Source organism: Dermacentor variabilis, chromosome 3 (genome assembly GCF_050947875.1).
Source record: "Dermacentor variabilis isolate Ectoservices chromosome 3, ASM5094787v1, whole genome shotgun sequence".
NCBI classification, from domain to species: Eukaryota; Metazoa; Arthropoda; class Arachnida; order Ixodida; family Ixodidae; genus Dermacentor; species Dermacentor variabilis.
In genome coordinates this window covers 86,470,063-86,542,151 of record NC_134570.1, presented here as the reverse complement: position 1 = coordinate 86,542,151, position 72,089 = coordinate 86,470,063, and the positions used below count along the sequence as shown (strand labels likewise).

The following is a 72,089-nucleotide window of genomic DNA, read 5'->3' as shown; positions in this document are numbered from 1 at the left end:
TCGTCGCTCGCATGGGGTGCAACTTGTAGGCGACGAGCGAACGCGACAGCCATCTCCATCGCGTCGCCTGTCGCTGTCGCGTGCAAGATCGCTTGCATGGGGTTTATACTTAACTCCAGAGTTCAGTGAAAATAATGAGCTACTTCTATCAGTATTTAGTACTAATTTCCAGTAATTTGCGGACGTCTTTCATGTATCATCTAATTATATGTTCGATCTGCTGCGCCGTAAGTTCATTAGCATCAAAAGTTGGACAGCTGGGTAATTTGGTATGGCCTTTCAGTTTTTCAAGACTACAATTTAACAGCCCTGACCTGATACTCTGTACAAGCGTCGCAAATCAAAACAACACAGAAAGAAGAACGACGAATTGCTGCGGATAAGCAGCAGTGCATCTAGCATCACGGCAACACGCGGCGTGTGCGTTGAGAGCGTTCAATGAAACGGATGAACAGTTCACGAAACAAAATCTACTGTATACACGAGAAACCTTATCTTTCCGGACAAACCTGTTGGCACATGTATTTGTGAAAGAATCCAAGAGCAAACGGGCTCTCTGTTCCAATGTGTCTGTTGAGAAACAAAACGACAAACGACAATTAGGTTTTACAATTTCCTCAAAATAGATGACATGATCGCCACATCTTCGAGTGAATTGACACAGTACCGTTTATCAGCACCAGTCCAGAAGTGCCTTGTTGGGAAAGCAAGCTTTGTAACATTACTGGAAGCGAATGATCGTAACTGCGAAAGAGAAAACGGCAATCAAAACAGAAACTAGTACATGCCAGTACACTCTAAACCATGCTCTAAACCAATGCCTTCGTCTAAACAAAACTTGTGGGTAGCGCCATATTAAGACAAGGTAGTGAGCTGGGATTATTAAAAGCCGCCAAAAAAAAAAGAAACTTTACAAAGAAAATGCTTTATTAAGTTAAGGTAAATAAAGCTATGAACACTACTCCTGCCAATATGTTTTATAAAATAATTAGTCAGGCGTAAGAAAACTGAAATAAGTAACAGGTGGTGTCCGAAACTCGACGTGTATGACGTACTCGGGCTCCCCAAATCACCACCGCAGTCAACAAGCCAAAAACATAACCTTCAAGATCCGCTTTTTTGTTTGCTTGTTGAACGAATCCTGAAGGATATGTTTTTATTTGGGGAATGAGGAGGAGGCAATTTCAAGAGCCAAAAATACGTCATAAACATCGATTTTTTAACACCTAAATCTGACGCCTCTCGCAACCGCTTCCGCTGCGTGCCGCCAGCGAGAGCATAGCCTCCAAGATTTGCATCTGTTTTTCTAGAGGGCATGTTATGCTTGTTCTTGCACAATATTGCATTGCATTGTATTGCACAATATTTAAAATATTTAGCACTACAAAAATGTGTCGTATGGCAGCGCCTTTGCGGTTGCCACTTTTCTCGCTTAGCTTTTTCTTACCCCTACGGGCGCAGACGAGAACCGCTGTCAACGCTATCCCGAGCTTCTCCCCTCAGCATGGTGGCGCCATCTAGTTCAGGTGTCTGCAAACGTATGCTCTCACGCGCTGTAAATTTCACATCAAAATTTTCCAATCAGCCATTCGAACTTAAAAAAATATATATACGGAACGAACATCACAGAATGTCTTACGTGCGTTGCAGGTTCTTCCACAATAGAGTCATACCTCGATATAACGAATTTTAACGAAAATCGCGATGTGAGGAACAATTTCATTCCCTGAGCTTAGTTGCACTAAAAACCATGTATTTATTTTTTGCGATTTAGCGAAGTAACTTCGTGACACAGATTCGATTTAACGAAGTTTTCGGCCATTTCAATCACATACTTGGACCCTGTATGGCCAGCAAGTCCAGCAAAAAACTATGTCGGCCGAGGCAAAAATTATTTCAAGCCTTATTCTGTGTGAAAAGTTTGAGCGGCAAAACCGCTGTCAAAGCACGCGCGCCGGGAAGCGCTGGGCAAGAAACACCAGTCTATGGAAACACCACTGCAGCATTTGTGGTGTTGGTAAAACAACTCGGAGAAACACGAGAGCTGACGATTGCTTTAAGGGAAACTAAAGTGAAAAATGATTTCTTCTGCATCAGTAAATTACCATTCTACAACACCAAACACCACTCTTACAACGATAAGACGTTTGGTAAGCAAGAAAAAGCGCAAGAACGAAATACGGGTGGCGACGCCTACTTAAGTTCCCGCACCTGGGGTCTCTGACGTCTTGGATTTTGATGGCATCTTCTAGGGCCTACTAATTATATATAGCGGTACAGATTGACTACATTGTGTTCTAAAGGAACCAAAAATTCAACTTGCCAAGTTTCGGGAACCTTTATTCAGCCAACGCAGCCCAAATGCGAAAACATACTTTGGAATCCCTGACGTCACGCTGACGTTCCGGAGCTGGGGTTTCGGCGCGAAATTCAAATACTGATACTTGGACCTTCATTTTCTCGTCTGATAATCAAACTATTTTTTTTTTTTTGGAAATGACTGCTTGTAGGGTTCTCAAACAATGCTTCATTAGTTTAAACTGATGTATTGTTTCGCTTTAGTGTCCCTTTAATTCTGCGTAAGGAGAATGAGGAAGGAGTGACAGGGCGGTAACGTGATCAAGCACGCGCTGGGGGGAGTGGGTGGGGGGAGGCAGGAACGCGCGCTTATTTGCCTTCTGCTCGCGCGCGTCTGCGCGCGGACTACGTGACGTATGACATTGGAGATAATCACTCCTCGGCAAGCCAGAATAGGTGGTGACTTCACGCGTATTTCGTTGTTAGCACGCGTCTAGTGTGGGCGGTCGTGTCATCTCAAGTTTGCGAGACACGGTACGAAGCGCTCGCTCGCGTTGTGACTTCGAGTTCTAGTCATCGAGTGAGATCTGTTAACGTTTGCCTGAGCGCGCGTGATGCCAATAAAAGTACGAACCTTACTTCTTGTAGTCGCTCTGCTATCGCCATCAATGCTCCACCTTTCTGGCGAAACGGACTTTTCTTTCGCTTTTTTTCCCCCGCTCAGGACCAACATCCGCATCTTTTTACACTTTTGTTTTTAACTGTGGGCGCCGGCTGCAGGCACTAAGCGTGGTCAGCTATGGCGTCGAAAATTTACGGCGCCGCGCAACGCAAAACACGCACATATCGGACGCCGTGATCCACGTCGATGCGTCGCTCTCGGTGAGATCTGCATGCACCGCACGCGCAGGCGCTCATAACTGCGCTATTATGACACGACCTTCTTGCGATTTGTTTATAAATGCTTACTAAGAAGATGTTATCCGCCCAAAATGCTCTGGAAATTTGTGAAGTTGTTTTTAATGTTGAAAATTTAGAACCTCGAATTAACGAAATTCGCGATTTAACGAAGTATTTTTCTCTGCAAGTACAGTTTTGTTATTTCGAGGTTCAACTAATGTTAAATATTTTTAGCGTAGCAAAAATGAGTCCTAGCTAGGGGTGTGAGAATTTTCAAAGATTTCGAATATTATCGAACGGTATATTTTTAATATTCGTATTCCCTTCGGAAACTGTGTTCGAAAATATTGAAATATTCGATTGGACACGAATATTCGAAACAAGTCGAATATATTGTTGACCGTACATGACCAAACATGGTTCTTAGCGTTTATTTCTATCTAATCTAAGAATGTGTGTCTGATTTTGTTCTCATTTTCGCGATAATTTCATGCTACTGGCGAAATTTCACCTGTAAAACACGCTTAGCTATTGGACGCCTAAGCATTGCAGAAAAGCCAGCCTCTCAGTAGCAAGGGGAACGGGTTTGCGAACAGCCAGGGTGCACTCTTTGCAGGTTCGACCCAATTCCTAAGCTTTTTGCTTGACAGCAAATGCAGTGGGTGACGACTGGTACAGGGTCAAATGCCTCTGAGCTTACGGGATATTGATGCGGCATAGTAAGGCACAAGTTGCGAGAACAGAAAACTAGCAGAAATTATAAATAAATGAATAAATTATGGAATTTCACGTGCCCATAACCATGATCTGATTATGAGGCACGCCGTAGTGAGAACATATTTCAAGCACTTAATCAACCGACTCGTAATTACAATCTTCTGGATCTCATTTTAACAACAGGTCCAGAAACTGTCACACATATAACTTACTTAGATGGATTCAGTGATCACCAGCTACTCCAAGGGACCATCGGTATTCCGTGTGCGTCCGCCGGTTTCAAAACAAAGGAAATTAGAGACTACAATAAAGGTAATTATAGTGTCATCAACTTAGAACTAGGCAACTTTCTTATTGATGTATTGGAGGCATCCTTATACAGCAGATCTGTCAACGAAAATTGAGTTCTATTCAGGGATAAGTTGTCCAGCTGCATTAATTGAAAAGCCCATTCCCCTTTTTACTATAACGATAATTCCAACCCATGGTTTACTAAAGCTCTTCCCAGAATGAGAAACCAGAACGCCTATATGAAAACGCGAAGCGCGTACAAACAACATTGGCTTGGGATAAATACAAAATCTATCTAAAAGTATTGCACAGCTTTATTGGTCGCGAAGGAAAAATATTTCTCAAAAGACTTACCAGGAATTCTTACAAGCAATTCAAGAGAATTCTGGAACATAGTTAGCCCTAGTAATAATTGTAGTAATATTTCATTGCAGGATAAAAAAATTCACCTATTCCTGACAGTCAGTGTCCGACAGCATTCAACTAATTTTTCACATCCATCTTTACAAGAGAAGATAGTTCCAAGGTACATTCTTTACCCGATTTTGATTTCCAGTACATGGCTCCCATCACTATCACTTTAAAAGACGTAGTCGATCTTATAGATAACCTTAAAATGTCTTCATCCTCTGGCATAGATGGTATAAATTCTAAAATACTAAAGAACACAATACAACTGTCGAGCCCAATATTCTGCTACACCTATTTAACCAATCCCTTACAATTGGTATGCTTCCTACAGACTGGAAGATAGCAAAAGTAGTGCCTGTCTTTAACAAAGGTAACAAGAGTTCTAGTGAAAATTACCGTCCTATATCACTAACGTGCATTTGCTGCAAAATGTTAGAACACATTACCGCACCCCGTATATATTCTCATCTTGAATATAATAACTTTTTTTTACCCGAAACAGCATGGTTTCCGAAAATGATTTTCTTGCGAAACCCGACTACTAGAATTCACGTCATACTTACACTTTGATATGAACAGTACTAAACAAATTGACTGCATCTTTTTGGAATTCTCGAAAGCATTCGATCGTGTAGCCCACAGTCGACTGATATCAAAGCTCTCTGCAATTAAACTTGACTAATTAACCGTATCATGGATTCGTAATTTTCTTTCTAATCGCGAACAGTGCACTGTTGTTGCTAACTTTTCCTCTGCCCTGTCTGATGTCAACTCCGGTGTGCATCAAGGCAGTGTACTCGGACCTCTTGTCTTTTAATTTACATTAACGGCTTACCGAACAATATATCCTCTTCTGTACGATCATTTGCTGAGGACTGCATTGTATACCGCTCGATTAACTGTTCCGCTGATCACGCGGCATTCCAAAATGATCTTGCACATATCAATGATTGGTGTGCTACGTGGCTGATGTCCCTAAACGTGTCGAAGTGCAAAGTAGTTTCCTTTTCTCGAAAAACTGTTAACTCTCATTTTTCTTATCATTTGGATTCTAACATAGTTGACCACACCAGAGAATATAAATACTTAGGAGTGCTCCTTACGCACACTCTTTCATGGACTAATCACACAATCTCTATTTCAGCTAACGCCTCCAGATCATTAGGATTTCTGCGCCGCAACTTAAGAACTGCGCCTTCAGCACTAAGAAAACTAGCATCCGTAACTATTGTACCGCCACACATTGAGCACGCCTCTTGTATATGGTCTCCTCATCAAAACTACCTCATCGAACTCCTGACTGAACAATCAGTTCAACTACACCCGAATTTATGGCAACACACACGCTTTTAATTTTTCAGCTTTGCCCCGTGCGGTCCGTTTATGGAACGCTCTACCAGGTAACATTGCTTGCCAATCTTAACACAGTGACCCGCCGTGGTTGCTCAGTGGCTATGGTGTTCGGCTGCTGAGCGCGAGGTCGCGGGATCGAATCCATGTCACGTTTAGATGGGGCCGGAATGCGAAAACGCCTGTGTACTTAGATTTAGGTGCACGTTAAAAAAACCGCAGGTGGTCAGAATTTCCGGAGTCCTCCACTACGGCATGCCTCATAATCAGAAAGTGGTTTCGGCGCGTAAAACCCCGCAATTTCTTTAAACACAGTGCATTACGCAATCTTCTAATCGATCAATACGCCGTTTCAACCGTCTAACAGGTCTTGCCTTCTTTTAATTTATACAATTTAATAAAATAATTTCAGTGATCCTAATGTTTTGCTATACTTACAACTGTTTACATGCAAAAACGTTTATAATGTTATTATGCTAGTATGTTTGCCGTTTATTGTTATTGCCCTACATATTGCTTTGCTAATGTCGTATTAATTTTCCATGTTGCGTGAATATTCCTTTCATTATACTGATGTTTCTTTCTTGCCGATTCCATACTAACATGTTACCGTATTTCGCCCCTTACACAATGCCTTCTCGAAGGACTGTAAGGTACATGCCAATAAATAACCTGTAACACATCGAACTGTATACAAGTGCAGATGCGAAGCGATTTCAAAAAGCCTCCAGAGCGTTGACTGCTATGTGTGGAACACATCATATGAATTTCTGAAACACTGTGCATTCAAAATGTATGCTATTGCAACGGAGCCCAGTACAGTGCAGCCTATCGTTGCCAATGGAGCCAAATATTGTACCGACTGCTAACATATCGTATCTTGGAAAGCTCCAGCACTTGCTCTGGCTAGTCTCCAAACTTAGTTTCCATACATAATTTGCATCGCAAACAACATAGGTCTAAAATTTTAAGGCGGATAATTTTTAAAATTACATCATAGCCTTTAAAATTACAGCTCCACAGGCAAGGCAAATATACCGGAAACTATATATTTCGACGCAGAACGTCTATCAGCACGGTCAGCATAGGGAGCTGCTTGCTGCAACGAAAACGCAATAACACGGACTTTCACCGAATTCTGTAAAAATATTAGGGAGCCTATACACGCATGTATTGGCTCCCTAGTAATACAGTTGAATCGAATAATTCCTTATTTTTATCCGGTGAAAGCATTTCACCGGCTAAGAATGTAGAAGGTTATGCGCAAGACGTGTTAATAAAGGCCCAGCGCAAGACGCACCTTGCTGTACCGGACGTTTCTCGAATGTTGTAGACGGTTCTATATGTTGTCACCGAGCGTAGTGTATTCGATTTCTGTGCGCGACGGGAATACTCGTGTACATTGTTTTATTGAGCCATGCGTTTCGCGTTTCGCCCCCATCGAAATGCGGCCGCTGCGGCCCGGATTTGATCCCGTGACCTCGAGCTTAGCAGCGCAACAGCAGAGCCGCTAAGCCACCGTCGGTGCGTTCTGCCGCTCACCAGTTCCCCGTTTCACGCCAACTTGTGTTACTGGGTACGTGCCCCTTGGGTAACTGGCTATGTGTCACTTAGTATGTTCCGCTTTTGAATGGCAAGAAATCATTTAAGATTTCTCCAGTGCCTCGGCGGAATCGAACCCGCTTCATGTATGTTCAGACAAACTTCTGCGAAGGCGTATCCACGTGAAACAGAAGCGCCACGCGCACACTTTGACCCGGCGCCGCTAAAAAGTCGAGGACACTTAGGATATATCCCGACGCGGATGAATGCGAAGGCATTGCTACGACTTCCCGATGAGGACTTGTTTTACGAAACGTCATGGTTTCGTTTTCACGTTGCCTCGTATCATTTATCGCGTCACGTGCCTCGGCCTCGTTCGCGTGCTTGCGCGGACCTCCAAGGGAGCCGGGCTCAGCTACTGGCCTAGAAGTCGGAGTCGAAGCTTCGTCCATCGGAGCACAGGACAGAGCTCGCCGAAATTACCGCACCGACTGGCATTGCGCCAGCGCCGCCAGCGCCTTCGCAGAGGCAGGGGCATTACGCTCTAAAAACAATTACACCGTTTGGGGTGTATCACGCAACAATAATCGTCTTCTGTCTTGCTTGCGTTTCCTTTCTTGAAAACGCTGCGCTCGCTACTTTCCTGCTGAGAATGCTCTGTCATGCCGTTAACGCGCATGCCGTTCGTGACTTGGAAGTACCGGGCTCGCAGCGTTAAAGAAAGCAAAGCGCACAAGACAGACGACGATTATTGTTGTATGGCAAATATACACCGCAAAGGGTGCAACTGTTTTTAGAGTGAATGGGAACGCTATCACGGAGAGCGGCATCAGAGCCAGCTGTGGAAGACGATGGCGAGTGGCAAGAGCGGGTCTCAGTGACCACGTGACCTTTTTCCAGGGCGTCTCTCTGCGCGTGTCATTTGTCTAGATTTGTTTGCACATATGATCAGTGACCATTTGTTCTTGTATTGGTTATTATGTTGTAGCATGCTAATTGTGACCACGTGGCAGCTGTAGATATAAAAAACAATGTTCTCCTTCTAAATAAAATCAATTGGAAGATGGCGAGCGTCCTGTCGTTCTGTTCTTTGTCTTCGTCCAGTTTCCACCATGAATCAGTATTTTAGCTGTTGTTTTCGCGCAGTTCGAACTTGAAATCAAACGCTTCTCAGCTTTTTCGATGTTGCTCTGATGCGCCGTAAATCACTGAACATTGCAAGAGTGATTTCGTCTCCATACATCCTGCCTAGTGCGAGCGATACTTGCGAAGGCGTCGCCTCTATACCAGCGTTAGTTCTTAGCTACACTTGGCCTACTGGCTCAAGGCATACACGGCTTTGTATAAATCTCCCCAATGGTTGTGACCGAACACGCTGTGGTGTCTTTGAAGCGCTTCACCGTATGCAGGTAAGAGAGAACGAACCACGGTTGATACCGCGCCGGGTATTTGTTCTGCCCCATCTGTTGCTGTGTGCGATGGTCTCTTCTTTCGTAATTCTTAGCTGCCTTGATAGGATGAATGAATGAATGAATGAATGAATGAATGAATGAATGAATGAATGTTTATTTCATCTTGAATAGAATTTCAAGAAAGGTGCAGGGGCGAAAGGCGCACAGCGCCTGAAAGGGCCCCTGTACCCGCAAAATACGCGTGTATTATATATTTAGTGGCAGTCCAGTGACAGTGAGCGAACAGGCATAACATAACATATTTTCACACATTACACGTGAGTTTACACAGAAACTTAGAACAACAGAAATTGACAAATTATTGGGTTACAGTTGGTTTACTAATATAGAGGGTGAAATAATTATTGTTCCCATTTTCCCTCTCCCTGTCCCCAAGCAGTAAAATACAGGTTGTACGTGTAAATAACCATAGTACGCTAAAATGCAGCATATCACCATGAACATGTATGCATGAAAGTAAAACAGAAAAAAAGAAATAAAAGCGATTTATAATACATTTATGTTTCAATAATCACTCTCTATTAGTAACAATTTATTTACGTGGTTTTTGAAGGCGTTTCTATTCACATTGAAATCAATGTTATCTTTCAGATTATTTAGGATTGTTAGTACTTGGTACCTGGTTGTTTGTTCACCATAATTGGTCCTTGTGTTTAGTGTCCATCTTCTTTTTAGTCTCATATCGTAAGGAACTTCATTAATATTTACGTGTATATATAAAGCATTGATATATAGGTACTGTAGTAGTTTAAAATCATAAACGCTGTTAGCTTAAAGCATTCGGTATTTAAAAAATGATGGTAATAAGCTTTGTTCATAACATGCTCCCTGATAGTTTTAATAAATGCGCAATATCTTCTTTTGTAGAATAATGAGCCTGTTGCAGTTAGTTTTTCTTGTGGTACCCCATACCAATATGCCGCACGATAACCTGGAGTAGAACAGTGAAGTATATTTGTTTTGTTTCAGCCAGATAGGTATTAAGTGTGCAATTTTATACAAGCATCCAACAGATCGGCAGAGTTCGGTAGCTAAATTATTGATGTGTACATTCCATGAAAGGTGCTCTTGGAACCGAACACCAAGAAACTTTTGCTCCTAAACCCTGGTTATCTGTTGCCCTTCAAAAGTTAAAACTATTTCCCTACTTAGTTGTTTGTTATGTGCACGAATTATTATGTACTTTGTTTTCGCTATGTTAAGCTGCAGGCTATTTTTTCAGAGCCAGGCCGAGAGGGGCGCAAGGTAGGTGTGGGCCCTTCTTTATAAATCTGTTAGATCTGTGGACTTAAAAAATGTGTTAGTATCATCGGCTTACATACTAAGTTCAGGAGAGTTGGGTATAGTTACAATGTCATTGAAATAAACAAGAAATAAAAGCGATCCTAATATTGACCTCCTTAGAACTCCTTACCACTCCCCGCACACCATATCTAGACAGTTCATGCAGTAGGATATTGTACTTTATTGAGTCAAATGCTTTCTTTAACTCTAGAAATAAACCAAGTGTTAACTTCTTACTGCCAATGTTAGTAAGTATGCTATCTTTAATACAGCACGAGGCTTCTTCTCTTGATCTGTTCTTTTGAAATCCATATTGGCAACTATACAAGATTTTTTTGTTTGTCTAGAAAAGAAATGAGCCTTTGGTTAATTACACTTCCAAAGATTTTCGACAAAATGGGTAGCACCAATATCGGTCGATAATTTTATAAATTATTTCTATCGCCTCCTTTAAATATAGCTGTCACTCGTGCTATCTTAAGTTTCTGTGGTATTAGCTGTGATTTTCTTGTTAGTACATAGCTGCCAACCTCTCATTTTTAAAATTCGTCAAAAAACCCCACAAGCGTAAGAGAAAGGGGGAGGGAGAGGGTGGCAGGTATATTTTTTAGACCTTAGCCCAGAGCACGCATTTTCGGTGGCATACACACGCACTTCATGAACAATGACTTGCACTAGCGAACTTCGCTTGGCAAAAACCGATAAGAACCATATTATTATTTAGATCTCAGTGACCTTTTTCGACCGTGTTGATGCCGATTTTACCTGCTTCAGGAACTTGCCTGAATACACTTGCTCCAAGAAATTAAGTAGCCTTCTGCAGAATACATAGCGTCTTGCGCTGTCACTAGAGGCTGACTTAATTGCCATCGCTATTTCTCTTTTTGCAAACTCGCACTGGCCCATCTTTCCGCTCCTTGAAAGCTTTTTTGCGAATCGAATTCCTTTTTTCTCAAAATGTGGCGTAAAGATACGTCAAGTTCAAGAAGAGGCCCAAAGTGCTTTCGCTGCCATTACATCTTCACAGAGTGGAAGGGGTGTCGTTTACTGCATTGCGAGTCTGGCGTCGTTGCACGTTCGGAGGTGCGCGGGCTCGCGATTGTCGTTTTTGTTCAGCGTCGCGGGGTCGTTCTTCGTCGGTGGTGCTTTCGCACCGGCGCCGTTTACATTCTCGTTGCGGTTGCCTCCGGCGCTCCTCGTACGCATGTTGACCTTCGGGTGTGCGAACTATACGTGTGCATCCCATTGATAACGCAGCTATTTTTAGCGTCCATGCCTCTCCTGCTTATATACTGCGATAACCTTGACGTCACACTATTGTTCACGGCGAGCGTTCTAATCTGTTCCGCATTTTCGCATCTGCGCCGCCGCACTGCACCCGTACGGATTTCTCAGAAATTGCTAAGTCCGTTTCTGTTGCCGGACGCCGAAAAAACTACGGAAGGTTGGTCATGAACCAACACGCTCAAGTCGGTTCATGTTACAGGGAGCTATCTCCTGGGCGGTCTGTTCTTGGCTTGATCATCCAAGCCAACACTCTAGTGTCAAGTTATCGCTACCGCTGTCTGCATCAAAGCGCTGGAAGCCGTTTCTGGACGAAGCTTGCTTCACCAACTGGCAACCCGGGCGTGCGACGACTACCCTCGACACAGCCTACGGAAACCTTAAATGCCAGCCATTGACAGCGCACCTTGGCACTCGCAAGGCAACAAGCGAGGCGAAAATTAATCAGCTTTGCTAAGGATAAAAACAAGGCGTTTACGTTGCATGTCGAGCGAATGCGCATAGACTCTGAGACGTACACCTACAATGTCGCAACTGATGAAGTTGTCATGGTCAATACATAGCTTCGGCACAATACGCATGTTCGCTATCACCATAAACCAAATGATATGCTGACTTCCTCCTCCTTATCATTATTGTTTGCTAACATCCGTAGTACTAGGTCAAAGTGCGATCTTGTTTCTTCTTTTCTTGACAACTTCAATTCAAATGCTCTTGCTTTTACCAAAACCTGGTTAAACCCTGGAATAACCGACAACGAAATTTTCCCTGTTAACACAACTTACAACATATACAGGCGCGACCATGATAAGAAAAGAGGGGCCGGCGTCATGATAGGAATTGAAAAGAATATCACATGTTTTGTTGTTCAAACCCATACTAACCTCGAAATAATTTGAGCGGCCTGCTCTGTATCAACCGTGAATGTATTGCTCGGTAACTGTTACCATGCGGCGGATTCCGATCTTTCCTTCCTAACTGCATTGCATGATAGTATTAAGGAGGTAATTGGTCTTTATCAGGCAGACATAATGTATCTATTCGGAGATTTCAATCTTAGTTTAATCGGCTGGGTTAATTTATCGTCATCGTGTCATATGTGCACAAGCTAAATCTAAGTACACGGGTGTCTTCGCATTTCGCTCCCATGGAAATGCAGTCGCCGCGACCTCGGTCTTCGGAGTCCAACACCATAGCCACAAGCCACAACGGCGGGTGGAAATTATTCAATTTTCCAAAGCTAACACGAGACAAATGCACAATATTTTAGTATAATGGCTTACTAGTTTAATTTTCTATTTACGAATGAAAATGTAATTGCAATGTAGAGAAATGTTAAAATAAGCCAACTTGTTAATAAATGCATGTGCACATAATTATTCGACATCGGATTCGTCTTCGAAAATTTTGATATTCGCAAACTCTTTGTCGCAGTAACATGGCGGCACTTCGGCGGTTAGCACTTTTTTTTGCTCAGCCTTTTCTCTAGAGTTAGTATACTAACTGTATTCATGGGGTATGATGGCCATAAAGTTAACAGGGATATCTTTTTTTTTACGTGAGAGGCTATGACGTCATGTGCTGCCCTTTGCTCATCAAGAAAGCTAGGCAAACTGCAGCTAAATACATCGCGAATGCTCAGCGCTCATAGGCAACTTCTCTGTGTATATATATATATATAGTACAGCGCGGAATCTGCATGAAACAGCCCGCACCATCTGTAAGATATTTTGTCTTCTTTGAGGATTAGGTTACCTTCATCTGTGACCGTCTGTGACACACGGTTACGCCAGCACTTTGCTGCTCACCTCTTCAAGGAACCTTCGCGTCGATCGGGTGGTACGCGCTGTCGCGCTGTCCTACAGCACGCACCGCCCTATCTCGGAGACCATGGTCGACCGAGCGTAGTTAACCACTTCTGTGCATCCTGACGCGAAACTGGCGCTGCTGTCAGTAGAACGGTGCTCCTGCGTACATTGTCATCCGTAAGCAGGGGCACCGTTCAAGAGGCGTGTTTGGGGATATCGCTGTAGCTGTTTTCAGCTATTATTTACGCTTCAAATCCCGTTGTGAGCAGCGCGAGCAAAGCTGGATGTGACATTTTGCTATTGTCTGAAAAGTTGAAATGCTAGAATAAGTTTTCTAGCTCGTATGCAAGACGCCGGCAATACGATTTAGAGCTTTTGAACAAGTGCGGAGTTATTCTGGAATTTTAGGCCGTGAAATAGTACGTAGTTCTGTTCGTGGGTACGGTGCAGCCGAGTATCGTTTCATTCAAATAATTTATTAAGTACAACGTATACACAAAAGACACTGCGGTGGGGCATTCCCGATTACTTTTATGCCACTTGGGGTCGTTTAACGTGCACCTATACCTGAGCAGATGACCTTTTGTCATTCCAATCCCATCGAAATGCGGCCGCCATAGCAGGTAATCAAACCCGGGACCTAATCGTTAGCAGCACAATATTAACGACATAGCCATCACGGCGGGTAATAATCGTTTTGAACAAGAATGTTGCACTTAATTTGAAGCTGAACTTCTTGCTCCCATATGATTAAATTTTGAAGCCGCTCGCCTTTCTTAAAGCTTCGTGACAAATCTTTACTGCCTTTGATGCCGTAGCTGGCAACATTTTGCGCATTTCAGCAACAGCGAACTTACATTTGGAGCAGAGTTATCCCATCCCATCTAAATGCGGCCGCCATAGCAGGTAATCGAACATGGGACCTAATCGTTAGCAGCACAATATTAACCACTTAGCCATCACGGCAGGTAAGAATCGTTTTGAAAAAGAATGTTGCACTTAATTTGGAGCTGAACTTCTTGCTCCCATATAATTAAATGCTGAAGCCGTTTACCTTTCCTACAGCTTCGTGACAAATCTTTACTGCCTTTGACGCCGTTGCTAGCAACATTTTGTGCATTGCAGCAAGAGCGGACATACATTTGGAGCACAGTTATGGCGCAGCCCTCGGATCCTCGCATAGAAACACACACACCTCCAATGGAACTTTATTGAAGGTGACGTCACAGTCTAATTTCTCACAGACAGGAAATGCGGTAACCGTAGAACCTTCCTTCCACTACCGAATCCAGTGAGCACGAAACAATTGACGTACGTACGCGCTAACGAGCTCCGCAAGCGTCGGCACTCAAAACTTGAAGTCGTCAGACTTTGCCCAGGCTTCATTCGAAGTTTGTTGTGATCTCTCCGAGCGCGACTTTGCGGTCTTGATTCCGGAAGTTGAGTGTTCATAGTTCCAAAGAATATGCCGCTGCCCTTTTCTTGGGCATTTAAGGATGAACGGAGGCGCCATATCAATACACTTTTGGTAAATTTCACTTAGTCGACCATATAAGGGTGAAATCGCGCTTGAGCACCATTTCCTGAAAGCGTTATTCGCACACAATGAATTGGTGTGCGCTGTTGCTCTTTTCGGTGCTGAGAACGGTGCTGCGTTACAGGACGTATAAATAAGTGAAATAAATCTTTCAAACTCCGCATCATGCAGGAACTGCAGTAGTGTATCTGCAAATTCTTTGGAGTTGCATTCCTTCAGCATGCATAACATGTCACTTACAGAGGTGATTGTGGCCGGTCGGGATCAGAGCGTTGCAGTCGCCACTGTCATAAGGCGATGATGTGGCTTGTCATGGCGTGCCCTGCTATTGCCTTGTTTGTAAGTACTTGTCCTTGTAATTACTTGTGCTCCTCGATATGGTCCTGTGGAAAGAAGGTCGTTGGGATCAGGGATCGCAGTCAGGAGGTTTTCTCTGTGGCGTTTCCGGAGGCAGCGCCTTTCCTTTTCAGGGCCTTGCTGTGGAATATCAGAGGAGGAGCCTATCAGCTGGGAGCGGTGATTGAGTCATCCCTCGTGGGCCAACTTGGTGCGGGGGTTTCCAGCATTGCTTGGCACTCACTTGATGCTAGTATTACGACTTGTCTCCAGTAAGAAGCTTTAGGTTAGGCGAAACTCCGAGGCCTCTAGTTTAAATACAGGTAAACCGCAGAAATGCTTGTCTGGATAACCCCTGGACTGCGTTTAATTAAATTTGTTGAATTTTAAAAAGAAAGTTGGATTATTGTGGCTGTTGGAAGCGGAAATATGATTTAGGGGTTGATTCTTTAAATAAATATTGTAAGAATAGAAAAATAGAAGCACATGTATTTGAATACCAAAAGAAAAAAAAATTGGGTTATACGCGGGCATCTTCCGTGTACTATCAAGCAAAACTGGGGGCTGCTCCGTAAGTTCTCTGCTACGCATGTATACAGCTCTCTGTGAAGGTCTCCTACGATACAGCCCTCCTGTGCTACAGGACATTTCGCAAACCAACATAAATATACTCAGATTTGCGCAAACAAAAGCCCTGAGGGTGTGCCTCAGCCTACCGAAAAACACATCAAGTGTAGGAACCCCTGCAGAAAGCAGACGCCTATCTGTTCCAGTGCTTCTGCAGCAGGAGTTCCTTCGAGTACACGCGCGCTTTGCTGACAGAGTGCCGGGTCATCCGCTTGCTTCAGACAGCGGTCCTGTGGTGCGGAGCTTTCTCTCGCTGAATTATCAAAGTCCTTCTGTGCCGACAGAACCACCGTGGCAAATTACTTCGTGGTCCATTGTCCCTTTCGTGCTTGGGTTCAAGAGCAAGATGAATACTCCTGGCCCAGCGCTGACATATGTTGCTCTAGAGCATGTTAACACAAGTTACATGGCTCACCGTCATATTTACGTTGATGGCTCCGTTACGCCTCCATCATCTGCCATTGGTGTGTGGATTCCGTCTGCGAATGTCACCATCTCTGCCACTCTCAGTCACCGCACTTCAGCTTCAGCCACTGAACTAGCTGCACTGCGGGCCGCTTTTAATTACATCATCGACCAGAAAGCTTAATCTTGGGCCATCTTCACCGACTGAACAGTGGTCCTGCAGTCCCTGAAGTAGCCACGCACGCAGGAACAACTCGTAATGGACACCACACGCCTGCGAAATGAAGCCTGCGAACTGTAGCGTTGTGCTGCAGTGGTTACCAGACCACGGAAAAATACAAGGCAACGTCCAGGCTGACTATGCTGCCAAAGCTGGACACGACACTTCGAGAGAAACGGTTCACGTACCTTTCTCGAGAAAAGACACGTGCGGCGCTGATATCTGCACACGCTTAGCGTCTCCAGCGATGCCTCTGGACAGACGCAAGCCACAAGTACGGACCTCTACGCAAAATAGGTACTTCGTGGGACTTTTACATGCCACGAGGCCTCAGTGGACAAGACCGAGCATGCCTTCACCGCATAACACTCAACGTGACCTACACAAACTACTTCAGGTGTAAGCTTCAACTCACGGCCTTTCCAATGTTTTCTGAATGTAACTTCCCTGAAGACACCCAACATGTTCTGCGCGACTGCTGCCGCTACGCGTCAGAGAGTGTGTCTTTGGAGGAGGCACTGCACCTTCACTGGGACTCGAGCTTGCAGGTACGGCACATTCTCAGTCCGTGACAAAGCACCACCTGCGCGTTACGCGCCACAAAATCGCTGTTAATGTTCTTGTGGGCCAAGAGTCTTAAGAAACATTGTAAATGTCTCTATAGTGTGTATATATATGCGTGTGTGACTGTATGTGCTGCAAGTGTTTATCGCTGTATACATACCATCATACCATAATCATCACTGAGCACCTGCAGCAACGTGACACAGGCGAACAGCCAGGCTAACCATCTCCAGCGTATCATTAAAGCTTGTAATGCTGTCGTGGCCTGCAGGACCTCAAATAAAGTTGATTTCCTTCCTTCCTTCTCTCTCTCTCTGGAGCTAACGCTCCCGGTTAAAATGTGCCCGCCCGCAATCTTGATGCGGTAGACGGCAGTGTTGTGCATTTGACCCTTTAGATCATGCAGAGACGTAGTGTTGTCCGAGCAGATATTTTCGGTCTGCACTGGCACTTTGGCCGCTGTGGATGTTTGACCGAGCCAGAAGAGTGCGCGCCAAAGTATAGTGAAGTTCCAATTCTGCTGTCTTTGCGTGGTTCATAATTTGAATCCATCACTCTTGTGCAGCGCTTTTGTGCGATTACGCGATATACCGTGACCACCGTTGTTTCGGGTCAAAGGCTCCAAGAACTGTAAACGTACACGCAGTGTGTGCAGTGGTTGGTCGATAGTGCAAGTGTATTCGTCAGTTAGTCTTACTTGGCAAGGGCTTCGTGCCTGTACTACGAGCTCATCTTCCCGGCGTGGGACGCGAGGGAAGGCTTTTCAGCACGCAACATTTATTGTAGTCATCGCTTATGGGCAGCGATTGACCTTGGACGGTGAGCATACGGCGTTTCTCTGCTCCTTTATCACTTTGATAGTTTTCATGTGATATAACTCTTTCACCTGTGTGTGTCGAGAAGACCAGCGAACGCGTACTGCCGCCGTGCTCATTGCTTCGAATTCAGCAGTCTGCCTTTTTGCAAAATTGAAGCACATGGTGCCATATGCCGCCCTGAACACAAAAAGGATGGCCTGTACCAGAATGCGATTGATTTCTACAGTAGCCACTCAAAATTTGTTTGAGATTATTTTGATGAAGTGGAGGTGTTGATGGTACTTGGGCTGAAGCTGTCGAAGTAATTCCCTTGCTCCTCCCTTTTCGTTCACAGGAACCTCCAGTATTCGCATCGCTGAAGTTAATTATTTGATATTCCTTGGCTCGCTCCCTTGGATCATATCTCTTGGCGATCCCTTGACGAATATATATAATTTGTCTTGTCTGTGGACATCTACATTATCGTGGGAGTGAGACCCTGCTCGAAGACCATTAGTGCTTCCCGGAGATTGCAGCCGCTCTTATAGGTGACAGGGTGGCATTTTACTTCTGCGCAGATTGTGACGCCATCGAAATAAGCTGTGAAGTGGTTGCCCTCTACATGAGCAAGATGTCGAACTACTCGGGCCATCACGACATTGATTAAGAGTGGTGAGAGAGTTTCCCTTTGTGACACTCCTGCTTGGTTGATAGATACTTGCATCAGGACGTCAGCAGCAGTTCTCACATGTGCGGTCGGCTAGAAAAGTTCTAATGAAATTCCAAAATTTTCCGGGGTCCGCCTTTTGCTATGCCCCATACAAATATATATGTGCACATAATGATTTGATGGAAATTATTTTAGTATTTCAAATTTATCTGATCCCTTTCGACGTTGAACGATACCGTCCGAACTCGAGCACTCCCACTTTCAACTCACTTTAGATGCAGGCAAATAACAACGCAGAAGGTGAGTAATGATGATTTTGATGAAAATGATTTTTTTGTTTCTCACAGGCCTATATTGGGTGAAGCTAAGACACTGCCGAGTTGGATAAACCAAAACATCGCAGGTCAAAGGGGACTGTTTGTGGGTATGTCGCCAGAACTAAATTATGGAATTTCACCGTACCAAAATTAATCTATGATAATGAGGCACACTTTAGTGGGGGACTCCGGAACAACTTGGACCATCTGGGTTTCCTTAACGTGCACTTAAATATAATCGCAGGGGTGCTTTCGCATTTTACCCCCATCGCAATGCGGCCGCCGTGGCCGGGATTCAATCTCGCGACCTCGTGCTCAGCAGCCCAACACCATAACCACTTAAGCAATCACGACGGGTCGTGTCTCGAGAATGAGGCACGTTGTCAAGAAATGTTACGGGAGAGGAGAAATGGATGTGAATTGACTTGGTTGCCAAGCCGCATTTCAGGGAACTGAAAATTGTAGAAAATATATACAGAAAGCAGCGGTACGCATGTGTGCCGCTAATGCGGAAATTATATTTTCATTTAGGAAAACCCTTATAAAGAAAAATAAAACAAACGACGGAAACATTCCTTAGAATGCGCACAATACGCATGTTTTCGCGAATCATTTAAAGCAGAGCAGTCTTGCGATCACAATGACTAGCGCATCTGCGGGAAAAAAATATCCTACATAGCGCATATACGTGTAGGCTTATATAGTGGCCTGCCACATTCGCGCTGCGAAAGGGAGCCTCGGTGAAAAATTGACGTGATCCAAACGCCACCACGAAGAAAGTGAAGACGAACTTGCGTAAGTGTCCTTGTGCGTATCTACAGTTTTGTTCCACAAGCACGCCAACTTCTTGAGTTAGTAGGACGTCGATTCGGTCCGGGGCGTAGCAAGGAGAAATAAAACGTCGCTCTGTCAGCATGGTCCCGGATTTAAGACTGCCGTGGATAGGTTGATGGGGTGCGACACGACGGTCGGGTCGTTCCACCTGAAGAAGTAGTTGCCCGTGGTGTTGACCGACAGCAGCACCATTGCCAACAGGATGGATTTGCCGGCCAGTCCTACAAATGCCTGCGCGAGAAGACAGACAGAATATTTTTTTACAGTTATTCTCGAAGGATCGATAAATAAATAAAATGACGCATCACATTGGTATAGCATAATTATAGGGCTTAGCGTCCCACAGAAACACGCCGCGGCTATTAGGCACCTAAGCATGTTCGCGCGCGGGTAGGAATCAAGTGGTGGTTAATTGTGTGCATGATGCGTAAGTGACGTCCGTACCGTACGCGTATGGGATTCCAACCATTACTGCGTTAACGCTACCCTTACCCTAGCTACGAGCTGCCGCCCTCCCATGTTCACGTTGATCTTTAAAGTCAATCGGCAGTTAGGTACCGACGACATCAAAATAACAAGGATGACAATTGTGTAGCAATGCACTCTCTTATATAAGTCTCGATACACAAAGTATCTTGTTGTTGCCTTCACTTTTCGACCGTTGAGTGCTCGTGCGAAAATATACTTTTACTTTACAAAGTATGAAACCAAGGTGGCGTTGCTAAATAAATAAAAAAATGTATTGGCCTGCAAAAGCACAGAGAGATTTAGCCTGTGCGTGAGATGGCAGCTGCAACGCTGCTCTTGCACGAACTCCTTTAATTTTTTTTCTTAAATTACAACGAACTAGAAAAATGTTATGTAACAAAAGAGCTATACCGCACGCTAATTGTTGCCAACGCCTTTATACGAGCAACTTCTGTGTACAGCTTGATTGTTGCACAAATGCTTCTGTGCGCTGTAGTTACCCAGCATCAAAAGATGGCACCACGAGAGCTGCGGCTCACGCTGTCTGCGTCTTCGCTATTACGCTATCACAAAAAAAAAAAAAGCAGACACGTCTACGGGCATGCTGAAACGCTACAAAGCTCTAACCACAGTGCATCGCCGAATCAGTCTTGCGGTGGTACTGCACTTTCCTGCTTAGCGTACGCGTTATTTTTTTTTTTTTTTGCGGTACAGAATGATTTACCGCACGGTAATTCGGCGTGAATAACTTGGCATGATTTGCAGCGTGACTTGCAGCGCGAAGCACCGCGAAGTACGAACTTAGACCACCTCGTACGAATATGCCGTTAGTATATGCATTAAGGAGAATAGCAGTTTCTTGGTGCTTCCGCTTCCCTTTCTGTGGTTCTCGGACTTTCACTGACGATACAAAAGCGCCCATGCGAAAGGGGCTTACTCTCACACAGCCTATGTATAGTTGCGGGGTATACGTCCGTTGCCCGATGTCAACTATTATAGCCTTTCGAGATGCAGGTGCTGTCGCGCGAGCGTAGTTTCCTGCGAACCTTGCTAGACGGTAATCTCTATAGATGGCGCTGCGGTCGTTCAGCTACCCCGGGAATGATGGCTACGGTACATGGATTTGTTTGATCTTCGTGCTTGTGCACTTCAGAAATTCTAGTGGCTTCAGTTACTACACATTCTTGCTACACATACTTGCCTTCATTGACCTAAATTTCTACGAAATAGTATTTCTCTAAATACACAAGCCAATAATACTCAAGGCACATATCCATAATCACATGCAAGATGCCGCTTTTATAAATGCTGAAAATGATCAGGGGTGATAAACGTAAAGGTATTCCAAACTGTTTTTCTTCTATTTCTGCAATAAGTTCTCCACAATTGGTCCATTTTTTTTTCGGGCCACCTTCACTTCACCTGACTGTCAAACGATGGGGCAGAAACCGGGAAATCTTCTCCTTTGATAGGGCGTGTACGAAGTGATGAAGCGCGATTAAACCGAACAAAAAAGAAAAAAAATATTTCCGATTCTACAACTTTTTCAACCTTAGACTTCCGTGATTGGTAAAGATATTTTCGGGCTGCTCCCACTTCGCCTCTCGCTCATGGGACGTCACAAAACCACGAACGCTCACCACGTCAAAGGGACGTACACGCATTAGGGATGCGTTATACGTGGAGCAAAATTAATTTCTTTTTCGGAATAGCTGGAGACAGCCCCGTTCCGAAAGAATATAGAGGACGTCTACCCGCCGATCGCTCTAGCACTGGCTACTCGGAGATGCCCGGGAGGATTTGAGTACAATAATTTTTTTGTGTGTGTGGCAATGTAACGTTGTCGAGCTCTTTCGGCACGTATACGTCATCACTCCGGCAACTCTTTTGCGATGAAGGTCCCTTTTAGCGGTATTTTTAACCTCCCATTGCCCGACGCCGCGATTTTCGACCAGCGACGTCAAGCTAAGCAAGGGGAAGCGGTCCAATCGCAGACGCCGGCACTACCCTCTCATCAGGTTACTTGTTTTCACTGCGCTAGCTCGATCCTACCAAAACCCTCTCCACTTATGCGTGCTCCTCGCCTGTTGCCAGCCAATCAGATTAGCAAAATCTGTCAAGCTAGGCAATGCTACTTGCTTTGGAAGGAAACAAAAGTGATCTCCTGTAATTGAGGAGAGCATTTGATTGGACGGTGCATATGCTGCGAGTTACCGCCCGAAGCTTGCGTCAGCCGTTTCGTAAATTTGACGTCAGGGGACTGGAACAAACAAAGATTAGAACAGTTTTACGTTATAGGGCCCCAGTTTGCGAAGCCACGAAGGCGTCTGAAGCCAGAAGGATGACGTTTAGTCGTGTCCATATCAATATCCACGGAGTGCTATTCAGGACATTGTAAATTTGTGTCATGTTGGCCAATTTGGTAACGGTCACATTTGCAGCCCATCAGAGAGGCCTACATCAGCCTCTGAGTGGCTGAAAAATGGCGTCAATACCAAATTCCACAACATGGCCAAATTCGACGATGTTCAGAATGGCACCGCATGAATCGCACACAGGCTAAACCGCTCTATGCGTGCGAGAGCTTTGGGACGTCTGAAGGTTTAGCTGCTGGGGTGGAGCGCTCGGGAAGGACAACTATCCTCTCCTTCTTCCACCCGCTTTCCCTGTGGTGGCTACGGGAGAGAAGGAGAGCTGCCGCCTTCCACGCCGGCGCTCGCCCCGCTGGAGACAACACACGCATGGGGAATAGGCTTATATGTATAGCCGCCTATACTACCACTATATACGTGCTGGTTAACGGTTATGTTCTTTACGGAATTACGCGGTGAAACAACAAATATTATCTAAATATCTTCACTGAAACAAGTATGCGCCTTCAAACTCATCATTACCTTAATAAAGCGAGTGGTCTTATAAACGGTTCGGCTATTCGCTTACATTTACGATCGTTCGTCAATCGTCTCTGGAAATTAAAAAAAAATACGATTGCTAATAGGGCAAGTTTGTATTGATCCACCTTCAACATCACCACTCATGACAGGTACATGCAAACAGAACACAGGACATGCGCTTGACCATTCGCAAGTGGTTGCGTTAAGAGGAAGCTCTAGCTCGGGCCGAACTCCGACGCGGCCTATTCAAATACATGTAAAACGCAGAAACGTTGTTCTGAGATAACCCCTGGACCGATTTAAATAAAATTTGTTGCATTTGAGAGAAAAAGTTAAACTATAGTGACTGTTGTAAGCGGAATTTCGATTTAGGGCCCGAATTTTGTTTAAAACATTTTCAAAAATTCGAAAGTTTGGAAAAGTAAAAGAGAAGCACGAGGTTTACAAATTAACATGAACAAATATCGTGGTTCTGTAATCGGCATCTATTAGAACATTCAAAGCGGAGGACAAACTTGTTCTGTCAATTCATATTTTACGTGAATTTGTTACGTTGTGTACAAGGGTTCTGCAAAAGCTGTATTTCCATAATATCAATTTTTGAGATCCGTGTGCAACATATCCATTTTCTCCGCTTTAGATGTACTCTTGAATGTAATTCACAGAATTGTGATATCATTTTTCATTGCCGAGTTACAGAATTGTAAACTTCATAGCTTGAATTTATGAAAATGTGCGATTTTTGCCAACATTCAATAAAATATTGACGACCTAAATGAAAGATTCGAAACCAACAGTCACTAGAATTTAAGTTTTTTTTTTAAATGCAGTACACCTCGTCAAATTTGGTGGAATGGTTGCCGCGAAAAACGAATTCTCATTTTATGTGTGTTTAGACAGGAGCACCCGAGCTAAAGCTTCCTCTCGAGTATGGATCGTATAAATATTGCAGTTTATGCTTTACTGGAACACTGCTGACGTAGCAACCCCTTGCAGAGCTTTGTTCAACGACAAAGCGCGGGAATCGTTTTTGGATTGTATTCTGTCCTCGTGGAATGAAAGCAAAGGAGCCACTATGCCTAACGGTACTGGTGCCTTTGTTCCAGTAACATATAACCTGTCGTTGCAATAATAGTTACGTGCGCTGCGATGGAGCCCTTTGCTACAAGGTGGTATCCCCAGCGCGGTGTTGCTAAGTCTGGGTCTCCGGCATTCAATTATTCCGTAAATGGAAATAAATATACGAACAGGCTCTCTTACAAGCGTGTTTATAACACTAAAAGCAGAGGCTTAACGGTAACGACAGACCCGACGCCGCGTGTACAGCTGGCTAGCGCGCACTTACCAACTGCTGCATGGAAATGTTGCGCGCACCGTGCAGCAAGGCGAGTGGCAGTGACATCGGGCTCAGCATGTTGCTGGACAGCGCCACGGACACCGGAACTAGATAGTATAGCTGGCGCGTGCTTGACTCCGAGGCCTGCGATTGTGGAGGTCGTCGAGGTGTTGCAGAGAAATTTGCGTGTCACATTGAGACAAGACAAGGTACAGCGTAAGAGTAATTCAGAATACATGCACATATTTGTAAACTGTACAAGAAGTTCAACAAGGCTGATTCTGGGGCTAGTTGGTACGGTTTACTCATGATGGCAAAGCCTTTAGCGCAATTCAAAAAAGACAGGGACGTGACAGAGACACAGGACAGCGCTGTCCTGTGTCTCTGTCACGTCCCTGTATTTCTTTAATTGCGCTAAAGGCTTTGCCATTATGAGTATACAAGAAGGTTGCCCGGAATATGAAAACGAACAACTTAAAGGGATACTAAAGAGGAGAAATAGATCTGTTTATGCATTAAAAAGATTGTTCAAGGGGGGCCCTGAACCACTTTTCATCGAAGTGGAGAAAGGCACTTGAAATGAAAATGGGCGATTTCAGAAATACCTAGCCGCAAGAAGTACCTCAATGCGTTCATCAGAAGGGGAGTTGTTGGCACTCAAACAAGGCCTCCGCTGTGCTCCCGTTCCTACTTCAACACCTTGTCCTGCGAAAACTACGGCGGAGTGGGGCGCGCCCAAAACGCTTCGCGTTCCATATGTCACCGTCGCGCGCAGTTCAAATTTCATCTTGGATGTTAATGCAGACACCATGACTTCCGACTTTGGTGCCTACCACGCGTTAAACGCAAGCCGAACGCAGTTGTCTTAAGCGAGCCGCAGTGCTTTTAGCTGGTGTACCCGTGGCGGCACCCCGCCGCGACCGCGGTATACCCACTCTATACGTAGGAGACCGCAGCTCCCAATAGCAGCCGCGTATGGGAATCTGCTTTATTACGAAATAAGGAGTCCAGAAGAGAGTGAGAAGCAGGCTCCTGTTGAAGAGACAGAGTTTGATAAGAAAGGTGACTTCGCGCTCCGCTTTCGAGCTACACGAACCGCGTACGAGAGCAAAACCTGGCTGAGATGGTCGCAGTAGCGTATGCTACCCGCGGACAGTGTTATTTCATCAAGCCCGAGGGGTGGTTCAGGGCCCCTTTAAGTACTCTATCTTCGGTAATTTCAAGGTGCGAGGCTAAATATTATAAGAAAAATAAATGGAAGTCAAAATTACATCGTTTCGAATTATGCGACAAAACCACAGCGCAAATACGTCAATGATGTCAGTGATGGCAATTTTTTTTCGTATTTGGGCCGTTGTGGTTTAGTAAAGATGTTCAAACTTGCTGAATGTGGTCTTTGGTCCGCGCAGACACCGTCAGAATTCATGACATCACGGAAAGGGGTGCGGAAAGTTGAAAGCAGTCACCACCAGTTTGTTTCTTTTCTTGTTTTTTGAGTCTTTTCTGGCTAACAGACCTCTTTTCACAGTAAGGGTGCACTCTTTCGGTATTGTAGAAGGATAATCTATATAAATACAGCTCAAGTTAGTTTTCTCCGCAGTGCCATTTTAACGTGAAAGTTCAGTGAAACATGGGTATGCCACTGCTTGCCTTCTTTTGCTCAGGTCACTTTACGTGGTTGCGCACGTGCGCGGACACTTTGAGCAATAAGTGTAGGCAAAGCACAAAAGTGTCGGCAGTGGCGTAAGAATCGCAAGGATTTTGTCAAGTAAGGGGAACTGCCTCAAGCCAGGCCAATATAGGGAAATGGTAGGACCAATATATGGCTCTGTATACAACTGGGCGTATAAAGTGACCTTGCATCAAGTGCTCGTGAGTTGCTATCAGAATGAATTTTTTCCCTTTTAGCTTTCCCTGCGCAGACGATGGCGTTCGATAGTTAGAAGACCGTTTGATTAACGTACGACGGTGACGATTATGGGCATCAGGAGTCGACACAGCGGCGCCACGCCCACAGCCTCGGCGAGCACGCTAGAGAGGCCGGTGAGCAGCACCTGGTTGGTGACGCGCGAGTTGTTGCGCCAGAAGCTTCGGCTCACCAGCTGGAACAGGTGCTCCACCAGCCGGCCTTCCTGCAGACGCATACACACACAGAGTACGCAAAGAGAACAGCGAATAAACGCGGCCGTTTCGATGTTTTTTTAGTCGACTGCAAGACGATGCGTCTTGACGTGAGATGTGAACAAGAAGTTACAGGAGACAGCGGCTTAGTGTTCAGGGGTGCACGAACGCGAAGGGTGTATATATATATATATATATATATATATATATATATATATATATATATATATATATATATATATATATATATATATATATAATCATGTAGGAAGCAAGGAGACTTGGAGCGAGCGTCGAGTGACTACGTTGACTCCTATAGTCACAATAATTATAAAAGCTCTTGGTAAATAAACCCTCACCATGTTATAGGTAAGCGGCACCTTCTAACCGCCGACTGAGAGAGGAGTGTGGGGGACAGCAGAGCGGCGAGTGGTTGGCGAGAACTGACCGTGACCATAGGGCATCGCTAAAGGCTACCACGAACCAAATAATGCTTGAAAGGGGCATTTCCCAATAGTCAGCGCGCATGTGGGCCCCGCAGGAAAGGAGGCGTGACATCAGAGGAGATTGGCTTGCCGAAGTTAGCTGCATGACGTCATGCTCCCTCGTAGTGTTTTTCCTTCCTCCGTGTGCACAGATCACTGGCAGCCAAAGACACGTACGAATTGTGGAAGAACGGCGGTACTAGACCAACACGCAAGTGCCCGCAGTCAGGTGTCGCGAAACAAAGAACCGCATATGAAGATCCACACATGCGCGCACAAACAAACGCACGCATTCGACGCAGAGGCGGTGCTCAATGCTACTTGCACTTATCCCCTGTACACACTTCGTAACATACGTTCCCGTTTACTTCCTAAAGACATGCCTAAGACATGCTTAAAGACAGTTCAGTACGTCCACTTCAAGGTAAACATATCGCGAATTCAGAAACCCATTTAGGAAAGAGGACAGGACTGGCGCATTCCTTCTGTGTGGTAGGCTGAGTTCGTGCTATTTTGTCTTACTTTAATCTTGGAATCTTGTGCGAATGTCCCCGCGACACGCTCTGCGCACCTTTAAACGGCTCTCTTGTAGGGCTACCCATGACGCACCGAGTATGTAAATTGACGGTTGCATTCGTACGGTTTGCCGAGGCTGTTGTACGTCTGACTGTACTGTGAACTTTGTTTACTTAAGAGAATAAATTTTGGGGCTTTATGGCCCAAAACCACGATCTGATTATGCGGCCACATAATTTCGACCACACGTGCACCCAACGCATGGTACACGGGCATTTTTGCATTTCGCCTCATCGAAATGCGGCTGCCGGGGTCGGAATTTGATCGCACGAACTTGACGCGCTGTGATTGCTTAATGGGTGTGGTGTTGGGCTGCTGAGCTCGATGTCGCGGGGTCAAATCCCGGCCACGGCGGCCGAATTTCCATGGGGGCGAAAAAGCCTGTGGACCTAAATTTATGTGCCCGTTAAACAACCCCAAGTGGTCCAAATTGTTCTGGAGTCCCTCACTACGGCCTGCCTCATAATCAGATTGTGGTTTTAGCACGTAAAGCCATATAATTTTTTTTAATGGCCCGAACTTGTGCTTAGCAGTGCAAAGCTAAAGCCACTAAGCAAACACGGAGGGTCTTTTTTTACTTACGCCCTTGTTACATCTCGGTATTCTTGTGGATGCAGCTCTGGATTGGTCGACGCCAGCTGATAACTTTCCTAACACTGCTTCGTGCTAACGCAGAGAACATACAGTGTCGAGCAACAGTTCGAAGACCATGGCATCGGCAAAAATTGGAAGTTTTCTAGAGCATCTCCGTGGCCTGGAATTGGTTTTATGCACTGTATTGGTCAAACACGCGCACATATGCGTGTGCTCTTGATTTCAGCCGGAATGCATAGGCAGCGAAAAAACAAACAAACAAATCGCGGCACCTTTCGTCCCCACACTTTTGCTCGCGACTGTACATTTTACAAGCGGAGCTTTTCTTTGCAAACCTCGCCGGGTTCTCGTGACCATGGGTGCTGCGGCGTGGCTGTTCTCTAGCCGAATAGGCCAACCAACCACACTGGACGACGCACACCAAGCGCGTCGCTACGTTTCTTGCACCACCACCAGGGGTGGGGGGGGGGGCGGGGCAAGAGCTATTCTGTAAGTGTCCACCTAGTGGACATGTCCATTTCGTCTGCTGCTGAAGTTCTGATTGGCTGAGCTGGGGTACGTGTCAGCTGGGGTACGCCTCGAGCCAATCAGCCCTTCAGCAGCAGACGAAATGAACATGTCCACTAGGTGGACACTTAGAGAATAGCCCCCCTCCCCCTCCCCCCCGGATGGGGAGTTCCTCTGCGTATCTGCTAGGGTGCCTCGATGTAGCGCGCCACCGTACAGGGTGGAGACACTGCCTTCGTGACCGCCATATTGGGGCCAGCGCAGATACGGTGGGCAATGGAGCGTCGGCCGATATTCTTGTTTAGCATGCGCTTGCGCCAGCAAATTCAGGTGTATAAAGGTCTTGCACATTTACTCGCACACCTAAGCGATTCTTGCACACAGAAATAAAATAGCGTATGCTTGCATGCATAGATCTCAGAGGAAATGACTACTGTGCAGCTAGGTTCGCATTGGCCAGCTGGGATGCGAAAACCGATGAATTACTTGACTAGATTGACTGCTTTATAAAAGAACGCTTTTCGGTGCTGTCGGACATGAGAGTTTATAAGGTGCATAATATGCAGTAGGCTTCAAGTGTGTGTCTTGCTACAAATAAGCAACCAGTTGACGTTGAGTTGAGGCTCCCAAAAGAAACGCTTTATTAGGCTGACTTGCGCCTACTACGAACTGCACAACTTCGCAGCGGCGATAGCAGCAAACATGATCGCCTGTCATCGATGAACAGAATGCCCGCCACTCTCGGCCGAGCTCAATTTAAGAACGGTAAGGAAGCTTCGAGATAACATGCTAAAGACAACGACAAAATTCTGGAACTCGACATAGTCACCCGTGGCTCGGATCAATCGAGATAAATCTGGTCGCATCTTGCATCCCCGAAGAACTGATAATGCGGCGCGCCGGCTGCTTTAAGAATGATCAAGCAAACAAAAGCAAGCTTCACGGCATTATTCTAACCACAGAATGACCTAAAAGCGGACAGGTGCATTACTTCTCTCCGTTCCTTGTCCCGTGGAAAGCGAAAACAGCGCATGCGTTTCGTTGTCAAGCCGGCACACAGCGGTACACAACACCCTGGCATGCTTGTTTTTGCGACTGAACACAGTTCAATCGCCCAGCACCTGGCGCACAACACACCAGCTTCGCAAACTCCCAACAACACCCTGGCGTGCTTGTTTTTGCGACTGAACACAGTTCAATCGCCCAGAACCTGGCGCACAAAACACCAGCTTAGCAAACTCCCAACAATGCTGCTTTACCAACGCTGGAAGGAACAGGCGCAGCAAGCGACTCGCCGCAATATGGCGACCGCAGAGCAAACCGGCGGCGCGGCGCAGGCCAAAAGGAGTCGCCACCCTGTACGGCTGCGCGCTACATCAAGATAGCGGCGGCGCCGGCTATGCAGGGGAAAGAGAAAAAGAGAACCAGAAAGCTCGCCTTCACGCATCCGCGGCGGCAGTGCACTAGCCTCTCTACGATGCCCGAAAAAAGCCTTCCGTATTACTTTGTGCGGACATTCAATAAACACAAGCTTGTTTTTCAACTCTTCATGCACTCAAACAAAGCTTCACTGTATATAGATTCGAACTCGTTGGATCTGCTGCAGTTATTTACTTATATATTCGTAAAACAAATAATTGAGCGAAATGCGGCATATGGTAATCGAACTAGTGCCAGAACGAAGAATAATTTATGGGCATTTCTTAACTCTCCGGACACCTTGGCTACTTTTGCTGTTTTAGAAGTCAATTTCTTAGCTTTTTTCTACGCATACATCAAATTTAGCAGGATTTCGCCTGCGTACTACGAATCATACGAGTATTTCAAGGCATCCCAGGACAAGAAATCAGCGTAAGTTATCCGCTGCGCAGAAGCTACGTGAAGATAAAACTGTACTAAAAATGCAATCTCGTTGTCGCCCTAAAGTCAGCATGCTGGACAATTGCTGTTTAAAACTGTATCTTGGACTTTTGTTGAGCCCTGTCTTTCCACCACCTATTGGTGAGCTAGTTTTGTGTGTTGCCCTCATTTCACGAGGAACGTTGATGCTCGGCAGTTTTGGTAAGCTGTACTTCGGAATTCTTGAGCGTGATAGGTATGCTTACTGATATAAGTACCTGTATCGAATAAAGCCAATTGTTGAAGATACAGACCTCGCGTGTGTTCCACTCGCCTGTCACCGCCTGGCTCTGCGCTTAAAGATTCCTACGTGTGACCTCGTTTCTATTCCGCAGCTTCATTATCGATGAACTGGCGAAAAATCAACGCGAGGATTCAGCATTATGCGCGCCCCGTACCACGGCAATGTGCGTGATGAGCTGCGCTCCGCCGAGAACGCAGATGACACCCCAGGGCATACTTTCGATCAGATGGTGTCGCTCGAAGGCGTGGCGATCGCCGAACTGCTGCGACACACTGGATGCTACCACGACCAGCATCGCCAGAGTCCACACGTACCTTTGCAGGTAAGAAGAGCAGGCCATTGTCGGAGGCGTTGCAGTGGGGGCAAAAGAACAGCAAAACAAACAAGCGAACAAACAAGCATGCTGCAAAGCAAAGAGACGACAAGGGTGTATATGGATGAATGGTGACGCTACGTTCATATTCTGTAAACAGATATTCCTCTGGCGTGAGAAATCGCGACAGGTATAGACTCTAAATACAGTTACAAGAAGTCTAGAACAGCTATGGAGGAAAAGGAAAAAAAATAATAGTGAAACACAGCTCTTCAGGAACTGCAGAACCCAAATGGCAATAAGAACTCTCAACCGACGACAGTAACTTCCGCGCGCGCTCTTCATTTACAAGGAGAAAGCTAAGGCGACGCTGGTGGGTGCTCAGCCAGCAAGGCTTCAGTCGGCTTTCGATGGACGCGACAAAATATTGTCGCCACACACACTATCGCAAAAAATTATATGGAAGCGAGATAAAAGAACGTTTGGCAAAGCCTACAGTTATTCGTCAATTGCTGTGTACACGTTAATAGGTCCTCCTTTAGGTTACGTACGCAAAGTGTAAAATTGTACTTCTACTTTTTATATTACAGACAGCTTGATTATCACAATTTTTTCATCCCTGTGTTAAGTATCACTGGACCAATGCAAGCTTGCTCGGTCATCTGCTACGCGGCTCGTCGCACGGTCCGATGCAGCCGCAGGGCCGGCGACCGAGCGAACCGCAGTGAGTGCGAGAACGTCATGATTTCCTGATCTCACGTGACCACCTTCTGCGTCATGGCGTCACGACAAATACACTTCCTTTGAACTGCAACCGAAAGCGGTTCTTGAAAACGTTATCATAGCAAATTATTTAGGGCGCTGTGATGTTGGCACAATATCTTTTTTTTGGGGGGGGGGGGTGCGGGGGGGTTTAGGATGGCGGAGTTGATTCGAGGTCCAGGAGCTTCAGTTAACGCGGAAAAACTTCGTAGGAAATACAATGTCAGTACAATGTCAGAAACTTCAAATTTTGCGAAGTTTTCATGACGCACCCACTCGTATATTTCAAACCAAAATTGTGCGCGGGGGCCTGCTTTATAACTACGCTATCTGAAGTACGCTTTTTTAACGTGGCCTAAGATTTTACTTCAGTTGGCCATCGAGCTACCAGCTCAGCCGAGCTGGCCGCACTTTCCAACACATCTCAATGGGTTCATTGTTGCCAGTATTGAAGCGAGTCTACTCTTACCTTTTAGAGTATGTTGCGCTTGCCTTAGTTGGTATTTCCTGCGTGACATGTTTATCTCTCAAGAAAGAGAGGGCACTGAGAGAAACATGAACGACGGTATTGGGAACCATGTTTACGGGAGATCACTATTCAGGTGAGGGCAAATGCCAGACTGCACGCGAACTAATGGAAGCATATCGTATAAACAACACAGCTTCAGAATGCATCAATCGTACTTCCATTAAGTTGAATGAGAGGGAGGGGAACTGAGGGGGACCGATTTTCGTTAGCCACAACATATATTATAGCAGTAGATAATGCAGACAAGAAAAACAGGGGAAATTGTTCGTAGTTAATAATTACCGTGTAAAAATGACAAGCTAAAGGCAAATGAAAGTGGATGAAAGAACAACTTGCTGTCGGTGGCAGCCGAAACCTCTGTATCCTCTCTGCTGTCTTCTCTGGCGGTAAACACGGTCGTCGTGTTACTCGACGTATAAGGCAACTTCGGTACCAAGTTTCGAACGCATCTTCGCGATTTTAGAAAACGCGGCTACGTTTACCGGAGAGCAAGCTTGAGGCAGGCGAAGTTCGCTCTAGCTTCCAAGTGGGCTATTCTGCCGCCGTCTTGTTTGTACAGCAAAGTAGGCCGCATCGTCCTTGACATCGATGGTGTTAGTCATCACGAAACTGTTTTGTTTGCCGGCTTTGAGCGTCACATTCGAAACAAAATATATAAAATGGCGTCTGCCCTCTCTGCTGCCTATTAAGCCGTCTGTGGCCGGTGTTGTGACGCGTCCTTCAGTACTTTTGAACCGTTACTGCAGAAACCCACGTACAGACTAGCGCCACCTTCATGTTCTGGAACCTTCGTGATCGAAATGGCGCTCCAACCAAGGCTACATTGTCGGTTGTGAACGTTGCGATATATATATATATATATATATATATAAAGATGACATAATTCTGTCCTGAATGAGTAAGAAGGGCAGACTCACGTTGCGTGCGTGTTCAGGACGACTGCGTAGGCGAGGATGACGCCGTACGTAGCAAGGTAGATGAGGAACAGGTACTTTCCCTTCCTGCGCCCCGATGGCAGGCAGGGTGCAGTAAAAAGTAGTACATCAGCCGCGTTGGCGAGAATGTAAAATGGCACAATGCGACGGGTAGCGCGTCACGCTATAAAGGGACACTACAAAGAGAAACGCTGGATCAGCGTAGACTCATAAATGTGTAATTTAAAAATTCCACTTTCCTGCATTTCGTGCATTTCGTGCTAAGTGTTGGTAGATCGTTAAAAGTGAAAAATGGAGGTGACATTTCGCTTTTGCAATGTCGCGCTGAAACCTCGCCACCTCCACGTGAGTGTGAAGTCGCGCATTTTCCAAGTACGTTCTTTTTTTCGTTCGTACTTGGGCTGTTGGGGCTCTCGGCAAATGCCCTGGATAGTTTTGTTGAAAGCAAAAGTTTTGTCTTTGGCTCTTTGAGAACTGAATGTAGTGCATATTTGGACCGACAGAAAATTTAACTAGGCCCCTGCAGGGCGTCCTCAGAATCCATGACGTCCCTGCGAGCCGATACGGGAACTTCACGATGGCGACGCCGCTCTGTATTTCTATTCTTGCATCTTTTATCGCTTATCAAGCCTCCACGCATTGTAAGGATGGCATTTTTTGTATTTTGTGGAGGCAATTTAATGTTTAGGTCGAGTTATTTTTCAATTTAACGTATCCTTTAAATTTCTTTTTGAAGCGCAGCGGCAGAGACAGCAGCCTAGATAACGTAAATAAGGCGGGGCAAACACTTTTCCAAGTTTCATGTGCGTGTACTACCCTCCTGTCTATATTCGCGCTTCAATACACCTGAACGTGAACTTCGGGCGATTAGCTCAAGATTGCCATCTAGCGCGCCATCCTTGACGCGTTGCCCGAGCGTTTAAAGATATACTAATGGGATATTAAAATTTTTTAACGTTTTCGGACAACAATAATCGCAAAATACAAGGGTCGAAGCTCGCACGAAACATTCTACTAAAAAGGAGGCATTATTTTTCAGAAGGCGGAGTGCTATTTGATTGTTTGCTTAGGTGGGCTGAAACAAAACATGAGAGGTCAAAACTGTTACAGTTGGTTTACAAAAGGCTACTCGGATCGTAGGTATAGTTCACTGACTGCTTCATTTCCTTACCGACTTCTCCCTCTCGTTAATATTTAATCGATGGGCATGGTAAAGACGACAGTCTAATAATGGCGGAACTTGATCAGTAGATAGAGTATCAATATAAAATTTATACACTGCTAATAATGTAAACAAAAATGATTCAAAGGCACGCTGTATAGAAAAGGAGAGAAATATCGTTAGGCAAAGTAAAGACTCACTGATTGAGCTGTAAGGGTCGCTCGCGCGGGATGCTTTACAGAATACTTAAATGTCATCTGGGACATGTAGCAGAATTGTATTTCTGGAGTTGGACTACGACAAGAGGCCAACACAAGTTGGGTGATAAATTATAATCAATAGTCAAATAATGACCGCTATTTCCCGAATTCCAATTTAGATTACTTACTTAACGTACACATTGCAATTTACGGATTCTAGCAGGTGAGCTTCTAAGGAATCTCCACTTGGAACGAATACCGGGAATGACATCTGTCTAAAAAAAACCCATCCCCGAAATGCGCGACGAAATACTGTGCTGCTTCAGCTATTTTCGAGCTTCAGTGCGTGAAAAGGCATTTTGTTAAATAAGGTAAGTGGAAGTACAATACTCTTTAGTCGCAAGTTTGAGGGCGCGCATGTCAAAACTCATGCTAGTTTCTAAATTCGTTTCAAATGAAACTTCAGTTGGAATATGTACCCTATACTAATTAGTTGTGACTTTTGTTTAAAAAATCAGCTGTGCATTTTTTTTATTGTGCCAGCATTGTCCGAGTTTTCGAGCATAATCTACCTCAACACGTATATGCGTGCGATATGCCACAGACGACCTAATTTTTTTTTAATGCTAAAAACAACATCAAATATTACACGAGAACTGCAGTAAGACCTCTGACTGCAGCAATCGCTCGTGATTCCACGATGCTACTTAAGAGGTTAACAAAATACAGTTACAGGAAACCGCGCTTGTGTATACGTACTTGGGACGACAGAAGGTCGCGCGATGGCCGTGTGAAGCGTGTTCGTTTGCGTGGTCCTCGGGCGTGTGCCACCCATTCTCGCTGCAAGGCGACGCCGCGGATGGGTTACACGATTGCGAATTATTGACAGCTGGAGCTTCTGACGGCACAGTTGCCAACAAAGTGATCGATTTGAGAGAACGACTGACCGTACATCGTTTGGAACTATGGCCTCAGCGCGATATCAGGCGCTCTGGATCAAAGAAAAAAAAAATCCCCAGCGCCAAAAGGTATTCATGCAATGGGCATGCTTTTGTCACTATTCCCTGACAAATCATTAATTTTGGCAGACTCGTAATTGTCAATTTACTTCTTGTAGAATGCTCTAACTTCATCGAAACGAAACTCGGCCTTGACAAATGCACCTTGACAAATACCTTGACACATGCGCCGTAGACCGAGCAGCGTGCGCGACCTAGGAGGGCATAGGTAAGTCTACCTTCAGGGGCGTAACCTGTCAGTAACACTTTCAGCGCAACTGATGACTGACCTCTGAACTATCCAGGATGCGCTAATGCACTCAACTTGCTATTGAGCAGTCTGTCCAGTCCGCAGCGTTTATACTTTACAGCATGTTATGCGTCTAACACAATCCTGCACATTAGTGGTTACGTGAAAGCTTCGCTCTCTCTCTGACGGGGTTCACATGCGCAAATGACAACAGAAGTACGGCACTGTTGATGGCGGCAGCACGTTGAACATCTGGGGACGTATTCTCGGACGGTCACTTTTGGCGATATCAATTTCAGTGCGCGCATATTTACTGTGTGAGCACTACGTCATGCAAAAGCGGTAGTATCGCCAAAATCGACTGTTCGGGAATGCGTTCCCTGGATTATAAACATTTTTGGAGCCTGCACTGTGAACGAAGAAGTGATCGCATTCTTGTACTCACTGGCGCTGCAGGTTTGCCACGTAGAAGTATCCGCAGCAGAATAGCACCACGCCAATCACTCCCGGGAACGTCAGCAATGCCCACAACCACAGGGTTAGTTCGGGCGCGTGCTCAATATGGCTGCTGGGAGGGAGGGGAGAGGTGGACCAGCTATAGGGTGTCGCTCGGACCGTTATACTCAAAAGGCAATCTTCTGCACTAAGTAGATCGCACGGGAGCAGGATCGAATCCCAGCCACTCCGGCTGCCTCAACATGGCAGGTGGAAGGTGAACGTTCGTATACCAAGGCTGCAGTACACACTAGGAAATTGTAAACATCAGAAATTGTAAATCGTGAAGAATGGACTCCTTCGGGCAAGCCATTTATTCGATTGGCTTATGCTGGCCCCCTACAGCTTCATTTGCATGACACCCCTTGATGTCCACGCGTGTATATAGACCAAAAATTTCCGCGCCTGTTGGCGGCCGCCATGTTTTTGTTATGGGGTTGAATGATGGCGAAAGGACTGCGGGAATGGCGCGGGCGGCTGTAAAATATGGTCAACACTTTTCTCTGAGTGGCCGAAAAGAAAGAACTTGTAGTTCAGGACAATGTAGAATATTATATTTTATTCTTTATATAATTTTATTTACGTGTACCTCACAGGCCTTCGAGAAGGAATTGTGTAAGGGGGGTAAATACGGTAACATAATAGTATGGAATCGCGAAAAAGGAACATCAGTATAATGAAAGGAACATTCGCGCAACAGGGAAAATTAATACAACATTATCAACTACAATATGTAGAGCAATAACAATGACCGGTAAACACAATAACATAATAACATTATAAACGTTTTTGCATGTACACAGTGTAGTAAGTATAGTGAAAAATTAGGATCCCTGAAATTCTTTTATTAACGTGTAGAAAAATGCAGGAAAGAAATTAAAAGGCAAGCCGTATTAGACCGTTGAAACGGCGTATTGATCGATTAGAAGATTGCGAAATGCACTGTGTTTAGATTGGCAAGCGATGTTATCTGGTAGAGCGTTCCATGAACGGACCGCACGGGGCAAAGCTGAAAAATTAAAAGCGTGTGTGTTGCCATAAATTCCAGTGTAGCTGAACTGATTGTTCAGTCTTTGTGACATCGAGGACGCTTTCTTCTGGTTTGATAAGGTTAGGCCAGCTGTGTGATAGAATCTATGAAATAATAATAGAAGGGCAATATCACGGCGTGTACTCAGTGGTTGCAACGAAAGATCGGCTTTTATTTGGGTTACACTCGACTGGTTACTATCATTTTTTCGAAATGAAACGGATCGCTCTATTCTGGATGCTCTCCAGGAGTTCGATGAGCTATTTTTGATGAGGAGACCATATACATGTGGCGTACTCAATTTGTGGCCGTACAATAGTTATGTAAGGTAGTTGTCTTAGTGCTGAAGGCGCAGTTCTTAAGTTGCGGCGCAGAAATCCTAATGATCTGGAGGCGTGAGCTGAAGTGGAGGTGATGTGATTAGAGTTCTTGTTTAATTTTACGTCAGAAGCTCCCTTGACGGATAAATATGAAAGCAAGAATATTAATAGAGCTGCTTATGCGCACTAGGTCAAGAAAATCAGCAACATAAGTTTTCCTCTAGTTGTTGTAACAGCATCAGAGTCAATTTCCTAGGCTATAGATGAGCTTCCGCTTGCCATGGATCGCACGCGCACGTAAATAAGGAAGAACATAAAAAGTACGTCCCCTTTAAAAGCCAGGTAAGCGAAGTGAATGAATAGCACGTAATAGCACAATACGCAGCGTGCATGAGGTATTATGCTAGCTGTGTTATACAATGTGTATGATTTCATAGTGTCCAGATATTGCGAAGTGCACATTGATCAGGTGTGCTTATCTTCAAGATGCAAATACATTTGAATGCTTTTTCGATGCAAAAGGAAACCGCAGTAGAAAGTCAGATATTCGTTTGAGTACTGTCGCTGACTGGCAAAATAGCGAAAGTGTTCTCAACTGAAAATCGTTCAATCTAATTTCATTTCAACACTTTTTTTTTCTATAGGCCAAGGAACCAGCTATTTCGTGGAGCCACGTGTGACAAAGAGCACGGGGCAGCTCTAACATTGCGTGCGGTAAATCATGCCACAAAGAGTTTCTTCATGCAGTTACAATAATTTAGGATGGTTATGTTTCAGTTTTGACTCGATTTGTACGCTGGAGATCAAGAAGAGGAGAATATTTGTTTCTTATTTCAACAGGTTTCTGTCACGGAGCACTAAGACAGTTTCTGTAAATTTTCTCTATGTCTACAGCTAATGCTTACAGCGTAGAAAATGCGGCTAAACACCCAAATTACTCACTGTTTTGTCCCTTCCAGCGCCATTTCCAGGCGGGACGGCAGTGTGCGGAAGCCGATCACGTTCCCCACCACGGCCATCATGACCGGTCCCACGAGGAAAGCAGTGCGGATCTCCCCGTACTTTCTGCGCTCGCGACGAGACACGACTTTACCACTGGCGTAGATGGAAGCCATTTTCTCTCGCGCAAGCTACTACACAAATCTCTCGTCAGCAGTTGTGGTTCAGAACTATTGACAGACCGTTTTTACAGCCAAGTTGTATGCCTCTACCATCCAAGAAAGTTTTCGTGTCGTTGTAAGCAAAAAAAAAAAAACTTCACATACGTGGGCCGATCCCGGAGATAGTGCAATACCGGGCCGACCCGCGGTGGAGGGGAGGCAGGCGTTATTAAAACCCCCACACGTGCGCCGATCTGGAAGATAGTGCAATGCCGGACCGACCCGCGGCGGAGGTGCAGGTCTCCATAAGGGGTGATCTCCTGTGGTGATCACCACAGGAGATCGCCAGGTCAACAGAACGAAACACCGCGGAGGAACTTCTTGAGGAAAAAAAAAGGAAACAGTCACCCATGTTCGACGCTAAAGAAGACAAGGTCGGCGTAATACATGTTTACACAAGTGATTCGACTATTAAGTGTTGATCATGTTTCTTTATTCTTTATCTTCCTCACATTTATTATTCACTAATTTCGTATGTTAATGGTATCGTGTTTCACTCCGAATAACATTGATCTCCACCGGGTCACATTGGCTGTCCTGCAACGTAGAGGACACTCGTTGTATTCTTCATAAGTCTCGACAGCCAGGCGTCTGTGCTGGGCAACTTTGCTCCTGTTGGGCAACTTTGTTCCACATGGAATCAATACACCCTCATGCCTCCTCAAATCCGCAGCTTGCTGCAATTCCCGCTATACCCGCTTCGTTGCGATGCAGGAAACAGACGTTTCTGAGTGCACGTTTATGTCAAGAATATTGTTGCAGCATTTAGAGCATGCCCTCAGCAACGTTCTCAATAGTCACTTGTGTTCACAAATGCGCCTCCACCAGACTTCACCTTCATACCGTGCATCAAGAGGTGAGTGAAAACCTCCGGTCTCAACGCAGCGGACATTGTCGCCTTTCTTCTGGCTTGGGTGCGTCCACCGGAGTCGTTCACAGTGCCTATAGCATGTGTACGACTCGTGTACTGTACTTTAGGTGCAATCAGAAAACCTCAGGTGGTTGAAATTAATGCGAAGTCCAACATTACGGCGTCCCTCATTGTGCAGCTTTGGGACATACAACTCCGTAATTTTAACGCTAACCTGTGCAGTTAGTGGGCGGCGTTCCTGAGGATAATGTTGGTGGTTCGGGCTTCGTACTGTCGGCGCATGTTTCTCTGCTCTTGTCCATGTTTCATTGTGTGAGGCGAATCAATGTTTGGGAAACTTGACTCTCACGTATTTGGTTTAGGAGAGTCCGCAGCCAGTTGGCTCAAAAGTTCTATATGCTCGCCGAAATGAGTGTACGAATGCTACGCAGATTGAGTGACTCACATGGCTTGTGCTGTAGGGCGACATTTAATATATTAGCAGCGGCAGGCCAAGTCATGACCATCAGCTTGCCGCTATTCTCGAAAAGAATTGTGCAGTTATTGCATTCCACCGGTATTGCATACATAGGGAGCATGAAGTCCAAGATTTAACGAAGGAGCTTGAGACGAAGTTAAGGACCGTACAGCGAGCGAGGGAACAAAAAATGACAGACGTAATATCCAGGTGCAGGGAATCAGCAGTGTGTATTAGAGAGCAAAATGGGGGTGACCGATATTCCAAGTCACATTAAGAGGAAGAATTGGAGTTGGGCAGGGCATGTGTTGAGTACGCTAGAGAAGTTCTGGTATGTTAGAGTTACAGAATGGCTGCGCTGAGAAGGGAAGCGCAGTCGGGGGTGGCAGAGGGCTTTGCCTGCTGTGATGAATTTAGGAATTCTGCAGGTAAAAGCTGTCGTGAGACAGAGGGAACTGGAGATCGATGGGAGAGGCCTTCGTCCGGATGTGGACGTAAAATAGGCTGCTGCTGCTGTTGATGATGATGGTTAGCAGTGGCATAAGTGCGAAGGAAATCAAACGTAGCATAATCTTAAGCAGCTCGCAATTTATTTTACAACTAATTCGTACGATATTGTGTGAGAGCGCGCAACTTACTTACCGACGATGTTACTATATGAGAACTTGCTTTTTTCTTACCTGTGCCTGTGCTCTACTTCCGTTGTGTGGTCGTCCATGCCGTAGGCGTGGCCTGCGTATAGTTGCCGAAGAGAAATGTCTCTGACCTGCCGTCTGCATTTGCGTGTGGCGAATTCATTGTATAGAGAATATTTTTTTTTAAATTTCAGGCTACAGTGCAGCTGTGACTATACATGTGCACCAAAGGCGCTTTGTTTTCTCAGGCGTTTCAGAGTCGTTCATTTCTAAACGCACTCCCAAACCTCAATTCGAACAATACGTATGTAGTCTCTGAAAGGTCTTCTGGCAACGTACTCCAGTGACGCTGCTGAGAAGCACGCTCTGCGCGGGAACTGATGTACATAGTGACCGAAATGTAACGAAGCATGCCTGCGCAGTCATGTATACCTACTAAATGAAAGAAAACTAACAGTGGCAGAGACGCGACATCTGCGACACAGGAGAGAAGCTAACGAGTATTCATCATACCGCTTCCACTGGTACATTGCTACTAAAATTTGTTCGATTCCGTGTTAATAGACAACTTACGCAAGAGAAGTAGCCGCGCACGAGAACGTCAGGTTAATTTACATAAGCGATTTGCACACGCGAGTCCCTGGCGAAACGGAGTGTCGGGCTGATTCGTACCGCACGAGGCGCTCATCTTGTGGAAGCCAGCATCATCGTGGCCGGAGCGGTAGCGGCCCGGCTGCAGGCTTATGACGCGGCCACTCGCGCGTCCGCTGGCGTCGGTCGCTGCAACTGTCGTGGAACTGCTGCATGTGGGACAGAGGCCGGTGTAGGCTGCAGCTTGCGTAGCGTGCGCACAGGGGTGCTTGCAGCGCTGTGCATACAAACGAACTGTGGCGCACCTCAGTGCCTTTGGCGCTATGCTGCTTTGCGCGGGGTCACGGTATTCCCGGCATCAAGGCGGAGAGTTTTCATTCTTCCAGGGGGCCGCACCTGGGACCCGACCAGCTTTCCGAACCGAAGCCCATATATATATAACACTTGAAGGACTTCTTGTGACCTCGAAAAATAGAGCTAGAGCTGAAGTGACGGCGTTACATGAGTATATACAAGACCTCGTAGTAGGAGACAAATTTGACAGCCTGAGTCCTTTCGGTGGTGTAATGCTCCTTCGTGTAATTGTCGCATAGTCGGCTATCACTAATACTGTTTCGAATTTCCGGTGAAACTGCAGCCTCTGTCTCTCTCTCTCTCTTTCTCCTTTTATTATTTTTTTTCTGTGAGTCCGAGTATAAGCGCTGCTGCGCATGACTGCTGTTCTTTCTTATTTCGAGCGAATCCGGCTTGGCCTCATTTCGTTTACTGAGTGAGTTATACAGTGTTCCCCAACTACCATGCACCAAGGCTTAAAAAAAGAACAGTTGCCTTATTCGAAAAAAACCTAGCGCATATTGTTTCCAGTACAGTGGGGTAGCCGCCAGTAATTCTTTTGTTACTAAGATTTAATTCGGTAACTGCAACTAATTATCGAACTCGACAAGTACTGTCCTAATTTTCAAAGTGTCAATGAGGCATTGGTAGGCGCCCCAAAGTGACATCTAATTGCGGTGTTTTCAGCGACATAATAATTGCGTACAATTTTTTTCCGACTGACAAATAAACTTCACGAAGTATGAAAAATACCACGTGAGTGCGCTCCCACCCGCATCATAAAGCAGCGCCCTCAAAACAGCTGATTGAAAGGAACTGCAGCGCCTGTCGCAAACCCGAAGAGGAAGCGCATCACCTTCATTATGGTACGGAAGCAGCACCAACAGCAGGTTTCGCGGCTTCCCAGCTGTTCCTTCCTCTCATTTCTACGTCACATTTATTATCCGTCTCACAAGGCCGACTGATCACATTGATAACAAAAGCTCCTTGATAACGCGGCCGCAGCGCTGCCCTGACTACGGCCGATACGCGAAGAGCAATGGAATAGGCACAAGCTGTTTCAAAATCCCGGCTTTGTTCGCACCGCATCGAAAGAGTGCGCGCACAGCTATACCTCGCCCCAGAAACTTGCTTCGGACCAAAGCCAAATTAAAGTGACCGTTTTATTTTTCATGAAAGTCCATACGTGCTGCAATAACATGTTCTTGTCAAAAAATACAAGCACAACAAACAGACCGGGACGCCATCAACGTGTAAAGAAAAGGCATAACCGATGCGTCCAAGAAAGTAAATATACAACATCTAAACGAGCCGAATTGGAAATCCGGATGTCGGCACAAAAGGAAAAAAAAACTAAGAAACCGTCAGATTTCAGTGTGCCCCTAGTATCTATGAATTCGTAAGCTCCGTTGAACAAAGCCTAGAGGACGTGTTCGAATAGGTTTCTTTTTTTTTTTTGCAGATACGCAGCACTGTACTGCAGTGGCTTTCTTGATGACCGATGCTGGAATTCTACTGCAGACATCCGCTGTCCTTGCTTTGAACTAATCTGAGATCCGTCTCGATCATTTAAGCACCATTTTTCACATAAGCCCGTAGAAAGAAATTGTGTGAAGAGAGGTCAGGCGACTTAGCCAGCCAATTTACTGGCCCGTGCCTTCCAACCTATTGCACGTGACAAGTCGCATCCAACCACTTCCATGTTTGGCTGCTGCTGTGTGCGGGTGCCTCACCTTGCTGATACCACAGAAGTGGAAGACGTGACAGCGGGACTTCGCTGAGGAGCTCATCCAGCATTCCTTCAAGGATTTCGTTCACGTAACGCTGTCCAGGCAGTATGTGATTGAAGGAGTTGGGACCGATGATAGCACCGGTGTAAATTCCGAACCACGCAATGAGTGACCACTGGTACGGGTGCCGAGTACGCTTTACCCAGTGTGGATTGGAGTCACTCCAAATGTGTGCGTTATGCAAGTTTACCAGGGCGTTTCTGCAACGGTTGGCTTCATCTGTGCACATGATGTTGCTCAATAAGTACGGTGACTCATTGGCTTTTATGAGGACCCAGTTCAGGAAACCTAGACGATTCTGCAGGTCCATATATTTTAAGCATTGATGTTCGTTAAGGTGGTACGGCTGAAAGGCCATCATTTAGGATCCTCCTAACTGATGACTTGGAAATTGGTACCTGGGCGGCCACGTCCCCGCACGCTAGCATGAGCGTTTGAGGCCATAAATGCTAGAAGATCCGTGCGTAAGGTAGGACTCAAAGATGGAGTCCTCCGCCACTGTTTCTGGAAGCTGTCGGGCAAAGGCCTCTTCCATACGTCTCCAACTACCCCGGTCATGTACTAATTGTTGCCATGTTGTCCCTGCAAACGTCTTAATGTCATCCGCCCACCTAACTTTCTGCCGCCCCCTGCTGACTTCCCTTCCCTTGGAATCCAGTCCGTAAGCCTTAATGACCATCGGTCATCTTCCCTCCTCATTACATGTCCGGCCCATGCCCCCCCCCCCCATTTCTTTTTCTTGATTTCAACTAAGATGTCATTTACCCGCGTTTGTTCCCTCACCCAATCTGCTATTTTAATATCCCTTAACGTTACACCCACCATTCTTTCCATAGCTCGTTGCCTCGTCCTCAATTTGAGCAGAACCCTTTTCGTAAGCCTCCAGGTTTCTGCCCCATACGTGAGTACTGGTAAGACACAGCTGTTATACACTTTTCTCTTGAGGGATAGTGGCAACCTGCTGTTCATGATTTGTGAATGCCTGCCGAACGTACCCCAGCCCATTCTTATTTTTCTGGTTGTTTGAGTCTCATGATCCGGCTCCGTGGTAACTACCTGCCCTAAGTAGATGCATTCCCTTACCACTTCCAGTGCCTCGTTAGCTATCGTAAACTGCTGTTCTCTTCCGAGAGTGTTAAACATTACTTTAATTTTCCGCAGATTAATTTTCAGACCCACCCTTCTGCTTTGCCTCTCCAGGTCAGTGAGCATGCATTGCAATTGGTCTCCTGAGTTACTAAGCAAAGCAGTATCATCAGCGAATCCCAAGTTGCTAAGGTATTCTCCATCAACTTTTATCCCCAATTCTTCCCACTGCAGGTCTCTGAATACCTAATGTAAACATGCTGTGAATAGCATTGGAGAGATCGTATCTCCCTGTCTGACGCCTTTCTTTATTGGGATTTTGTTGCTTTCTTTATGGAGGACTACGGTGGCTGTGGAGCCGCTATAGATATCTTCCAGTATTTTTACATATGGCTCGTCTACACTCTGATTCCGTAATGACTCCATGACTGCTGAGGTTTCCACTGGATCAAACGCTTTTTCGTAATCAATGAAGGCTATATATGAGGGTTGGTTATATTTCGCACATTTCTCTATCACCAGATTGATAGTGTGAATATGGTCTGTTGTTGAGTAGCCTTTACGGAATCCTGCCTGGTCCTTTGGTTGACAGAAATCTAAGGTGTTCGTGATTTTATTTGCGAATACCTTAGTAAATACTTTGTAGGCAACGGACAGTAAGCTGATCGGTCTATAATTTTTCAAGTCTTTGGCGTCCCCTTTCTTGTGAATTAGGATTATGTTAGCGTTCATCCAAGATTCATGTACGCTCCAGGTCATGAGGCATTTCGTATACAGGGTAGCCAGTTGCTCTAGAACAATCTGCCCACCATCCTTCAACAAATCGGCTGTTACCTGATCCTCCCCAGGTACCTTCCCCCTTTGCATAGCTCCCACGGCGTTCTTCACTTCTTCCGGCGTTACTTGTGGGATTTCAAGTTCCTCTAGACTATTCTCTCTCACATTATCGTCGTGGGTGTTACTGGTACTGTACAAATCTCTATAGAACTCCTGAGCCACTTGAACTATCTCATCCATATTAGTAACGATATTGCCGGCTTTGTCTCTTAACGCATACATCTGATTCTTGCCTATTCCTAGTTTCTTCTTTACTGCTTTTAGGCTTCCTCCGTTCCTGAGAGCATGTTGAATTCTATCCATATTATAGTTCCTTATGTCAGCTGTCTTACGCGTGTTGATTAACTTGGAAAGTTTTGCCAGTCCTATCCTAGCTGGAGGGTTAGAGGCTTTCATACATTGGCGTTTCTTGATCAGATCTTTCGTCTCCTACGGTAGCTTACTGGTCTCCTGTCTAATGTAGTTACCACCGACTTCTAACGCGCACTCCTTAATGATGCCCATAAGATTCATTGCCCACGTTCCCAAGATGCCCAAGATTGCCCAAGATGATGCCCACGTTCACTGCTTCAACACTAAGGTCCTCTTCCTGAGTTAAAGCCTTATAGCTGTTCTGTAGCTTGAACTGGAATTCCTCTAGTTTCCCCCTTACTGCTAACTCATTGATTGGCTTCTTATGTACAAATTTCTTCCGTTCCCTCCTCAAGTTTAGGCTAATTCGAGTTCTCACCATCCTATGGTCACTGCAGCTCACCTTGCCGAGCACGTCCACATCTTGTATGATGCCTGGGTTAGCGCAGAGTATAAAGTCTATTTCATTTCTAGTCTCGCCATTCGGGCTCCTCCACGTCGACTTTCGGCTGTCCCGCTTGCAGAACAAGGTATTCATTATCGACATATGATTCTGTTCCGCAAAGTCTACTAGTAACTCTCCCCTGCTATTCCTAGAGCCTATGCCATATTCCCCCACTGACTTGTCTCCAGCCTGCTTCTTGCCTACCGTGGCATTGAAGTCGCCCATCAGTATAGTGTATTTTGTTTTGACTTTACCCATCGCCGATTCCACGTCTCCATCAAAGCTTTCGACTTCCTGGTCATCATGACTGGATGTAGGGGCGTAGACCTGTACTACCTTCAATTTGTACCTCTTATTAAGTTTCAGAACAAGACCTGTCACCCTCTCGTTAATGCTATAGAATTCCTGCATGTTACCAACTATATCCTTATTAATCAGGAATCCAACTCCTAGTTCTCGTCTCTCCGCTAAGCCCCGGTAGCACAGGAGGTGCCCGCTTTCTAGCACTGCATATCATGCTTTTGTCCTCCTAACCTCACTGAGCCTAATTATATCCCATTTACTACCCTCTAATTCCTCCAATAACACTGCTAGACTCGCCTCACTAGGCAACGTTCTAACGTTAAACGTTGCCAGGTTCAGATTCCAATGGCGGCCTGTCCGCCGACTGTAAATGGCTTGGCTAAAATTCTCTATTGCCGCTCACGCTGTTCACACTATACGAAAGGTCAGGTCCGTGGCCATCGCACATTGGCGTTTTGACTTACCTTGAGCCAACGCTTCCATGATGCAGCGTTTGCGTAGGCTGGCGGGACGAAAATGAACGGAGTCGTGAGGCGGACGACTTGCGAAAGGAGTCCAGTGTGTTAGCAGCTGTGCTTGTGCCGCGGCAGGAGATGGTGCGTCCAGTGGGAACCTTACTGCCACCATCGATGTCGCGTGCACGGCCGATTACAGCACCCGGATGGTCCTGTCGGGACCTGCGCCACGATGTTTCATAGAGATATATGTGCAGGGCGGCCTGATGTTGGAGTGGTATGCAATTTTTTTATGGTTAGTTGAAAGGGCAGTTTTCTGCCCCCTCCCATGTTTCGTCGAAACGTCGGAGTATTTATCTGGAAGCAAATGTGCCGACGTTGTTATCCTTACCGAAGCTTTCAGGTTGAAGGACAGTCTTTTGTAGAGGAAAAGTGAATTCATCTCGGGGTTAATAAAAAGAAACAGTACACGATGGCTACAGAATAGGCGGCCCAGTGCGAACAAAACAAAATGAAGAGTTGGGTATTTTCCAAGCGAAGCTTTTTTTTTGCCTGTGCCGGTGCCGATTGTCCGGCGAATTTATATTTCCCATTCGACACAACTTTTTTGAAGTGAGCGAAATGGCAGCCCACAGAGCCTAAATGAAACCTACGCTGAGTCCCTTCAGAGAATTTGGTAAGAATGCATGATTTAACAAGAATGATACAGAAAGCCACCACAATATTTCAATAGTGTTTTTCAGATAAGCTGTAGTATTATATTATACCAGAGCGCACTAGAATTCTGTGCAGCTCACTCATGCTCATCAGGATGACGCACTGCGGCTAGCGTAAGCGATATCAGCAGCTTTCTCGCTAGTCATTTAACGACGACACACTACCGGCTGCTGGCTTCGATGGAGAGCGGAGGTTCGCGGCGTCGTGGCTCTGCCAACACCGAGCTGGCACCGGAGATCTGCGAGCTGACTTGCGGCGCGAGGGTGCCGTCCTTTACCGACTCCTCACAGGGCACGTAGGAAGGCTCTCGACTCGCAAGGTCTGTGGCCGTCAAAGGTACCCTCTGCACATGAGGGGTGCGACGTGCTCGTGAGGGATGGAGCGCTCTTCGGGCACAGATATGCGCGCAATCAATCAATCAATCAATCAATCAATCAATCAATCAATCAATCAATCAATCAATCAATCAATCAATCAATCAATCAATCAATCAATCAATCAATCAATCAATCAATCAATCAATCAATCAATCTGTGGAGGTATTACTGAGAGAGGGAAAGAAACATATCCTAACGGTTTAGTGCAAAAGTGTTGGAAGCTAAGAATGTGCCTGGTCCTATAGGTAGCACGTTGTGAAATAACTGAAGTAGGGAGCTTGACACGCGCAGTAAAGTGATGCGTCACTGCTATATGCATTAGGGCCGCCTTCGAGAAGCGCGTCACGTATCACCCGAGGGGGAACATGCATCACGCATGACTCGAGAAGGCGCATATCCATGAAAAATCGGCGGCATCTGTAGTTGACACCCTTATTGAAAGCAAGGAATGAGTGAAGGAGCTCCGACAAATGTAGCCATTAGATGTGATTTAGTGCACAAGGTTTCTCACTGCTTAACGAAGGAGCAGGAGAATTGCGCGGCAGCTCTGTGGTTCTTGCTTCTGCGAAAGATATGACTCGCGTTGTTGATTATAAGGGAAGGAAAGTGGTGCACTGAAACTACGTTTTTAAGGAAAACGAGCAATCTGTAAAAGGACAGATGCACGAGTGGCAAGCACTGCGGAGTCATGCACTCAGCGCGTTCTGCATGCCGTATGTTGCTGACAAATACACTACTAGACGTATTTCCGGGCAGCTTTCGCTGCTACAGGTACTGGAACCATAAAAAATACATTCTAGGGTTTTTACGACTCAGAAGCACGATCTGATTGTGAGGCATACTGTAGTGGGGGACCCCGGAAATTATTTTGTCCACCTGGGGTTCTTTAACGTGCGCTTATTGCATGGACCATTTTGCACGGTACATGAACATTTTTGCATTACGCCGCCATTGGAATGAGGTAACCACGACGGGGATCGAACCCGCGGCCTTGTCCCGGTTTCACTCGCTAGCCATTTAGACTTAAATCGAAGAATTATAAGGGGCACCAGAAGAAGTTCACGTTGCTATGAAAGGTGGCTAAATCGGCAATGTAACAAAGGTATAGCTTTTTATCATTCAGGCCTCCATAGACTGTTTGTGTTACACTCATTAGGTGCTTGTAAGCTACGTGTCATGCGTACATAAATGAGTGCACACGTACGTTGAAGGGCCAAGCAGTTGTCTCTATCAAAGAAATCATAGACTGCGCTAAGCGAAGTACTGAGTAGCAACTCCTACGCCTATGGATGCGGCCTAAAAGGGCCTCCAAGAGTGTCATGCAAAAGTGAGGCTTGCCTGTGCAAACCGGCTCATCCACGAGGCTGGCGCGTTGGCCGACCGCGAGTGACGTCTACTGTTACAGCGTGTTCCGGAGATAAACTGGTTACATGCAGTTGCTTACTGAGAAATATAATTGAATTGCAGAGAGCATTATAGAATAAAAATGTGATCGTTAAATCACAAGATTAACACACACACACGCACACACACACACACAAACACACACACGCACGCAAGCGCGCACACGCGCACGCAAGCAAGCAAGCAAGCAAGCGCACACACACACACACACACACACACACACACACACACACACACACACACACACACACACACACACACACACACACACACACACACACACACACACACACACACACACACACACACACACACACACACACACACACACACACACACACACACACACACACACACACACACACACACACACACACACACACACACACACACACACACACACACACACACACACACACACACACACACACACACACACACACACACACACACACACACACGCCGTAGCTTTTCCATATCGGAGTTCGTGTTACTAAACGCGTACCGCTTTGTCGCGAGAGGCCTGTGGCCCAGGCATCGTTCCCAGTGGCATCTTGCCCCCGCTATATCCAGTGCTGGTTGCGGGCCTCGCAGCCTTGGCACTTGTCGGACGTTCCAGCAGTCGGGGTGGCGAGTACTTGTTGAGCGGGTGGTCGGCCATGAGATGCGGCGTGGGAGGGCCCGCAGGAGAGCGCGGAGATGGGGCCGCGTGATGCAGCAGCATTCCGAGACGCTCCGCGTCGTCGGCGATCAAGGGAACTGGCTCGCCGAACACATGGGTGTCCAAGTGCGCCTCCTGGTGGTCGGCCCGGAACAAATATACTGGCATCAGGCGCTGAGTCTGCCACGCTCGTCCAATACTTAACGCGAGGTTAGGTGAGAACACGAGTAATACCGGGTAGCCATTTTGATAGAGTTAGCTGTTAGATATGTTGTCGTCCATTACGCAATGGCGTTAATTTTTTGAGTATTAGAAGAGAAAATGAAGGAGAAGTTTGCTTGTTAGAATTTTTCGCCAGGACCATTGTGCCGGTGCGATAGGGAGGCGTCTTGGATTTCAACTTTTTTTATATTATTTGGGCCGTTGTAGCATAGCAGATATTCTTGAAACTTTCTCGGTTGATACTTTGGCTTAGAATACAATTTGTTTGACCTCGTTGATAAAAAAAAATATTACAGGACGAGAAAACGTCAATACCTATGACGTCAAGGCGAGATGTTGCGGGAGCTTCAAGGCGGCTTCGCCACCCGTCTTTCTACTTTTTGTCTTTTCTGGCTTAGCAAGCGTCTTCTTGCGGTAAGAGTGGCTTTTATTTTGTTATTGTGTAGAGGCAGGTAACAAAGTTAAATTACAGTGAAGCTTTCTATGGCTACGATACCGGGATTTCTTCGTGGGGTAACGTCGACAGAGAGCAATGGTGGGTCGATCTGCTTCAGTGCAGGGCAGAGCAATGGCTCGTACCCCCGTTAGGCAGATGCTACGAGTACTGAGCGCAGTAACAGTGCATGCATTCTTTCAAATCATGCAAACAACATACATAACAGCATATGTTTAAGAAAAGAACAAGCTCAAAACAAGCGTCCCAACCACATAATTGGTGATAAGGTGCTCTTGATAACAATGCGAAGCACGCAGCGCTCCCCGCATGCGTTTCCCTTTAGAGATTACTGCATAAGCTGCCGCTGCGACACCAGCTTGCAACGGGGGTAGAGACGTCCCTAGCTTTTCGTATATAAAATAACGAGCTCAGCAACAGATTCCAACGTTGTTGCAGCACCACTATGGGCTGCGGCGTGTTGTCAAGATTACCGTTACTTCCATTACTCCCATTAATACTAATGGTAATACCATTAATAGTAATGGTATTGCTATTATTACTATAAAATAAACCATAACGCATTGCGTACTCTCCTCAGCAGTTGTAGCAGTGGTTGAAGTTGAAGTTTATTTTCACCACCAACAGTACAGTGTTTTTATAGGTACAGTGTGTTTTTCAACAGGTTCACTGGACGTTCGATTTCGAATGGCCGGAATGGCGAGTTAGTTTTTTTTTCGGTCCAGTTTCTATTTAAAAGAATGTTCAAGGCTGTATGGCGCTCTCCTTAGCATTTCCAATATAGTGGTGTTAGTGGGCAACACGGAGCAACCGCGGGAAGGGCTAGTGAGCGAGTTAGCCCATTTCGCGGAGTATCATCGCAGCATCTTCAGGTGACAGAATGATTTCGGCTTTCTTCCGCTGTGCTGCCGCGTGCTGCGTTTGAGTCGGGAGGAATTCGTATTCGAGAAATGGCTGTGAGGCGAGCGCGATTGGCAGTGTCTCCAAGGAAGGCGGGACGCGTGTGATTGCCGACATGTTCACGGCAAGGAAGTGAAAAGATTTTACAAGTGATAAGGCAGAAAAGCAACCGATAACCAAAACCAACTTATAGTAAGCTGAAATATAGTTACTTTCCAACACTGTATGAAACAGGTAAGTAAATATACGACCAAAGGCGTTGCGGGCTTCGGAGAGCGCTCGATGCGTGCAGTAAACACGCACCTCCAGGGAACGCAGCGCGTGGTCCACGATCGCGAAGAGCACGACGGTGATCAGAGCCGCTGAGACGCGCGTGGCCAGAGCGAAGGTGCCCAGGCAAACGGCGGGGAAGAGATAGCGCAGCCGCATTCCTTCGGCTTGGGAACGCAGGGCGAGCCACGGCGCTAGCCGGGAGCGAACCTCACGGTCAGCGGTCGACAAGAGGAGCAGCAGGGTGGCCTCCAGCACCTCCGCCTGGGTTAAAAACGCGTGCAATTGAGACGCAACCAACGTCTCTAAAGCGCAGGCCTTATCTAGAACTTACTTCGTTCTAACGCTACTATAAGCTTAAATGCAAACAATACCGAAAATGATCACGCGGATTGAAGAAGGAACTTAAGTGGGCGCTAATTTGGACGGCTAAATAGGAATAACTACAAACTATCCTTCCAATAAGCTTGTCGCAATAGCAAAAAAATGTTCGCCAAAGATGTTTGCATCACGCTTCACTGGGACACGTGAAGGGCCTTGACTACATAAATTGAGCGCGCCAACTTTTCCAGCAGAGCAGCCGGTTTCCTCCACTTTTGGCGACTCTCACAAGCGTGTTGCTAGCTGTCTTAAATAGCAGTCCTTGCTTTCGCTGGCAGCGGAAAAGAACGGAGGATTATGAGTTCTTTGTAATGAACAAAAGACAGCATACATACCGTGTCGTTCTTCCGTCCGTGTATTTATTCTCGTCATTGCTTTCGACGTGAGTGAATAAGGTCGAATATATAAGCATTCTCCAAGAAATAAACGGTCAGGAGAGCTGGTCAAGAAAGTAGTTCTGTAGTATGTAAAACACTGAGATTTAGAATACCAAAACCATTCCGCCACATGCAAGTTTTGAGTGTTCTTACTAAGACGGTCTATATGTACCTCCGACCCAAGATAGCTGTTACACGGAAAGCTGGCAGATGACAGGGACAATAGCTAAGCAAAGGTAAATTGGTAGTGGCAGGATAAAGCACTCTACCATCAAGTACTTTCATATTTTTTACCTGCGAAAAGAACTGTTTATGAAATCTAAATGCTTCAGGAAAATATTGCGTTACTTGTTGTTTTAAGCGTGTCAAAGCACATTAAAACGAGTTTCTCGAAGTATCACATAAATTGGCAGTTTTGGCCGTGAGGCCAAAGCATGGACAACTATAGCCGGGTTTAAGGTTGAGCTTGGACTCCTCGGATGGCGTTCTTACTATATGCGGCTGCTACATATTGGAGCAACGCACGCGCAAGGCAACTACAGCTGGGCAGAAGGAACAGCGCCCGGGCAGTTACCAGGCGTCTCAGAACGCTAGCGTGATGAGCGTCGCCAGTGGCGTTGCAGGTGTTGCACCTCAATGGTGCGCAAGGTGAGACAGACGAGAGACCCTCGGCAAAAGTATTGTGCTGCTCATGTTACACTGAGTGAGGTGCACGGGAAGTAATGTATCCCTCGACTACGCCCACGACGCACTCCCACGACGTCAGAATTCCAAGATGCTCAAGACACCGCCCACTGCTTGGGAGTCCAGGCTGCACGACAAGCACTCGCCTCGTCGGGCGCATGGCGCATTTGGCGACATTACCATGGAGTAGCTAATGTCGACAATTTCGACAAAAAACGACAATTTTCTGCGACATCCGTGTGTCAGAACGTTCTTAGGACGAGCCATTCAAGCTCACACTGATGCAGCGTCTCCCTCGGGCCGAATTTGTTGAGGCGCGATGGAGCACACGAGGCAACATCTAGGTACAGCATCGGTGAGGTAAGCGGCATTATCAGCTGTTGGCATAAAACGCTAACGCAGTACCGAGAAGAAGCTGGCAGCCAGGCGCTCCGGGTCGGCGACCTGGAGAATTGCGGGGCAGCACAGCAACAGGAAGGCGTTGGCCACCTTGGGCAAAGGACCGAGTATCCACCAGCTCATGGCCAAAATCACACAGTAGAGGGACCGGGAACCCTGCAAAAAAGTACGGCTGCATCAACTGCGCATCGCAATGTAAAATGGCTTGACACAGCCCGTAGCAATAACAGTGGTCCTTGCACCATGAAATTATTTTAGCCAACTGTTTTTGATAAGGAGCAGTTGACGGTTATCACTTGGCAGAGAATCCTAAATTATTAATTCGCAGCAGCTAGGCGACTGACAGTGGTGGTTGTTCTCACTTTCAAAGTGGCGCGCTTTCCAGGGAATATTGAAAATACATATTGATTTTTATGCTCACCGGCCTTATTGTGAAAATTCAAACAATAAAAATTTACAGTAAAGAAAGAAACAGGACACCTGCTCCGTTTCTTCTTCCTCCGTCAACGTTTTTAATTTGTTCCATTGCTATGAGTACGAGCGCTATCTCCATAGTACCATTCATTTACTAAATTGAAAGCAAACAGTAAATGCAAGATATAATCTTTGTTGATCAGAATTGATCTGTAGCATTCATCCACGGCGTCGGTCAAGGCCGAATTGCGGCTTTCGCACGTTAAACCCTAAATATCAGCCTGCTGCCGTTATTGATATTTGTTTGCGTCACAGTCGAGGTAAACTGCACTATTCTCAATGACAAGTGACTTCCATAGCATTTAGTGGCTATGTGCGCTCACGTGTGTCCCGTAAAATAGTAGTGGCAACAGGTACAAAGGCATCAGGTAGCCAATGTGTCGGAAGTCATGTTGGTACCCTGCGAAGAGAAGCAACAACGTATTGTCCTCTTGAGCTTCACAAAGGGTGTTACAAAAGCACTGAGATGACAATTTGCGCGGCCATTTATTACCTTTGTACAAAACGATATAACAAGTGGTGAGGTTCGTGACCATGCTGCCAATTGTATCATGTACGTTGTGACACTCGTAGGGCATGCTCAAGCATATTCGACGTGAGGGGAAGCTACAACATCGTCGCTCCCTGAATCAAGATTGCCCTGGGAAGCGGCGGCGATATGACACCTTCCAACTGCCCTCAAGTTACGTCAGTTAACGTTTAGCGTGTATGAGCGTCAAACAGACCGGATATTTTGTAGTCAAATATGGCGAATTTCATTTACGGATGAGATTACATAAAGAAATGTTGCACAAACATGCCAGCATACACTTAAGCAATGTCTCTCCTACGACAGCAACGACCTTCTTTTTTAATGCTAGCCGCATACGGAGAGATTTCTAAGGCAGGTATTTTGCAGATTAACCACAAAAAGTTCACTAAGATACAAGCATACGTAGCGCATGAGAACACGCGAAATCACTTTGTGTGGGCCCTGTGCAGAACGCTTGATTAGTGCCTAATCATTGTCTGGTCACAATGCGGTTCCCTTCTAAAGGTGGGCGCTTGATGTGTATAAGTGCAACAAGACGCTTAAGTGCTTCGCAAGGGAAAATGTGCTCATTATTATTATCGTCAATAGCCTGATTTGTGTCCGCTCCAGGATGAACGCTTCTCCCAGCGAATCTTCAATCACACTGTCTTGCGTTAGCCGCTTCACCTCCACACCTGTAAATTCATCTCATCACAGCACATCATCCTTTGCCTTCCTTTCACTTTGGGCTTTTCCTGGTGGAGCGTTCCCTGGACTGTGCATCACGAGATGGTGAATCATATACCCTCCTATCTCCTTTTCCGCTCTCCTATCACGCTGCAAGCAGAGTGAATGCACCTGGCATAGATTCAGCAAGAGGTGCGTTTCTGAATAGGTCATAGTTGCCAAGGCTGAGCATTGCCAAGGCTGAGCATTGAGCATCAGCGGTGCGGGGCATCAATTAATATAAAAGTCTCCAATGTTTGGCCGCGTTCAGCACATGAAATGCTACGTTGATGCATGTCATGCGGATCGTCACATGAGCTACGGCAGTTCGTCCTTACTTCTTGCGCATTGCAGATCAGCCTCCATGTTTCGCGTCCGAACGAACACCTTAAGGTATAGCAAAGAATCTCCACAGTGGTGTCTCATCAGGTGCGACTTGCCTTTTTGTTCGGAGCTCCTTCTCTGGTTGGGCATCGAAGCAGCTCGCTGGTGGACACCGTATCCTGCAGGGCTTCTTCTTCATCTGCTTCCACGTAAAGCGCATGCCGCGTGCGCCCACGTGGTGTCAGCGCACTTTGTCGTCTTTTTGTGCAGCTTGGCGTTGTAGGCCAGTAATTATGGCTTTGTGCTGCTGAAAACAATCACATGAGCTCCACGGCTGTGGCGACTTGGAAAAAGAAAAGGAAAAGGAAAAAGAAAGTCACAGAGGAGATTTGGGACATGTGTGCACATTTCTCTGGCTAGACATCGTTGGTGAAAAAAGTTATGACACCGGATGCAGTGATGGGACATTGGTAAATATATCGATATCGAAACTCTGTGGGTCATTAACATTTAAAGCACGGATTACTATCATTAGATTACAAGGTGACGTCACACTCATTTTCTAGCCCCTCGCCGCTGGTTAAAAATTGTGCCGTCGACTGCAGTGCGAAGGAGAACAAGTGGTTCGTCAGCCTATTGCGTTCATGCTTCGTCTATGTTGCTGTGATGCTCGACGAACAAAATGATAATAGCATTAGCAATGGTGTGGTTGACTGAAGCGCCAAATCTTAGAAGAAAAACGTCTTGGTTTAATTACGGTTACGTTGCCTCCCTTTAAAGTGATGCTTTCTTTCAACCTCCTAAGTGTTTGGCATCTCATTGTCTAGCTGCATAAGCTCAACGGGGATTTAAACACAGGTGAAGTTCAACAACAACAACAACAACAACAACAACAACAACAACAACAACAACAACAACAACAACAACAACAACAACAACAACAACAACAACAACAACAACAACATATGCTTCCTGCCAAACGTGCCTTGGAGAGACGACGTTCCCAAGAAATGTACCGACGTCTTGCACCACTAGATTTAGACCCAAAAATTTACCCCTAGCCACATCCCAAGCTATGCAAGGAGGAGGCAGTAACCTTCAGACGACTATAGACTGATTCCTACGTCCACGGGATCTCAATGCGCTAAATGGCACCCACCCAGTTTTCGTACTCACTGCAAATCCTGCCGCGTTTCCGATGCCCTGTACAACATGGTGTTGGAGCGTGGAGGAGGAACAAGAACCAAGTCGGAGTACGTAATCACCCAAGAGCAGTCGGGGGTCCAGCTGTCAAGCCCGTATTCAGAGGACCAGCTCACACTCGTGGACCGAGCCGAGAAAAGCACCCACCAAGGGCGATTATAGAGCGTTACTGCTCGCGGCTAGTCACAGTTTTAGGTTTCTTGCGCTGTGAACGGCGCGTCGTGCATTCCGTTTGAGCGTCGACATGAGAGCTTGGCAGTGGCGTAGCCAAAAATTTATCTCGGGGGGCGGGGGGTTCCGCCGACAACTGCTACTCCATTCCCTTCCTTCGCTCTCTTTCCACACACACACACACACACACACACACACACACACACACACACACACACACACACACACACACACACACACACACACATATATATATATATATATATATATATATATATATATATATATATATATATATATATATATATATATATATATATATATATATATATATATATATGCAGGGAGGTTGTACACCACGCGAAGAAAAACACCTTGCACTAAACGGACACGAATGCCTTAACAGCGAGGATGCACATTTTGCATCGGCTTCCCCTAGGGCAGGGTAGCAAACGGGAGGCTTGAACTCTGGTTAACCTCCCTGCCTTTTTCTCATTTGCGTTGCTCTCTCTCTCACGTCAAATTACGCTATCATCCTTATGCTATATTTAAGAACGATGGTATTAAAAAATTCGTTTGCGAATTAGCACTTTTATATTCTATATGTCGATGACCTAGCTGCAGGTACATGACTTGGAAAAACGAACTGCGCTAAATATTGGGCCATACAAAAACTAGACAGCGCGCTATCGTGTTTCTTCTCGTTTGCAGGCCGGACTAGTCGCATCCCAGGTAACAGTGGAGTTCACCGTTGTTTTCCAGCCAGACCTTCTAGTGAATGGTACCGGCCACAGCTACGTACGGCAGAGGGCGGGCACTATCTTGCAACCTTCCTAGCACTCAGTCACGCTTTCGGATTTGTGGGCACGATATATCATTCTAGATTTTAAAATAAAGGAACGAAGCTTAGCGCTATAACTTCGATAGTATCATATATGATGGAAGTTTCACTCACTTTTGGTGACCTGCCGTTCGACTTAATTGAAAAGCTGTTTGGAAGTAACTTGTGATCATGGTATTGCAGTCACCACGCCATGCATATTGTGATCATTTTATCACACTCGGTAACTGATGAGGCAGACAGTCCGAAGCAGGACTGCTTCCTGTTTAGAATCCTTTGTCAAAATTAGGGCATCCGTTGCTCGCAGTAAAATAAAGACCAGTAGCTCAGGGAGATTTGAAAGCGTCGTGTCTGCTGACACCCATCTATTCTAACAATTGCCGAGACATTTAGTAAGGATGTGCTCTCCGCAGCAAGCAGCACACATTACCACGTGGTAGGTGAGCCTTATCTAGGTGACTGGCCAAAGCTGTCTGGTGTTGAGCGATGGGGCAGTGATGAGATGCTCACCCTATGTGCACAATTATCCACCAACTTTGTTTTTGACGCCTTTTATGCGCGTCCGCTCCTCCATATGCCCATCACGGCACTCCCCCTCTTAACATTCTTCTGCGTTAGTGACTGTCACACTCCTCAACATTCATCGGTTTGTTTAACTGTGTGCGTGGACTTTGAGACCATTCTCCTACCTGCAAACCCGCGTGTTAGTTGTGGCGGTTCCTTAGCTTCCTCGGCCCAGCACCAGCGTCCGTGATATATTTTTCCGCGCGCAAATCTGCGTTCTTTTAAGCAAACCTTCTTTGTCGAAAGTTTGCCCCGCGTCAGGGATGGTTCAGAGTGTGTATATACATGGAAGGAGTGTGGCAGAGAGGAAAGCACACGCGAGAAATTCGTTTCGACCTTCGCACCGCGTCGATCGCCACATTAGCCTCTTGACAGTTGTAATTATCCGTTACCCCCGCAAAACCACTGCAGAAATTCCAGCGCTTACCTTTCGCTATACCCAAGAGGCGAGCTAGATAGAATGGTAGAGAGGGTGTGTGAGGAGGCAGAGAATGGGTAGAACCAACGCTGTCGCAAAACGAGCGAATAATAGCCTTGCCACTCTTCGCTCCGAGTTCCCATGCAAGGGGATGGGACAAGGAAAAGGTGACAGGAGAGGGCAAGGAAACGCTGCTACAATAAACACGACAGCGGTTGCGGGGAAACTGGAAAAACCTAAGTTCTGCGTGGGGTGACATGACAACCCTCTCTTCCCCCTTCTGACCGCCACTAGCACTCGCTTTCCTTTCACATTCAAGCTTTCACATTCATCCATGTCGCTCTTTCGGAGCCTGCCTCCTGAAACTTTCTATACTGTGGTATGGGGAAGGGGCGGGGGTGTTTCGTCAGAAAATTTCGGGGAAGTGGCTCATTCCCCCCCCCCCCCCCCGCCAGCTACGCCAATGGTGCCTGTGATTGAGCAGCGCAATGAAGATTTTATCCAGAACTGGAAAGCAGGGAGAACCGTCGATGCACGATGGACGATGGCCAGGACCGCGAGTACACGCTTGCTCGTAAACGAAGAGCGGGACAACACAGGTACGCAGGGATGAGACAGAGTGAAACCTCACCATGCCGTTTGCAGCTGCTAGCAAGTATGCTTTGATAAGTATTTTGTGCAGGGCGAGTTTAGTTCGTTGCTAAATGTGCGTTATAGAATCTGGTTTCGGTCGACCGAGTCTTTGCTGTTGGAGCATCACACGTTTATGTTGAGTGAGATAATTACTGCTGAAAGCATTTCCAGTTTTGTTGCGCGCTGTACTTGCAGATTGTTTCCATATATAGAAGGCCGTGCGTTGCAAACACCAACTAAAGCTTCAGTTATACCGATTGCACTAGTGCAGGTATCCCCAAAGATTTTTGTTCTACCTTTATATTTAATTCTATCTACTTGATTACTGCATGACGATTATCGTTTGTTGTTACCGACAACACACGTCATGTCAGATTCGGCAAGTAGTGCGGCATTGACGGCTCTTCGGTGTAAAAGCCATTCTTGCAAATATATAAACATAATCTTAGTAAATAACTTCAGGTGGTAAAAGCTAATGTTTACTCTTAGTAAAGGGTTGCATCAGTTAGTACCAAAAACCTAGTAACTGCTTGTCACAATGTTGACTAAGAATCTCTTTGGGGTAGTTAGTAACGGATCCGGCAGTTGTATTTACTACTCAAAATAGGGGGTGTATGCTTACGGGGGTGTATGCAGCTTACGAACCATAATTAGTAATGGCAGCGGCATGGTACTATTTACAAACACAGTTCATTTAGTAGAACTTCTTTTGTTAAGAATTGGCGCTTCCATTGTCAAGAAATAATGAGGCCAAGTGTGTTCTATACGTGTATTTTAAATGACGTCATGTGGCTAGGCAACCTTATTCCGCTTGCTTTTTACACGAGGGCCCATGTAAAAACAGCTGAGTAAACGCGCCGAAATGCAAAACCCAAGGGTCTAATAATAGTGGCTGTAGATTCGTATTGAGGACGCACTACTCGCTGTCATCTCGCCGTCTTGTTTGCGTAGGATCTCACCTAGCCCACGTGGTGGCGGCAAGGTATGCGCGTATGATGGACAGCTCTATGCCAATTGTAAACATTGTACTCTGAAGGATGTTTGAAGCTCTGCGGGACGTTTGAGGAACAGTTTCTCCTCAAGGATCTGCCGTTACACTTGATCAACTAGATACATTGGACGTACCTTTAGACACTTTACTTGCATCTTTCAGGTATATTGGCTTTTTAAGTGCGTGTCCTTTACTTTTATTGACAATGGATTGCCTCCGTGAGTTTCGTAGCTGTTCTCTCCATGGTTCTCATCTAAAAACTTGTTGCGCAGTGAAATGTAGGCCTGTGTATTTTGAAGTGTTCATGTATGCAGGTCAGCGACTTCATTCGCATTCGTTGTATTTTCTAATGGTTCACACTTCCGAAACATGGTGCACGTGTGTCCATGCATTCCTGCATTCTCTTCCGAAATCTGCAGCATATAGTTGAGCGTTCGTCCTATTTCTTTTCGGCCTTGTCTTTCACTGCGGTGCGTCGCTGAAGCTTAGCACTCATATGCGCCTTTGAAAATAACCTTTAGCAACGGTTATTCATTTCCTCGCCTGTATAATGCGGTGCATATTGTGAAATCCAGTGGTTACAGTCCTCGCAAGTCGAAAGCGCTGCTGCATAATATTGCGTGGTGTGTGCCGCGAACAATTGTGATATGTTCTATTCTTTACTGTGAGCGCAAGTACTGTGGGAAGAGTACTTGGATATGCTTCTTCGCTTGCTCAGCCCAAAATAAAATTTAAACGAATGTCGGGGGTCAATCTCTTTCGCAGACGGCTTCTTTTTAATGGAATAATAGCTTCGTTGAAATGTCACTTTTCTCACACTAGTGACCTCGAAATCACACCAATGTGCGTCCCAGATTGCTTTTAGTTACACCACGAACAGTATTCTATGTAAATGACTTTCTTGGTGGTTGTAAGCTATTGTCCGTGCAATGGTAAAAATGTAATGGAGTAACCGTGTGGCAAGAATTACTACGGCAAGCTTCTGTGCGTGACTCAAGAATTCACTACATTTTGTTATACCAATTGGAGCTGCTAACTCTGATCAGCTTCTTGTGGGGGGCGCAGCACAGTCTAACTTGCTTTCGTGTCATTAAACCTGATTGATTCAACTGTATCATGAGGTCCACTAGGTTATTCTGTCAAGAAGGACTTGCAATAAGTACAGGAACTTTTACTCAACGACATCAAAAATGTTCGAACTTGTTGCCCAATGCAGCGCAGCCTATTATGTTGCGCAACAAGCAACCCAATCACTGGGCTATATTTCTCGGTTCAACTATGGCGCTACAATCTGTTTTGTCGGCCCTTCCTTCCGCCCTCTATGAGAAACTAATGTCGGCGATTGTTGTCCACTAGTATTGATGGTTGACAGGAGCTACAACATATTTTATTTCAATGAGTATTGGGGCACTGTGGTACCTAGGGCAATAAATGAGCTGACGAAGTTGTCCACGCAGCACACGAAGAAGACGAGTACGCTTCAATTCCATTGCCGAGAACGGAGCGTTATTACTTGTACCATTGCGCTAAGAAAGTATAATTCATAAGGTTTCACTAACTGGTGACGGCATGGTTAGGAACCAAACATGAAAACAAGACATTTACCTGATCTCATTCGACGTGAAGAAACTTACTGCGTCCACTGAGAATAAACATTGCTTTTACGAACGCCTTCTCATTCCTAACAGATATATGTGTTACAACTGGCGCAGCAGAAAGCTTTTTGAATGGGCCTTGCAACACTTTTTGAACATAATCAGAAAGCCTTGCCAATCTGTAGGCAAGGCTTCCGTGAACATGTGAGCCAAATATTATTGCACTACATAAAGCAGAGAAAGTAAGAGCTCGTGTAAAAAAAACATTAAAACTTGATTGCTTTCTCCTTCGATGTCGTCAGCAGCTACGTTAAGATCGGGAGCAAGCGGGCCGGACAGGTATTAGTCATATTCCGCGCCCCTTTGCTTCGACGTGTCGATTAATTTGGTCTCGCGCTGCAATATGCTGGCCTCCTGGTTAGCTCCGATCGGGGGTAGAGCGACCAGCCCGGAAAGGCGTTGGTGCCCCGTTATATCCCCGGATTAGGACGAATTCCACTTCAACGGCGAAGTTTTCTCTCTAAAAAACACGTACAGGTTTCCTTTGTAAGTTCGTGCGACAGTAGGGCGAATGACAAATTTTCCCTTTCGTGATTATTCCTCCACCTTGCGGCCTCCCGCAGAGCTGATGTGCCATACTATGTCTGGTGCTTCTAAAAAAGGAACCATGAAAGGAACATGTTTGCGTGTGCTTCGTAAACGTATCAACAACAACAACACCAAAAAAACACCATGAAAGTTCCCTGATTTTTATAGCGCTTCCACGGGGACAGTTGCAGTTCTTACGAGGTAGACGCTGTTAATGGGACAAAAATAAGGTCAAGTAACCTTCCTGGCCCCGTAGAACATCTTCCTCGCATATTAATGTCATAACCCACAGACATGAGAGCTACAGACTTTCGCTGCCAAAAGAGCACTCGAAATTGTCTTTGAAGTTTGCAATATGGCAGTCAGGGGAAATGGAGGAAAAGTGGATGGGTTATTGCGCAGAGAAAAACAATTTGCAAAGAGGTTACGTCGATTATATTTTTTCGCAGGTTTTGCGAATTTCAAGCATTTCGCTTACAGGCCATGGTGTGGAAGGTTATCAACAAAAATCACATTAGCGCTTATTTCTTTACAAGATAGAGGCGGCCATAAAGGTATTCGGCAAGCACTGCGAGTCTTTCTTAATTATTGTGACAGACACGAAACAGTTGCTATGCCGGAGCCTGCGGTGATGAGGCGTTTGCCTTTACGTCGACATACATACTTGCATAATTCAAATTTATTTATTTATTTTATTTATTTGAATACCCCAAAGGCCCTAGTGGGCATTATATAGGGGAGATTTCAGGTGAGTACATAATTATCATTTATAACTAATACAAATTGATGACAAGAATACTAACAACAAAACAAGAAAAAAGAAACAGCAAGTTGATTTGCTGGCCACCTTAAGGTGGCCAGAATAGCATAGTTAAAAAGAAAAATCAACCAAATACATTGAAGACGATTATAGAACATTTTCTTAAATAGCCAATAAAATAATGATCATACATACGTTGGAAAGAACACTGCATGCATATAGCGCACGAAGACTGTATATAAAAAGAAGACAGTCAAGGCAGGTACGCGTTAGCAATGTTTTTCCTTTTGTGAATGGCCCAGAAGCGCTGAGTGAAATATTGAAGGATGTGATATCTCGGCGATGTTGGATGGCTGAGAGTTCCATGCGCTTATATACAATGCAAAAGCCGACTTTTGGTACTTCTTCATCCGGGCAAAAATGGGCGATGCTTTGTGCTCATGATCGAGACGCGTTGAAGTATGAGGGGCTGGAAATATGTGCGATTGGGTTAACGTTGTGTTGCTATGGTAAAGTGAGTAAAAACACGGTAGCCGTGTAGGTCGCCTACCCATGACAAGCCTAGCTAGATTTAGTTCGGCTTTTAGTGATGAAAGCTTATGAAACGTGAATATGATGACGTGAGAAACCTCGCGGCCTTGTTCTGTACCATTTCGAGGGGTAAGACCTGTCAGGTGAGGATGCCATACAATATAAGCAACAGAGCTGCTTCTTGACTTAGCTGGTGCTTGCTATTTTTGCCGCAAGTTAGAACACACACAAAAGCCACCCGTGTTGTCTTTACGTGTCTTCCTTTTGTGTGTGTTACAACTTGCGCCAAAAAAGCATGATACAAGCCTATTCTATATACGGCCGAATCATGGCGAGTCAAATGAAAACCGAATTCATGTTTACATGGAAGGTGTGATCTAGTGAAATTTTACGAGCGCCTTTGTTTTTCCATCGATGTGTCGTAATCAAGTTCAAGGCTTCAGACGTCTCTACATCTCCGGGATCCAAACTCGCCGCTTACTACGCCGCTGTGGTATACAGGGTGTCCAAGCTAACATTAGCAAGAGTTTAAAAAATTTGCCGATGCACTCGAAGACGACGCGACCACATGCATGTTGCTGAATATTGCATGTAGTAAGTTTTTGTATTCTGCGTACTATTGTGCATAATTAGTCAAGATTAATTATTCAACTTCTGAAGCAACAAACTTAGGCAAAAAATTCTAGTTAGAAAGGTGTAGAGCGTTTAGCAAAGCGTTCGATTAAACAGTTTCTAACCGTCTACTATTAGGTATTACCGGTTTCCCGCTTATTACAGATGCCGTCGAAATAAAAAAAAATGCCACGTAACATGCCCGCATGAGCGTCGTGATTGCAGCGCTTTCAAACTTTTCTTGCACAAACGAACACAGCACCTGGCAGGGTGTGCAGGGTGTCGAGGCCCCTTTGACGTCGAAAACCAATATTGTGCCTGCCCTGTTGTGTGTGACGTCGCCAGGAGATCTTTGAGCTGTAAGAGGACGTCTTCTGCTGAAAGATGTACTCAGAGAATGAAGAGCTGTCCATCGTCGACTCGCGGAGCCAGCTCGACCTGGTCCGGATAGCGCACCGGGCGGCCGTGGCTCCTGGGTTCCTGGGGGGGGGGGGGTATTCTGTAAGAGTCCACCTAGTAGACTGTCCATTTCGGCCGCTGCTGATTGGCTAAGGCCACTCGTCTCCTCCTCTATCGTACAGCTGCTTCCAATCAGCAGTGGCCGAAATGGACAGTCCATTAGGTGGACTCTTACAGAATACACCCCCCCCCCCTCCAGGACTGAGCACTCCACTCCCGCTCAGAGTCCCTACGGCTTTTTACGACTTATACGCAATAAATGTTTTACATCTCTCTTTTGGTCGCCCAACCCTTTCCCACGTGCAGGGTAGAAAACTGGACAAAATATAGTTAACCTCTATGCATTTCCCTTTTCCCTCACACTTGTCGCTCTACATCAACACTTGGCGGTTCTGAGCCGATAACAACATCACAAGTCTGCACTATGATACAATTTCGAAATCGGCATGTCCGCAATTGTGACATATCCGAACAATAAATGCGACACTGACGCATTTACCCCATTCACACAAACGGATCGGCAACGGCGCGTAATTGTATCCTTTGATAGAAGCCCGCAATGTCGCGGTATCATGCGGAGATTCACCAAATGGAATGTATTTTTTTTTGATGAAAACCTCCAATAAATGGCATGAAAGCCGATGTGGTGGTTGTTGCCGAAGTACCAGCTCGGAAATCTGCACTCACTCAAGCGATCTCCACTGAGAACACAAAAACAAGGAACGTTGACGCCAGAAAAGCGCGTGCCAAGACTCGAATAGAGAAACAACCGCAAGTTGGCCATTCTTGGCGTCGCGTTAGGATCTCTTATTCACATGATAGAGTACCATGGTCGGGTTTGGTACCTGATCACTACAAATTTTATTTATATATTTTTTTATTTCTCCTCTCGAAGGCAGTCTCCCTGGCGTCTGACATCTTACAAGCGCAACGTGACAGAAAGCAGTGCGTTTTCTGTGGACGTGCTCGACATCCAGACCCATCGGGTCATGCGTTTAGGTAAGTTTACTGCGCTGTTTTTACACGTGAGAGAGAGCCCCTGTAAAAACAGCGGTATAAACAGGCCCAAATTCAATACCCGACGGTCTAATAATTGCGGCAGTCGATTCGTATTGAGTACGAACCGCTTGCTGTCATCTCGCTATGTTGTCTACGTAGGATATTACCTAGCACATTTGAGGGCAGCAAGATATGCGTGTATGATGGACAGCTCTGTACCCGTTTTAAACAATGTAAGCTTAGAATGACGGAAAGCTGAACTAGTCGGTAAGGATTCATTATGCAAAAAAGGTGAGGCGGGCAGACAGGACACAAGACCGCCACATGTACCGGCACATGTGCCCGACTGACACGTTGTAATACCATTCCAGAGCTTGCGCAGGTGAGTTTTGTATCTTCTTTCTTTTTTTTCGCCTCAGTGCTCCCTTCAGCTGAGAGTCGGCGTTCGTGTAGTACACTTGTCTTGTGTCCTGTTTGCATGCCTCACCTTTTTTGCATAATGTACTCTGAAGGTAGTTTGAAGCTCCGTGGGATGTTTACGGAAGAGTTTCTCCTGAAGGATCTGTCGTTACACTTGATCGATCAGCTGGGTACTTTGGACGTACCTTTCGACAGTTGCAGCTTCCCATCTTTCGGTTTGTGGGATCCATGTCCTCTAAATTTCTTGAGAATATCTTGCTTCTGTTAGTTTCGTAGACGCTCTCCCTGTATTTCGTCTTAAAGCTTACTGCACAGGGAAATGTAGGCTTGTGTATTTTCAACTGTTCATGTATGCACGTTTGCGACTTCGTCCGCAAATTTTTTTTGTGTTCAAGGTTTTGATGTTTCTCTAATGCTTTTCACTCCCGATGAACTATCCACGTGCGTCCATGCGTTCATGTATTCTCTGCTTAAATCATCAAATTATAGCTGATCGTTCGTCCTAGTGGTCTTGCCTTTCAGTGCGGTGCACCGCTTTGCTTAGCACTCAGGCCTACCCTAGCAAATATGCTTAGAATCTACTATTCCTGCCCTTATCTGCATAAGGTAGTTTATGTTGTGAAATCCAGTGGTCACAGACATCGAAAGTCGAAAGCGCTGTTGTATAACTTTTTGTGGTATGTGCAGACAGCAGTTGTGGTATGATAAATTCCTTATTGTAAGCGCAATAAATGCGGGAAGATTATCTGAATAGGCTACATGGCTTGCTCAGGCCGAAATAAAACCTAAACGAATGTTAGGGGTCGATCTATTTTGGAGGCGACCTAAAATAGTTTTGTTGACAGGTCACTTGTGTCACACTGTTGGCCTTAAACTTATGCCGTTCTGCTCCCGAGAGGGTTTTAGTTACATGACGAACAGTATTTTATGTAAATTACTTGCTTGGTGGTTGTACCTTATTGCCTCTGCTATGTTAAAAATATAAAATGGAGTGCCGTGCCGCGCAATAACTCCGGCAAACATTAGCCCGACGCTGTTATCGGCTTGTAGAAATGTGAAGATGCGTACATAATGAAAACACAAAGTGAAAAGCTTCTGATGCCTTTAGTAGTACGTCGCTCAAGATAACACTGCATTTTGTTAGAGCAATTTGAGATTCTGACCCTAATAAGCTACTTGTAGGTGGCGCAGAATAGTCTAACTTGCTTTTCTGTCATTAAACCTGTTTGATTCAACTGTCTGACGAGCTCCGTTAGGTTATTCTGTCGAAAAGGACTTGCAATAACTACAGGACACCTCTTGCTCAACGACATCTACAAGGTTCAAACTTGTCGCCCATCGCAGCACAGTTTATTATGTTACTCAACCAGCCCATCCAATCGCTGGGCTATATTCTTCGGTTCTACTGTAGCGCTACCATTTCTTTTGTCGGCCGGGCATCACGGCCTGCATGAGCAACCGGTGTCGGAGATTCGAGTACATTACGGTTTTGTGGTTGACAAGGGTTATAATAAATTTTATGTAAGTGACAATTGGGGCACTGCGGTAGCCCATAGGCAATAAAGGCACTAAGGAAGTTGCCCGCGCATAGAAGAAGCCGAGTAGGACAGTCTTGCGAACATCGGCTCCCGCTTTCTAAAATGTCTTCGGCCAGATATTTGAGGTTTTCCGAGTGGCTTTTGTTACCAACGGAAGCCTAAAGACGAGAGGACAACGTTCATACCAAGTTTTGGTCGGTGGGTGGACTTTTCGCCTTATTACCAGTGTTTTCCGCCCGAACTGTCGTTCACTTCTTGCTCTCCTCACCGAGAAGCCTGTCAGCGCCGGCGCGGTCGGGACTCCACGCCGACACGACTGCATTACCCTAGTGATCCGAAAATTCTGCAGCATGGAAATCGTCGTGGATCGGGAAACCATCACCGAAGAAGTACTGAACGACGGCAGTTGGACAACTCTCGACACGCAGTGGCGATATGCCCGACGCAAGACTGACGCCGAGACGCAGCCAGCCGCCAAAGAGAACAAAGGGACGCCAAGTGAAACGCCAAGCAGCGCGCCGAGATATCGTACTTGCCCGCCGTCGTTACCGAAGAGAAGACCCCTACCGAAGCTCCCGGCCGAAGATTTCAAAATCAGCATTCGCCCACAGTGCGCGATCAACATGCTATCTTACGGCCCATCCAAAATTCTACGTACAGTGTGTGCCGCCGCTAAAGCTAACCTCGATGAATCGGTGCAAGATCAAGTCAGAGTACACCCTACCAGCAACACTGCGCTAATCAGCATCCCACCCAGGGTAAGAGCGGAAGCCTATTATAACATCAAATGCCTTAAAATTGAGCAACAAGAATGTGCTGTTTTTACATACGCACCAGCTCTAGAAAGTTGAGTGAAAGGCGTTATCTATTACGCTTACTCGGACGTGACTGAAGCCGGCATATTCAAGGAAATATGCACATGAAATCCAGGATTGGAAATTGCTGGAGCAAGCAGGATGGGATCCTCTCGCCATATTGTGATGACCCTTGCCGGACAAACATTACCCAAGCACGTCCGTTTTTTGGCTCCAGTATTTAATGTGCATCCATTCCGCGAACGGATTGAAGCCTGCTTTAACTGTCGCCGGATTGGCCATCGCTCCGATGTCTGTCCGTACCCAAGACGACAACGATGCCGCCATTGCGGCGACGAAGAACATGAGACGCCGCCACGAGGAACTGCGGCAGCGTGCAAAGCGCGTTGCATCATCTGCCGCGGCGGTCACCCTACCGGCGCTTCCAGCTGCCGCTACCGCTTCTATGCACCTGCGCAGCGCAGACAAGCAGCCGGGGAGAGAAAAGAAGGAAGCGCGACCACGTTGACGATAGCAGGGCCACCGCCGTGTGGCGCACAAAACGCATCTGGCGCCGGCACAAAGAGCGGAACGAGCTACCGAGACGCCGTGCTGCACGGCCGCCCTTCCGTGCGCTCCGATCAGCGCGAAGCTTGAAATAGCAGGTGGCAGCAGGCAGCGCAGCCGGAGCAGCAGCCAGCCTCGCATTCACTCCAACTCCAAACAACGCAGTGACCAGGTGGTATCGCGGAAGGTCGCCTGGTCAGCCAATCCCGAACCCAAGTGCACGCTCACACGACCTCAGCAGGACGCAAACCAGGTGAGGGAGCTCGCTGCAGAGATTAGAGCACCGAGACAACAGCTAGAGGCAGCAAATGCCAAAATCAGGGCCCTAGAAAGAAGGCAGCCAATTGAAGGCGCCTCTATGACGCCGGCTGCAAGCGAAATAGTGGTCTGTGTTTGGAAAGATGAGCTTGAATCGATGGAGGCAGAGCCGACAAACAAACGCAAAGCGTCAGTGCAGGATACACCCAAGGAGTCCAAAGCCTCAAACTCTACGGACAGAGTATATAAGTTAGAAGCAGCAATTGCTCAGCTAGCTGAGATAGCCTCCAATCACATAAAATCCACCGCAGAATTTCAGCAGATGGTAGCCCACGAGCTTACCAGGATAGGCGCTATGTATAGAGCCGAATGTACCCAGGGCCTTACACAATCCCCGGAACACGAACAACTTGCCACCGCAGCCACCAAAGTGGTCAACACACGGGCTTCAAAATGATATCTGTGTTGCCGGTAAAGGCAGAACCGTGCACCAAAAAATATGGCTGAAACCATTAAGATTATACAATGAAATTGCAGATCCTTTAAGCAAAAGTGTGCAGCACTGCAGTTCCAACTCGCTAGCTTTGATCCCTAGGTAGATGTTGTAGCCTTGCAGGAAACAAGCACGCAAGTCAAGATTACTGGGTATACCACATTCAATGAATTAACTGAAGCCGCCAACAGACCTTCTACGGCAGTTGCAATACAACGCAACCTTACGGCAATGCAAATTGATCTGGAGGAAGACAAGATTCCTCACACGTTTTTGCAGCTACTGCCTAGAAAAAAGAAACACAGATGTGTATTCATCCTTAACTTGTACAGCTCCCCGAAAGATAAAAGCAACAAAGTTATTGCCCTCCTGAAAAAACATGCAAAGCCGCAGAGAAGGGACAACTCGTTGTTCTAGGAGATTTTAATGCTCCGCACACAATCTGGGGATACCAAACTGCACTAGGAAAGGCAATGCGCTATATTCGGTGACAAGGGAATTATAACTTAAACCCATCACTGACCCAGATAGGCCCACGCGTATCGGCAACAGGGTAAGCAGGAATACCCCACCCGACTCATGCTTCGTCAAAAAGGCCAATGGGGCTCTTTGGTATAATACCGAAACTAGTCTTGGGAGCGATCACCATCTCGTTGTTATCACTATCCCTTCCAAAGGGCATAAAATGAAAATGAAGCTAACTCCACAAATCAAATGGGATGTATTCTGATACGTAAGAAATCGCAAACAGCTCACCAATATAGCAGACCTCACTGCGTGGACGAATGAGCTTATCCAGGATGTGGACAATGCCACAACCATGGCAGCGACAGAAGAGGAAGGCCCCGTGCCGGACTCAAAACTCCTAGGTCTATGGGAAAAGCATCAAGACCTTCAGCAGAGATGGCTAAAGAATAAGATCAACCGCAGGCTGCGCCACGAACTCGCCACCCTAGAGAAAGAAATTCAGGACTACTCTAGCGAGCTCAGCACTATGCAATGGAACCAATTATGCGACAGTATGAATGACCAGTTGAGCAAAAAGAACCCCTTAACACTGCTTAAATACATACTGGATCCACAACACTCTAAATGTGCTGTTCATAAAAGGATTCAGAAAATCATACATAGTTTCCCGGGAACAAACTCTGATCTCGTCAACCTCTTGATCGGGCAATATCTTATTACAGAATGGGAGCCGGGTGCATATATAGATTACAAAGCAGACGAAAACACAACATTAAACGAAGACATCACAGAGGCCGAAGTACGCGCCACTCTCAGCTGCCTACGAACGACATCATCAGCCGGTAAAGATAAGATCACCAACAAAATGCTCAGGAATCTAGATGACCCTACCATAACAATGATCACCAAGCTTTTTAATCAGCACTGGCAAAACAGTACACTCCCGCAAGAGTGGAAGCACGCTAGCGTGGTCTTCATTCCTAAACCGGGCAAGTCACTCAGTATAGAGAACCTAAGCCCCATATCCCCTACCTCTTGTCTTGGTAAGGCTATGCAGCATGTGGTTCTCAATAGGCTGTTTGACTATGCCGAATCCAACCAGCTCTTCCCCGAGACAATGATCGGCTTTAAACCCAAACTTTGCACCCAAGACATACTGTGGCAGGTGCAAAATGATATCCTTAACCCAGCGCCTGTACGCGCAACTCG

At 46.0% G+C, this 72,089-nt stretch overlaps 3 protein-coding genes across 3 annotated transcripts in view; all 3 read right to left on the bottom strand.

Moving 5' to 3' along the window:
* Elp5 (Elongator complex protein 5) overlaps positions 1 to 851 on the bottom strand; it is a 17,708-nt gene extending 16,857 nt beyond the window's left edge. Inside the window, exons 1-2 of the mRNA XM_075685858.1 lie at positions 668 to 851; positions 510 to 570 (exon numbers count right to left, since the gene is read on the bottom strand). Of these exons, the coding sequence (XP_075541973.1) occupies positions 510 to 570; positions 668 to 722 (116 nt within the window). The 5' untranslated portion in view covers positions 723 to 851. The remainder of the gene's footprint in view (positions 1 to 509; positions 571 to 667) is intronic.
* An 18,471-nt stretch (positions 852 to 19,322) lies between these two features.
* Positions 19,323 to 31,119, bottom strand: LOC142574039 (uncharacterized). Its single transcript, XM_075683217.1, has 4 exons — positions 30,943 to 31,119; positions 26,327 to 26,494; positions 24,372 to 24,506; positions 19,323 to 19,895 (listed from the first exon to the last, which is right to left on the bottom strand). Exons 1-4 carry the CDS (start codon positions 31,081 to 31,083, stop codon positions 19,740 to 19,742), a joined length of 600 nt encoding a protein of 199 aa, XP_075539332.1. The 5' UTR covers positions 31,084 to 31,119; the 3' UTR covers positions 19,323 to 19,739.
* A 4,330-nt stretch (positions 31,120 to 35,449) lies between these two features.
* Positions 35,450 to 56,254, bottom strand: LOC142574038 (uncharacterized). The gene is made up of 11 exons (XM_075683216.1): positions 56,094 to 56,254; positions 54,740 to 54,816; positions 53,949 to 54,098; positions 52,135 to 52,365; positions 50,100 to 50,390; positions 47,978 to 48,156; positions 47,106 to 47,318; positions 40,951 to 41,002; positions 38,725 to 38,847; positions 36,383 to 36,505; positions 35,450 to 35,529 (listed from the first exon to the last, which is right to left on the bottom strand). Exons 1-10 carry the CDS (start codon positions 56,125 to 56,127, stop codon positions 36,494 to 36,496), a joined length of 1,362 nt encoding a protein of 453 aa, XP_075539331.1. The 5' UTR covers positions 56,128 to 56,254; the 3' UTR covers positions 35,450 to 35,529; positions 36,383 to 36,493.
* Between the last annotated feature and the right edge of the window lie 15,835 nt (positions 56,255 to 72,089).

Bases quoted from the DNA above. Each gene is read 5' to 3' on its own strand.
- LOC142574039 (XM_075683217.1), bottom strand. From the start codon at position 31,083: ATGCTGGTCGTGGTAGCATCCAGTGTGTCGCAGCAGTTCGGCGATCGC. The intron at 26,495-30,942 runs GTACGGGGCGCG...ATGCGTCTGCAG, and splicing joins TCATCACGCACATTGCCGTG to GAAGGCCGGCTGGTGGAGCA. The intron at 19,896-24,371 runs GTAAGTGCGCGC...CTTCTCGCGCAG, and splicing joins ACATTTCCATGCAGCAGTTG to GCATTTGTAGGACTGGCCGG.
- LOC142574038 (XM_075683216.1), bottom strand. From the start codon at position 56,127: ATGCCCAACCAGAGAAGGAGCTCCGAACAAAAAG. The intron at 54,099-54,739 runs GTGAGCGCACAT...ACTTTTTTGCAG, and splicing joins TACTATTTTACGGGACACAC to GGTTCCCGGTCCCTCTACTG. The intron at 52,366-53,948 runs GTACTGCGTTAG...TTTTTAACCCAG, and splicing joins TGGCTGCCAGCTTCTTCTCG to GCGGAGGTGCTGGAGGCCAC.